The sequence below is a fragment of the Bos indicus genome, chromosome 7 (assembly GCF_029378745.1).
Source record: "Bos indicus isolate NIAB-ARS_2022 breed Sahiwal x Tharparkar chromosome 7, NIAB-ARS_B.indTharparkar_mat_pri_1.0, whole genome shotgun sequence".
In the NCBI taxonomy this organism is placed as follows: Eukaryota; Metazoa; Chordata; class Mammalia; order Artiodactyla; family Bovidae; genus Bos; species Bos indicus.
The window spans coordinates 61,991,077-62,060,720 of record NC_091766.1 but is presented as its reverse complement, the minus strand read 5'-3'; the positions used below and the strand labels follow the sequence as shown (position 1 = coordinate 62,060,720).

Below are 69,644 nucleotides of genomic sequence, written 5' to 3'. Positions count from 1 at the left end.
CATTCAAGAGGGTCATGGAGATTCCAGGTTGGAGTCTGGCCTGTACCCTCTGGGCCCTGGTCAGCCCTTGAAGGTGCTGGGGATGGGAGTAGTAAGATCAGAGACATCCTTAGAAAACTGTTTCTGGGGATCAGCGTGGAGGAGACCAGCCCGGCAGCTGGGAGACCACTGGACAGGCTTGCAATTCCCCAGATGTGGAGGGACGAGGATGCGAGTCAGGGTTGGGGAAGCAGAGATGGAGAAAAGAAGGATGCAGGGGGAGCAAGAAACCAAGGAAACTGCCCTAACTGCTATGGGGAGCAAGAAAGGGAGGCCAAGGTGAAGCCAGGCATCATCACCTGGGAGCCAGAGGCAGCAGGAAGTGTTTTAAAGGCAAGAAGAAGCCAAGGACCCTGGTGTAGCCATCCCTTCACCCTCTTCTCAGCTAGGTGAGGCCCGAAGAGGCCCTCGACCAGAGCCATTTGGCAACGGGCCCTTCCTTCCATCTGTGGGATAGTCCCACTCCTTCCTCCGGCTACCACCTGCCCTCAACGCTGCCAGCTGTAACCAGAACCCCTGAAGGGCTACTCCACTGAGATGCCATGGACCTTGACCTAGAGACAGCCATGGGCAGGGAGGGGAGGGCCTTGACAGGAGAGCAAGGAGGGTGGGGGCTGACACAGAAATCTCAAGCCTGTGCTGGGCCAGCCATCTCCACTTCCACTTGCCCTTACATCTGGCATCTACTCAAAGCTCATAAGTACTACTAACCACCACCACCCCCACAGTTCCAAACCATAGCCACGCATAGCCGCATGATGTGCACACTCTGTATACCCAGACTCAGAAATGCATATTCTTGACCACAGAGAGAAAAATGATTAGGTCTCAAATACACAGAGGATCACAAACAGAAAGACAGACATGGCTGCCCATAGATGCACTGGTGGCCACACGGGAAGGGCCTCACGCACGTGGGCACACTTGCTTTTCACACACACTCGCTAGGGCACAGATGAGTTCACACTTTTCTTGGCACCCAGCCTGTGTGTAAAGCACACAACTCTAGGAACCTGTGACCTGCTTGTTCCTGTGTATGTTCTTTGTTCTGTTCCTCCATAGGAGGAGAAACAGCCAGGCTGTCTGGGGGACAGACTCCTCCATAGGAGGAGAAACAGCCAGGCTGTCTGGGGGACAGACTCCTCCATAGGAGGAGAAACAGCCAGGCTGTCTGGGGGACAGACTTTGGGCCTAACCGCACCCTGCCTTGAGCTCTGGGGAGGCAAGATGAGCTCCCTGGAGGAAGGGGATCAGCCTTGCAATGAAGGAGAATCCCCAGGGAAGGTTTCCCAGAGGAAGTGAGGCTCAAGATGAGTGAAATATAAAGCTGCAGAAGGAAGAGAGAGTTTCCTTTAAAAGTCTTCATCCTGTTCTTCACTTTTCTTAGCCTGCTCTAGAAGAAGCTGGTGGTGAAAGGGTTAACAGGACCACCTGCCCCTCGCCCCCTTCCCCAACCTCCTTCTCTTGGGCCTGGGAAAACCTGAGCACTGGGATTTGCCCTGATGCCTTTCGCTGTTCCCAGGATAAAACTCCCCAGGTGAGTGAGATGGAAACCTAAAATGAAACTTTGCCAGACTTCCCGGCCTGGGGCCCCATTACTGTCACCCTTGTCAACAGCTGCAGTACCAGATCCACCATGATCGTGCCCTCTGCCTGAAGCCTGCTCTCCTCCTGGGGTTGGAAAGTGCGCTTGTGACTTCCCCTGCTGGGTCTCAGGTTCCTGACCTCAGGAGGATGTTTCAGGAACTAAATGAGATTAAGCACACGCAGATCCTAGCACAATGCTTAGGTACCCAGGACGGTCAGGGCCTATTACCTGCCTTCCCAATTCCCTGCCTCTCCCAGGGTCCCTTCTCTTGCCCTGGCCTTCTCCCATCCTGGGGTCCAGGTTAATGGGAGTGCAATATTTGCATAGACATGAGACCTCACACCGGGGAAATTCCCCTGGTGACCAGGCTTCCTTTCTGAGGTCAGGCCACATCATCAGACCCCGCTCTTTCCTCTCTGGCTCTCCCCAGCCTCCTGATGGCTTTGGTCCCTTCTATCTGGCTGCTGTAGATCCAGGCTCACAGATTTAGTCCCATCCTTTCATTCTGGGTGGTGTCCAAGAGGGTGTGAGGGCAGAGGGTGGGCTGGGTATCTGGAATGAAAACAAGTTACAAGGGATACAGGAAAAGGCAAAAGGCAGGAGGTATTCTGGAAACCTGGACTGTAATGCTAACGTGACTTTGGGCATAAGCCTTCCCCTATCTGGGGCTTAGTTTCTCCTTCTCTCCGGCCAGGGGGTTGGTCTGAATAATCTCAAAGCTTCGTTCCAGAGCTGATAGGCTAAGAAGCCACTTCCTTTAGCAGCACAGTCTTGCAACATTTGTCCTTGGATCTTCCTCCTTTGACTTGAATCTTGCAACACTCTGCCCTGTATCTGTTTCCTTGGGAAACACAATTTTGCAAAACACACCCCTACATTCCATTTTTCAGACATTTACAGAATTCTATGCACCTCCTTCCCCCGACTTGGCTTGAGTTTTAATGTTTCCTTTCACATTCACCATGTATGATGTCCTGAGACCCACAAAAGTGGAATAGAGCTTCCAGATCCGTCCTCCTTGTGGTCTCTCCCCCTGGCACTGAAAAGACACCTTCCCTGATACATGAAAGGGGAATAGTGAGGTCCTGCGACCACCTGCATCAGAACCAACCATTAGAAAAGAACTTTGAGGGACTTCCCTGGGGGTCCTGTGGCTAAGACTCCATGCTCCCAATGCAGGGGGCCTGGGTTTGATCCCTGGTGAAGGGAACTAGATCTCACATGCTGCAACAAAGATGGAAGATCCTGCCTGCTGCAGCTAAGACCTGGTGCAGCCAAATAAATGAATGTTTAAAAAAACACAGCCACAGCCAAATAAATGAATATTAAAAAAAAAAAAAAAAAAGACCCTTGAAAGCAGTGGGCAAGCTTGTGACTTTGATTAACCTGGGGAGCTATTAAAATACCAATCCCAGGCCATACCCTGCCCCCTGAGATTCTATTATTACTGTAGAGTGGGGCCTGGACATCTGTATTCCACAAAGCTCCTAAGGTGATTCTGATGTACTGCCTGGATTGAGAGTCACTGATCTGAAGCCCCCATCCAAGACCAAATGGGCCAAATAATTCTGACGGACACTCAAGTTGACGAACCCCTGACCTATGATATTCTTTATGAAATCCTCCTAATGGACACCCCTTCTATACACACAGCTCTTCCCAGGGTTACAGGTGGACAAAGAGAATTGATTCCTTTTCCCAGATGAGGAAGGTGAGAGACAGAGAGAGGAAATGTCTGCTGCAGTCACACAGCGAGTCAGCAGCAGCAATGGGCTCAGTACCTAGTGGGTGCCTAGCGCCCCTGGCATCCTAGGCCCATGCCGAGCACCCCTGGACTCAAAGTATTTTTGCAGAAGTCATGGATTTGACATCTGGGTGACCCAGAGAAGTGCTCCCACACTCGGTACCTCCCACTAGTTTGTGACAGTGAGTTCTCCTTGGCTGCCTGTATTTGAGCAGGCAATTCTCATTTCAGAGTTGGAAGATCCAGTTTAGGGAACTTGGGCTTCTCAAACTCCACTAAGTTCCAAGATCACCCCTGAAAGCTTATTTAAAGTGCCATCTCTAGGGCCCTAGCCCCCAGAGAGGCTGATATCTTAGGTTCGTGGCGGGATCCAGAAATCTGCCCCAAGTCCTGGGCTAGGTTCCAATGGCATTGGGGTAACTTTCAACAGAATTGGTGAATCAGGAAACCCACAGAGTCAAATCCATTCATTCTCTAAATAAATACTGATTGACAAGTATGAGGCTGACTCAGTGCTATTCCCACAACATTAGCAACAAGACCAGAGACGTCAGGGTGGGAGAGGAAGTTAAGGAGGGAGGCATGGGATAATTAAGTAGCAAAGTCATTCGTCCTATTCTGTGACAGCCTCCCCCTGTATACCCACATTTCACTCATCTTTTGAAGTTCAGCAAAGGTCTCATTTCCCTCAGGTGAACTCTGGAGACGTTCATTACCTGAGTTTGAACTCCAGCTATGCCATGTAGTAGCTGTTGGCTTAGACCACTGTAAGCCTCGGTTTCCTCATTTGTAAAACAGCAGTACCAATCTCACAGGGTTCTGATGAGGAATGCATTTAAGAACACTTAGTACCATGCCTCGGAGAAGGCAATGGCAACCCACTCCAGTACTCTTGCCTGGCAAATCCCATGGACTGAGAGCCTGGTGGGCTGCAGTCCATGGGGTCGCTAGGAGTCGGACACGACTGAGCGACTTCACTTTCACTTTTCACTTTCATGCATTGGAGAAGGAAATGGCAACCCACTCCAGTGCTCTTGCCTGGAGAATCCCAGGGGCGGGGGAGCCTGGTGGGCTGCTGTCTATGGGGTCACACAGAGTTGGACACGACTGAACCGATTTAGCAGCAGCAGCAGTACCATGCCTGTACACATTAATCTGAAGTATTAGCAATTAGTGTTATTATTTCCTGACTATCTTGGCCTGCTCTGATTTCTTCTTCCTCTGAACTTTTAGCTTTCTTTACAGTATCAGAATGGAAGATCCCTTAGTGATCATCTATCTGATTCCTTCCTGTTATGAAAGGGGAAGCTGAGGACCAGAGAGGTGATGGAATTTGCCCAAAGCCACATAGCAGAGCCACGACTCAAACTCAAGTCTTCTGATGCCCAGTCCCAGGGCCTCTTCTTCCTTAATGTCTATCCCTTAACCCAAACAGAGAAGGCAATTTCAGGATATCTACAGCTGGAAGAAGGAAGATGGGGAAGAGAAGGTGAGAGGAGCTGATTGCTTTCAGCATTTCGGCAGGGAAAGCCAAGAGCTAATCTTCCCACAGGGTGTGAAAACCAAGTGTTCAAATTGGAGATTCCAGCTCAGGTGGGTCTAGGTCCTTGAGCCTTGTTAGCTCTTTAAGTTCCCTCCAACCAGTCCTGGGTGGGCGAATTCATAGAGGATCTATGATTTTTGTGGCCTCGGAGAGGACATCCCATGTAGCGGGGAAGTATCAGAATCTAGGAATCAGGGCGGATTACACAATCTCCTGATGAGGAATCTGAAACTCCATTTCCTTGATGAAGGGACATTCTCTAAGTTCCCAGAAGGCTCTGGCTGACTCAGGGGGTTTATGCGGGGCCGCTAGCAGGCTTCATAAAGGGGGCCACGAGGGAGATCTCTCTCCCTGATGCTGAGTCCTGCCATCATCCCAAATGCTTGTTCCTGAGCTGTTGGGGACGTAAGGGAGGCCTTGCCATCTGGTATCAGAGGGAAAAGATGGAGCATCTGACAGCAAGGGCGTGAGAATGTGTATTTTTATTCCCCAAAGAGAAAAGAGTTCATGTTCAAAGAAGCGTATTATCTTTTGCGCCTAGCCTAGCTCAGGGACTGGTGTCATTCATTCTGTAGAACTTTCTGTGAGGTTCGTCAGTGTAGCGGCTTGCCACCTGTGGCTATTGAAATATTTAAAACGTGGCCTGTGCAAGTGGGAGCCTGAGTGTGGTATGGGAAAGAGTCCTGGGCTAGGAGTCAGGAAGTCCCTCGATTTACTCACATGGAAAATCACTTCCCCTTGTCTGTTCTTTACTTCCACGTCTGTAAAGTGAGGCTGTTGGGCCAGGAGTTCTCTCTGGCATTCCCTGGGCAGTCCCAATCTGAGTGGCACAGAAGCAGTAGAGGATCAGAGTCAGTGGACTCTCCACTCCATCACACCCTGTCCCCCATCTCCCAGTGCCCTTCCCAGGGCTGACATGGCCCCCTGATATCCAGCCCTGTGTGTTTCTCCAGACCCACCTCTGTGACATACCCCTTGCATGCTTCAGACTCCATGGTTTCAACAATGGTTCACTCCACGGAGAGTGAACAATTTTCAGTTCCCTGAAGGTACTCTCTTTCTTCTCTTTGCATATTCTGTTCTCTTTGCTGAGAATACCCTTCCTTATACTCTTGCTTGGCTACTTCTAGGTCTCAGCCAAGGTGTCCCTTCCTTTGAGAAGACCTCCCAGATGCCAAATCCTGACCAGATGCTCCACTGTCCAGGCTCCTATAGCTCCCTGTATTTCTCCTGTCAACATACATCTCTACCACACTTGACTGTAATTACCTATTAATTTGCCTACAGCCCCTAGAGCAATGCTATCCAGTAGAACTTTGTACGATGATGGAAATGTTCTATACGTGTGCAGTCTAAGGTGGGGGCCACATATGGCTACTGAACACCTGCAGTGTGGCTGGTGCTACATTGCAGGAACTGAATTATTAATTTTATTAATTTCAACTAATTTATATTTAAACAGCCATGCATGGTTAATGGCAATTGTACTGGACAGGGCAGCCAGCCCAGAGTCTGTGAGCTCTGAGTGGGCAGGAAGTGGGTCTGACTTGTCCATTCCTATGTCTTCAGTGGTCTAGAATATTGTGTAAGAATGAAGAAACTCCAGAACTTGGAGAAAAGTCAGTTCATCCAGACAGTCCCCAAATATACCCCCAATCAGGCATCTTTTCAGTAGATAATTAGCTGAGACGTTCTGTTTGTAAAGTTCAGTTCAGTTCAGTCACTCAGTCATGTCCAGTTCCTTGAGACCCCATGGACTTCAGCACACCAGGCTTCCCTGTCCATCACCAACTCCTGGAACTTACTCAAAATCATGTCCATAGAGTCAGTGATGCCATCCAGCCATCTCATCCTCTGTCATCCCCTTCTCCTCCCGCCTTCAATCTTTCCCAGCATCAGGGTCTTTTCCAATGAGTCGGTTCTTTGCATCAGGTGGCCAAAGTATTGGAGTTTCAGCTTCAGCATCGGTCCTTCCAATGAATATTCAGGACTGATTTCCTTTAGGATTGACTGGTTGGATCTCCTTGTAATCCAAGAGACTCTCAAGAGTCTTCTCCAAAACCACAGTTCAAAAGCATCAATTCTTCAGTGCTCAGTTTTCTTTATAGTTCAACTCTCATATCCATACATGACTACTGGAAAAACCAGAGCTTTGACTAGACAGACCTTTGTTGGCAAAGTAATGTCTCTGCTTTTTAATATGCTATCTAGGTCGGTCATATCTTTTCTTCCAAGGAGCAAGCATCTTTTAATTTCATGGCTGCAGTCACCATCTGCAGGGATTTTGGAGCCCCCCAAAATAAACTCTGTCACTGTTTCCATTGTTTCCCCATCTATTTGCCATGAAGTGATGGGACCGGATGCCATGATCTTTGTTTTCTGCATGTTGAGTTTTAAGCCAACTTTTTCACTCTTCTCTTTCACTTTCATCAAGAGACTCTTTAGTTCTTCTTCACTTTCTGTCATAAGGGTGGTGTTTGTAAAGTAGTCAACAGTTTACAAAGAATGTCTGTAAACTCTCATTTTAATTACCATTGCAGGAGGCTGGCAAAGCAGGACTCATTATCCTGTTTTATAGCAGAGGATCACTGAGGCTCAAGATGGGGAAGTGAGTCTCATGACTGAGTGCAGAGCTGGGCTGCTCATCAGTGGGTAGATCTCTAAGGCCCCACTTAGCATCCCAGTGAGATCCAGCCCAGAGGGAAGGAGTGGGCTTTTCCCTTCCCTGTGGAGAAGCCACAGAAACTGAGTGGAAACAGATGGGATGATGGGAGCTGGGGGGTGGGTAGGAGGATGTGGGTCGAGTGTCTGGTGATTTCCTCAGGACCCTGGGCACTGGAATCCCCCATTTTAGGCAAAGGAAGAGACTGAGATCCTTGGGAGAACCCAGGGGTGGGGCGGGGTGGGCCAGCCCGGTGGCCTCTGCCCCCATGCTTGTTCCTGGCCCAGCCACAGAATCATCAGGCTTCCGGCACTCCCCCGGAGCCCCCTCCCCACCCTGGAATTCACAGCAAGTGACAGCCAGTCTGGGAAGTGACAGGTGGGGAACTGACAAAGGAGGGCCCTGTGCTCTGCCAGGGGGCGGGATGGGGCCTCAGCTGAGTTTGTGGGGCTGCCTTCGCCTCCATCTCGGGGAATTCCCCTCCTGCCTAAAAGTCAGCCCGGCCCAGCTCTCCTTCCTGCAGAAGCACAGTGAGCCGAGGCCCCTTCTCAGGCGGCAGCCCCCGCTGCATAGACCCCATCATCTTCTCCTGCCCTTCCCCAGGTGAGTGACCTGCCCAGGGTGGTAAGCCAGGATGGGCCAAGGTTCACCACACAAGGCTGTGGGGCCACCAGACCCTCTGGCTCTGGGCCACAAGCCACCTGGCGCCCGGTTTTTCTGCCAGCTAGTGTCTGTGGCTGCCCTGACCCCGGGCTCTGGGCTCTGCACCTCTACCTCCTGGCCTGCCCTCATTCTCTTCTTGCCTCTCTCCCTCCATTTCTTATTTCCTCTTCCTGCCTTCCTCTCCTTGCCTTCTCAGCCAGTCATTTTCTCTCTAGTCGCCAGCAGTTTTTCCAAAGGGAAGGAAAAGAAAGATCTGCTTTTGTCTTATCCTTTTCCCAAGAGAAGGGAGCAGGTTCATAAGTATGAAGGCAGGTGTCTGTGTGTGTGTGTGTGTGTGTGCACGAGCAGGGGTAAGAATGTGTGTCTATGTTCGGGAGCGTGTGTCAGATCTCCCAAGATGCTTATGTGGATGACCGTGTGAGGCAGTGCGTGTGAGCATGTTTATGTATTTGTGTGAATGTGTCTCTGAATGTCTGGGTCATTATATGCTTGTGTGTCGGTGAGTTTTTGAGGGTATGTGGGCGTGTGTGAGGCACTTCAGTGATCTAAAGCTAGACAGGAAGAGAGTCTGGTGGGAGTCTGCCCTGCCTCCCTTGGGAACACGGTGGAAGGCTGGTGCCCTCCTTAACAGGGGGCAAAAGGGCCTGCAGGGGGCTCCCCCACCTGCTCTCCTCTGGGGCCAGCTGGCCCTTTCTATGGCTGAGCTCGTAACAGAGAGACCCCAAGGCAGTAGGTGTGGGTGACGGCTGGCAGACAGTGGTGATGCAGCCTCCTCTTTGATCACAAACAGTCCAGATTTTCCAGAGCCGGTCAGAGGCCCAGCCCAGGGAAGTCCCTGGCTAGGAGGGGCAAGGAGTGGAGGCCAAGTCACTGTCACAGTGGCTTCTGGGCTGGAGAAGAATGAAGGGAGAAGTGGGAGTGGCCCAGAAGAGGGTGCATAGCAGAGGCCTTGGGGTGAGGCTGAAGGAGGATTGTTCTCAGGGCCCTGTCAGGGCTTCCCAGGATTAGGAAATGCTCTGGTTCCCTCGGGTCTGCTTCCTTCAGGGGCTGGGAGGAGCCTGGCTGACCTTTGCCAACTTCCAGGAGACTGACAAGGGGCAAGATTGGCTCCAAACCCAGATCCACTTGACATTCTGAGCTGCAGATACGGGAGGCCAGAGCAAGAGAGCCTGGAGGAAGGGAGGCCTGGGGCTCCTAGGAACTGTGGGAGGGGCCTGGCTTGGCCACATCTGCTACAGGCCACGGCTGGGAATTCCCCGCAGTGTCACTTTGCCCTTGCTTCTCCTCCAGCAGTGCCCAGAAAACACAGAGTAAAAGGCAGGCCTAGGGATGCAGTGGAAACAGTTGGAACAAAAAAGAAAAATAGGAAAGACACTGGAGGAACAGTCTGGAGAAATGCCTTGTTTCCGAGAAATTTTGTGCAGTCTACGGCAAGTTCCTCCACAGCTCTGGGCTCTGAGGTCCTCACTGGAAGGAGAGGAACGATCCCTGCCCGCCCTGTGGACTGGGTCATGATTATCATTGTCGCCTCTCTCTGATGTCACGCTCTGTGGTGTTCCAGTCTTTCTACTCCGTGCACTGTTCTAACCTTCCTGTTATTGATGAGGACCCTGGGGGAGAGTCCTCACGAGGTGGAAGTGCCAGGTCTGTGTAACCCCAGCACCCACCTTCTCACCCTTGCGTGACATGCCTCTTGAAAGTGCAGCAAACTGTGACTATGAAATGGTTTAACTCATCTTAAAGTGCTGAGTATATGTGCAAAGTTATGGCTTTCTTAGCACCATCGTATCCATCCTCTCATGTGGTTATTTGGGAAATAAACAGAATTAAAAACACCTTTTCAGGCTGAGGGTGGGAAGCAGGGGCCATAGATTCTGCTCACTGATTTAGTCTTTACTCCCAAATATGATCACCTCGTATGACTACAGCTGACACCATGCGCTTGACATGCATTTCTCACTTATCACTGAAATCTCCCTCTCATACGCACACACCCAACACCAAAAAGCACCTAGAATCTATCACAGGGTTTTCCATTCCTGAGATTGTCCCCAAGCTATGGAGACGTGGGACTGGATCTAAAGAGGTACCCGGACCCAGGACTGATTTTTTTTAGTTCATTGGTTGCTCATCACTCCTATCCAAGGCTCTGACTCATTAATTAGCCTCCAGGAGTGAGGCAGGTGCTGCTTGCTTTAGCAGCTCTGTTCCCATCACTGAGGTGTGGAAATAGCATCGCTCTGGCAGCAGGAGACTTAAGTACTATTCCAAACTTGCTGTAAGACTTCTGACAAGTCCCTGGCCCATGCTGGCCCTCAGGCACTGGTTTCATCCCTATAGAAAAGGGCCCTTTCTCAGGACCCTTTAAGGACTGGCATGTTGAGTGCTGTGCCCTGCAAGCTGGCAAGACTCTACAGCCTAATGCTCAAGAGTGTTAAGACTTTAAGAGCCAGAATCTTCATGTTCCAGTGACTTGTGGCAGTAGAAGCCACCTAACACCTCAGAGCCCCGGTTTCATCTGTGAAGTGGGGGTTATAATGGTTCTGACCTCAGAGTCTGGTTGGGAGATACATTATGTGAAAGTGCAGACCTAGCACTCAGCAAATATTTCATTGATGTTAACCTCCTCGTGTCTTTAATACTCAGCCTTCACTCCTCTTTAGGCACTTGATTTAGAGCTTAACCACTCACAGGTTGATAGTTTTGGGCATGTATTTTATTTCTCTCAAACATGGATTTAGGTGTGACTTTGGAGCAGCCTTGGTGGAGGTGATAGAAAGGGGCTGGTGGTAGAAAGGAGACTGGGTCACTGCATGCCTTGAAACAAAACAAAATGAAACCACACACAGGTCTTTTGATTCTCCTCCCAAGGTGGGGTTTTGCGTAGGTGCCTGTCCTCACTCTGGAAGAGCAAGAGGTTCCCAGTGGCCTGAGTCACTCGGTTCTCAGTGTCAGACTCAGCTTCCCAGTTTGGCAAGTTCCTTTCAGGTCTGGAGGGAGCAGAGGGTGCCAATCTAGGGGGCCTGTCTCTCATCCCACCGAGCCCTCAGAGTTGAGGGTCCCATAGAGTTTGTGGATAGTGGGATGGAACCTAGGGAGGCTGCATTCCTGGGTTTAACACTGAAGTTCTACTCAATGCATGTGATTCACATCTATAAACCACTATCTTTTCTTGAATGCCTACTGTGTGCCAAGCTCTGGGCTTGACTTATATGATCTCATTTATCATGATCACCTAAGGGGTAGGTAATCACATCTCCACTTTTTAGAGAGGAACAGAGGCTTAGAGAGGCCACCCAGGAAATCAGTGTTTGAGTGGTTACAAGCCCATTAGTTAGGTCCATAGTCTGTGATCATCATGAGTGTTGAGTTTCTGTAAGAAAGTAAGAAAAATTAGGGCACATAATGCAGTGGAAAGAGTATATATGACTTGGAGCCAAGGTCCTGGGTTTCAACCCTGGTTATATCACTCAATGTGTGTGGCCTTAAGTCAATCCTTACTACATCAGTCCCCAACCTCTTTGGCACCAAGAACGGGATTCGTGGAAAACAGTTTTTCCATGGACTGGGGTAGAAGGCATGGTTTTGGGATGATTCAAGAGTGTTACATTTATTTCTATTATTATTACATCAGCTCCACTTCAGATCATTAGGCATTAGATTCTGAAGATGTGGGACCCCTGCTTTTATTACATGGAAGACTCAGTTTACTGATCTGCCAAAGAGGGGATTATGATCAATATTCCTATGGCCTTTAACATGGTGGAATGTTTGAAAGTCAGACTGGAAAGGACGAAAGGGGTGAGTGTAGTTACCGGGGTCCAGCCCCGGTTGGATTCAGGGATTCCCTCAGGAGGACGGCATTGGCGATTTAAAGAAATAGAGAAAGAGATAAGGAAAGAATTTCTCAGTTAAGGAAACAGAGGAGAGAAAAGAGGCTGATATTCCTTGCTTTACGCAGAAAGCCAATAAAGCCCCAGCACGGGACTTGCTCTGTTCACGTAGGCTGCAGGCACCCTCTCGAATCGCGAAAGGTGCCCCACCTTAGGCACCTTCTCGAGTGGGTCTTAGAAGCCCAGGCAGGAAAGTGAACACAGAGGGCCTCTGCGCTCCAGGGAAATCAGCCTGAAAAGGAAAAGGAAAGAGAAAGAACGACATGGGGAGACCAAGCTTCGGTGAGCAAAGCCTGTAGCTTTATTTTTAGCAGGGACTTTTATACCTCAAGTTGTACATAGAAGATAATGGGGGATGCAAAGTCATGTAAGGTCAGCAGACCTTAATCATTATCGCAAATACAAAGGCTTTGGGTGATTTACATCATCTTCTGGTCAGGAGACCTGCTAACATTTTTCTTCTGATAAGAATTAGTCAACCAGAAAAACTTATTTTCTCCAAAGGTGACTTTTCTTAGAGTTTAGTACTACTCCCCGAAAGCACTAAACAGAGTTGCATTCCTATAGGGCAAGGGTGCTGTGGGGGTAATTAAGGGAAGAATTTATTAGCTTAGGGGTCTAAGGTTATTATTAACATTAGAGCTTCTACTTATATTTCTTATATATCAACTATATTAATCAATACACTCCCAGGAACACAGTGGGTGAGAAATATGGAAACTTGGCAGCAGGCATTTACTCGATAAAGATTTCTTCTATTAGTTCTATTTTAACAATTTCTAACTCCCCGAGAGGCTCTGCATTGTTAGAATAACTAAGTCTCCTTGTGCCTCATATGGCTGGGAGGCCGTAAACAATCACATCCATAGCTGTAGGAGTCCGGAAACCTGTTAGGTTGGTTAGAAGGCTTTCTGAGGGGATCACAATTGGAACACACCTTATTATACCCTGGAGACTTATAAACTAGAGCTCTAAATTGCTTTCTTATAGATAAGAGTGGTTGGGGATAGCCCCTCATGACTGTCAGAGGAGTTGGTGGAAGTCATGAAGCAGTAAAACAGACAGGCTCAGGTTTTTGGGGTAGACGCTCAGGCAGGCTCAGAGGGGCACCCCTTGAGTTCTGGCTTGCTGTGCCCACCAGATCTCTCCCACAAGCCTTGTCATGGGGAGGACTCCCATGCTGGCTCCCGGCATGTAGTCATCACTTTGAAGAGATGACTCTTCTCACACATTGTAAATGTTAAGAAAAATTATCCAAAAGTAGGGAATCAGGCAAAAAGATGACTGTGTGACCTTTTTATGCCATTCTAGAGCACTGTCTAACAAGCCCACCTCTAGGAGTCATCCTGCACTTTGTGGAATGAAACAATTCACCTAATTCTCTAAGGTCAGACATTTAGAAAAACAGCTGAAGTAGTTTGGAAACAAGACGCAAATAATTGGAGACTCTTCATTTTTTAAAGTAAATTTCAGTGTTCATGAGAAGACTTGGGTTGCCCAACCCAAGTTGCCTTTTAGGAAAAGGCAAATTGGGAATTACAGACAAGAGCAGAACAAAAACTAGACTGGGGGATCCTAATGGGCGAGGGGATGCCTGAGAGCTGCAGTATGAATCAGCCCAAGACCGTAATCTCCCAGTACCCTTCCGAATTGGTCTCACTCAATGGTGCTTTGTTTGGTGTTCACATCCCTCTCTCCCTCCCTGTCTTCAATTTATTTTTGCAATTAAGATGAACTAGAATTAATATTGTTTTGAGAATTTGATAACCCCTTTGAAGTAACTAAAAGCATCACAGGATGTCACAAAGCCTGAGAGTACTTGGGTAGGGGGGTGTGTGTGTGTGTGTTCATGTACAGTCACAGTTAATTTACAGAGTTTTCCTGTAAAATGAGGGCCTATATGGAATAGGTCCCCAGATCCTTTCCGAGGATGAGGGCCTGTCAATCACTAAATTTTCTATAGTTCCAGTGAAATGAATCTTTTAGAATAAGTTTTTCATAAAGCTGTATTACCTCAATTTAAAGAGCTGTTCTTTATTCCTGTTATAAAGCTGTTCTTTATCCAAGCTGTTCTTTATTACAAGGCCTTTCCACTTTTTTTTTTTTTTTTTTTAATTTTACTTAAAAATTTTTTTTTTTTGGCCAGTGTGTGAGATCTCAATTCCCCTACCAGGGATGGAACCTGTGCCCCCTGCAATGGAAGCTCTGAGTCTTAACCATTGGACTGCCAGGGAAGTCCAGGCCCTTCCACTTTTTGAAATTAAAATTTACCCTCTTTTCTTTTTTCTAATTTTATTTTTAAACTTTACATAATTGTATTAGTTTTGCCAAATATCAAAATGAATCCGCCACAGGTATACATGTGTTCCCCATCCTGAACCCTCCTCCCTCCTACCCTCTTTTAAATAAAATGATGGGCTTAAAAAAACAAGTGTTCCCAACCTTCACCATGTTACTGCTCCTGCCAGGTCTGGGGACTCTCACAACCTGTCTGCATGATCTGACCCAGGTATAGGTAGACGGTAGGAGGTGGGCTCCGGATTTGCCCACTTGGGTTTGAATTTTCGTTCAGCCACTTACTGAGGTCTTCTAATCTCCCTGTCCCTTGTATCTTAATTTATGGTTAAAAATAAAAGTGGGGGCTGGGGATAGAAAACCATCTCACTAGGGTGGCTGAGCAAATTAAATAAAGCTTACCAAGTCTGGAGCAGTAAGGGCGCAAAAAACGTCAACTGTGACAATAAGATTCTTTAAGGGTACTTTCAGCTCAGAATTTCCGTGAGCTCTGTAAGAAGTCTCGGGATCGCCCTGGACCGCACTCTAGGACCCGGAGCTCTAGCTTTGGCTCAGCTACAAATGCTTACTGCCTTTTGGCAAATCCCCTCCCCGCGCTCTGGTCCGCGTGCCCCTCGGCCCAAGGAAGGGGTGGGTGGTCTCTGCGGCTCCTCTCTGCTCTGAAATTCCGGCTTTCGGGGTGGCCCCTTTCTGGCGCCCGGAGTTTCCGCAGCTGGGAGTGCCGCGAGGGGTGGCCCGGAGGCTACCTAGGGGCCGGCCTGCGGGACGGGACTCTTTGCGGCCAATCTGCAGACTGTCTCCGGCCCCCTGACCTCCGGTGGCTGCTGTTTACTTCGCTGCGTCCCACCCCGGCGGCTGCGGGCCAGCCCAGACGGCGCCGCGTGATTGGGCAAGCGGCCTGTCAATCGCTGGGGACTTTCCCAGGGGTGGGGCGGCCCGGCCCCCAGCACTTCCTAGTCCCTGGCCAGGTCCCCCAGCCAGGAGCTGGGATCCTGCTGAGTGCTGTGAGGCCAGAGCCTGGCGCGGGCCTCTACCCTGTCCCTGGACTCGGGACTGGACGCCGAGAACGGGGCGCTGTCTCTCAGGGTCCCCACCCTCAGGTAAGCCGGTTGGGCGGAGCGGGAATGGAACGGAAGGGAACCCGAGACCCGGCCGTTCCGAGTCTCGGCAGTGACCGGGCGTGGCGCGGGGAGGTCAGGCCCGGCCTGGTGGCCTGGCTTCTTGGCTCAAGGGCTAGCCTCGAGGCACGCGGCGCCTCCGAGGGTGGCGAGGTCCGGCCGAGTGGGGAATCCCTGACCCGCGCGGAGGGTGGTGGGCGCGCGTGCGCACTGAGTGGGCGACCGTGTCTGGGACCAGCGTGCAGTCCGTGTGCAAGGCGTGCAGACCGTCGGGGTGTGTGTGTGCGTGTGTGTGCGGGCGTGGATCTGTTTACAGTATGGGAGACCAGTTTTGGAAGCAGTGTGCACACGTAATGAAGAGGAAAATAGCTCATTGGGCGCTTTCCAAGTGCTGATTTTAACTCGTTACATGTATTAAACTCATTTGTCACTGTCACCCTCAAAGTGAATTTGATTATTATTATCCGTATTTTACAGTTTAGGAAACTGAGGCATTTGGAGATTGGGGTCATACAGTTAGAGAGTTGCACAATTAGGATTTGAACTCTAGCGTTTGATTCCAGATTTCGTTCTGTACTTACTGTTTCTGTTGAAAATATTTTGCCCTCTGTTGGAGGCAACATTTGGGTGCATTTGCAGGGCAGCTGTAGTGAGTTTGGGGGAGGGATTTTTGGGTGTGGTGTTTCTACATGTGTGAGTTTTGCGCTGTAGAATATTTATCTGCAGGAGAGTGCGAGGTTGTGTGTACATGAAAGTGATTGTATTATACATTCATTAATTGTATGGGAATTTTGTGGTTGGGAATTTTGTGCGACTGCGTGAGACTGTTTTGGTTGAGGGGGGACTTTTATGGGTGATGCAGAAAAATCAGCAATGTTTATCCCCACCCCCTTGCAGAATGACAGTACAGAGAAATCTGTGGATTCCTAATGCATCATTTTTATTTCACAGTATTGTCAAAATGTAATTTAATCAGCTCTTACTCATTTTCCAAACAATGTGGTATGGTAGAGGGGAATTCAGCACCTGATGAGAGATCCGGAAAGAGAACTGTCTCTTTTTTTTTTCCCCCATTCCTGACAATGTATACTGCATTAGGAGGCTGGAATATTTATTAGCACAGGCTCATAGCAATCCTATGATGTATTAATATCCTTGTTTTACAGCAGAGAGAACTAAAGTAGTGAAAAACCAATAATGGTGATAGTAACAGCTTACATTTATCAGCACTTACCATGTGCCAGGCACAGTGCTTTACGTTTAGTATCTCTTTTAAGCTTTCAACAACCCTCGGAGAGAGTCACTCTTAGTAGCCTTAATTTTCAGATGAGGAAACGGAGTCCCCAAAAGGTTAAGACTTGCCCGATACTAGTAAGCCTTGAACCCTGAGCACTATTTCCTTTCCACTATCCTGGCTGTGTCCTGGAAAAATAATATGATCAGGGTCTGGCACTTCATGGAAGCACCTGATCATGTCCCTCTGGAGACAGCAGCCCTGAGTGTCCTGTGTTCTACATACTTAGGTGAATCTGTTTCCCCCACCCATGGGCATCCGTGGGTATGGCATGGGACTCCTGCTGAGGGTTGCTGCCTGCCCTTATTCCCACACCAGGGCCTTTGGGGCCCCAGGAAGCCATGGGGTCTGACTCATACCCTTACCCCCCAGTCCTGCCTGTGACTTGGGCCCGGATGTCCTGGGTTGGGTTGGCCGACCTGATTTGAACACCTCAGAATTGTAAGAGGTTGGCTATTGGCCTCCCTCTCTGGGTGCTCCTGGGTACTGTTTTACTCTCACACTCACTGTGATTTAACCACAGCAGCCTGCTTTTTTCTCCGCGTTCAACATGGCAAGTTTATTCTTGCTTGAGGCCTTTGTGGATATTGTTGCTTCTGCCTGGAACACATTTCCCCAGCTCTTTCCACGCTGGTTCTTCCTTATCTGTCAAGTCTCGGCTCAAATGTCACCTCCTCAGAGGGGCCTTCCCTGACCTTTCTATGCAAAGTAACTCATTTTTTCACTTTCTGTCATATTACTATTATATATATTTTTGATACATTCATCATGCCTTGAAATGACCGTGCTTATCTGCAAATGAGAAAGTGCGTGTAGAGACACTGTATATGTCTGGGAAACAGTAATTTTTAGTGTTTGCTTGTTTGTTGTCTTTCTCTTTTCCTGGAGTGAAAGGGTGAGAGCAACGACCTCTTTAGTGTTCACATGTGCATTTCTGTTACTAGATAAGAGTGTCTGGGGTAAGACTGCTGGGTTTGTTCAAAGGATGAGTAGAGTAGAAGAAACTAGAATAATGGTGCATTTCACAGATAAGAAAATTGAGACCTAGAGATGGGAAGGAAGGCCCATGTCCCAGAGAATTAGTGGCAGAGTTGGGGTGAGAGCCAGAAGTTGCTTCCCACAACATTATTTTTCCCTCCTGATAGTCAGGAAACGGATCCTGCCAGTCCTCTGGTGTGGTGCTGTGTGGAGCGGCATGGTGCTCATGGTTCTCTGTCCTCCAGGAACATGTTGTAGACTGGGCAGAAATGTGCCCTGAGTGCTAGCTGGAAGGCATAGTGTGCCAGCAGTTGCCTGGCACTGAGTCTGGGTGGGGTGTGATGCAATTTTGGGGGTGCCAGGTGGTCAGGGGGCTTCTGTAGGGAAGTGACTTCAAGGCCAGGCCCAGCCAAGATGAGGAGGTACAGAGCTAGGCCTGAGCTCCTTCTGGAACTTAGGAAACTGGGCAGAGGATTTGGGGTAAGGCTCTCCTGGGTTGGGGGAGCTGACCAGCTGGGCTAGGAAAAACCCTAAAGTCTTGACTGCCAGGCAGAGAAGTGTCAGTTTTTCCCTGCTCCGTCGGCAACACTGGGAAGTGATCAGAGCAGCTGGTTGGTAAACCTGAGCATGCATCAGAATCCCCTGGGTGGCTTGTTAGACAGACTGCAGGGCTGCGTCCCCATAGCGGCTCAGCCAGCTGGTGGCAGCGGTGCTGGGGCCGCCAGACCAGCTGCTCTTTGAGAACCCATGGTGTGGCGTGCCTGATTTAGAGTTAGCACACCAGGACGGGGGCTGCGCCTGCTTCCTCATCTGTAAGATTCTGTGACGTAAGTGCTGCCTCCAGAGGGGTGCACATGAATGAGACAGTGCCTGTCAAGCACTCAGCGCAGGGCTGGCGTGGGGCTGGTGTGGTGTAAGTGACCCGTCGCTGCCGGCTGCTGAGCCTCATTCAGTCTTATTAACAATGCTGATCTTGAGGATGTTGAAGGGATTTCAGGAGGAGATGATGAGGAAGGTCAGATGTTCCAGGCTTGGGCATAACTTGCCCTTCATCCTCTGCCACCTCTGGACCATTCTGTGTCCTCTCTGGATGGATCGTCCTTTGTGGTATCTCAGACGTCCTTCCATCCCTGTTTGGAACAGTGGAACTATATACGTGGGCGGGCCACAGGGATGAGCCAGCCTCCCCTGGACCGCAGCACAGCATCAGGGAACGCTCTGTGGGCGGCCCCTTCCAGTGCTGTTACAGGTGGCTCGCTGCGGCAGGCCCACCTCCTCTCTTGCCCCCTTGTTTTCCTCTCTGCTCATGGCTCACTTGACCCCTTGGAGGGAGAGGAGGGAGCGGGGGAGAGGGAGGAGTAGGATGTATGGCAAAAAGAGTGGACAGCTGGCCAACAGAGGATCCGGGTTTCCTCGCCTCTCTGTCTCCACTGTCCCCTGCAGCCGTGGGCGAGTCTCCCTCCCTTGGCCGGCTTTGGTGTCCCAGCTGGAGAGCGAGGGACTTGCACTGACAGGTGTCTCAGGGCCGTGGCCCAGTGACCGGGCTGCCTTCTCTTCCCCGGCGATTTCTGCTGCTGGGCCAGGCCTTTCTGTGCCCCACCTCCTGGCTTCTTGCTGCTGCCCCCCTGCCCTTCCCTCCTTTATCCTACTCCTCTTTGGAGAGTGTCAGCAGCTCTGTGAAGTGTTGCCAGAAGGAAGGTACAGCCACCACGGCCTGGCCGCTGGCAGGAAGTTTTTATCTGCGCTCCCCCCATGATCAGCCCAGGACAGTCAGTCACTCTTCTGATAGGAACGGATGACTGGGCTGAGGAACGGTGGCTTTTTGTCCAAGGGCTGTCCCCAGGCAGGGCTGAACTCTTGTCTTCCCAGGGACCTCACCCTGAGGCTGTTCCTTGTGTCCCTGAGCACCTGCTGGTGGACAGGCCGGTGGCCCAGGCAGGGGTGTGTGTGTGGGGGGGAGGGGGTAGTGAGGGAGGGCTGGGGATGCTATAGGAGTCATGTCACCCAAGGCGTCCTACTCAGCGGTCAGAGCTGGTATTTTTAGGGCGGGCGTGGGGGTGTCCCATGAGTCAGGGGCCCTTGGTTTGGTCTCCACCCACAGTGGAGGAGGCTTACACCACTCTTGGCTGGCTAGCAGACCATGATCCTGGTCAGCTTCATCTCTGTGGTCTGAGGAACGCTGGTCTTGCCACAGCCCCCCTTCTGCCTCTGGGGTGCAACCCCCCACCCTGATCCCAATCTCTGGGAAGAGGAACAGGGGTCTGAAGATGGCAGCATTAACTTTTAGAAAATGCAAAGGAATCTTTCAGACGCAGAGAGTAACATGCAGACACTTGGGAGAGCCACCATTCACATTAAGAAATAACATATTCTGTTCATTTGAAATTTCTCCCTGATCATCTCCTTCCCCACTCTTCCAGAAGTAGCAAGGGTTATAAATTTAGAGTTTATTCTCTTGTATTTCTCTACAGTTTTATTGATATTATAAATATATACATCCCTAAACAATATGTAATATTGTTTTGTATGTTTTAAGATGTTACTTAAATGTTTCCAACTGTGTTCTTCTGCAGCTTGCTTGTTTTGCTTCTTATTATGCCTGAGAGATTCATTCCTGTTTGGATCTCTAGCTCTGGCCTATTTGTTTCTCACAACTGTATAGTATTAATAGGGGCTTCCCTAGTGGCTCAGTGGGAAAGAATCTGCCTGTCAAACAGGAGATGTGGATTTGATCCCTGGGTTGGGAAGATACCTAGGAGAAGGAAATGGCACCCCACTCCAACATTCTTGCCTGAAAAGTCTCATGGACAGAGGAGCCTGGAAGACTAGAGTCCATGGGGTCACAAAGAGTCAGACACGACTTAGTGCCTAAACAGCATGGTACTAACATTCACTGGTATGAAGTGGCCCCGATGCCTTTATTCATTTTCTTCTTCGTTAGCTTATTTCCAGTCTTCACTGTTGAAACGGGACATCTATTGCTTTTATCTGGTTGGTGGTCCCTGGAAGCTATTCCCTTCCTAGCCATTGTGGCTCCTGTTGGGTTAGCCCTTCAAGGTCTTCAGGGAGATCTGGGGATCCTCGTTGGTCCTCACAGCATTTCCTTGGGGAGAAGAAACCAGGAAAGTGAGGTCTGCTCAGGGTCACTTGGTGAGGGAGCGGAACCAGGATCTGAACCCTGGTTTCACAGAAACCCTCTTTTCACCATATTTGGTATGAGGGGAATTCTCAAAAGTTGTCATTTTCCCCCATGGAGAAAAGTTACAGGGTTGGAGAAAGCCTTTGTTGGAACCAGCTTTGGGCATTTGGGGCACCAGTACATAGGAGGACAGTTGAGTCTCCCTTCCCTTTAGGCCCAGGGTTGGCCTAGTGCCCTTTGACCCTATAGCTGATAGGCGAGGGGCTCCTCCTGGGTCAATGGTGCCAGCTGCTGGGTTGGGGGGTGGGTGGGTGGGGAGGCCAGGCTTCTAGGCACGGCACAGGTGCACCAGTGGATCCCAGGAGCTGTGAGGAGGCGAAGGCTAGCAGGCTGGAGGTGCCTGGGCTGCCTTCTCAGCCCTTCTTAGGGGGCATTGGCAGTGGTGAATACAGGCTGGGGACTGATGATCAAGAGGGGGCATTCTGCTTGGTCCTTGGGAACTGGGCCACCTCGAGCCCAGCTCTGCACCTGTCTGGACTCGGCTTCCTCTCCAGCAAAGCAGGTATAAGGCCCCATGGGAGGGCCCACGGGCAGTGGATGGGAAGCTTCACCTTTGTTCCCACACCAAAGTCTGGTGCTTTTCCTCCCACCTTTGTCGCCTCAGACCCAGCCTTGACCTTCCTTAAGCTAGATCCTTTCTGGAAGGTTCCAGGTTGAAACAATCTACAGTTGCCAACTCTTCATCTGCAAAATTCCTTGACTAGAAAACTCAACCCTGGAGTTTACCTCTTGATTTTTTTTTTTAAACATTCTGTTCACTGCTTTTTAAGTCTTTATATGATAACTAGTCATCTACATTTTTTTCTCTATTAATTTCACTTGGGTCAAATATTTCCCAGAATGAAATTAGAGGACAGGAATTTCCTGCATATATGTAAATTATTTATCATGAAACAATATACATCACAGACTGTTAGAATTGAGAAAGACCATAGAAATATTGATTTTACTAATGAATAAGTTCTTTGGTTCAGGTGATGAAGTCCCTCCTGATTTGTGAACTAGTCCCTACAGCCTGTCTGTGCATAGGAAGCAGATTCATAATAAGGAGGCTCTCATCCCTGCCCTCTGCCAACCAGCCTCATTTGGTGCTAGAACAATAGCCCTTCCTTATTGTTCTGACTTTGTCAAGCAACTTAAAAACAAAGTCAACTCCCCCTTTAAAAGAGTTACAAAATAACATGTGCTCATTGGAGGAAAAAAACTCCAAAAACTCAAGGGATGCCAAAGGTATAAAGTAGAAAATGAAAGTTGTCTTTTTTTCTCCTTCTTCTCTTCCACCTGTTTTTTAAAATCAATTTTAAAAATAGAACAGGCTAGATTTCTCTTGTAAAGAGTTAAAAAATCTGTTTTAAAATAAAGGTTTCCTTTGATTCCAATCCCCTAGCCCAAGTCCTTCTCTAGAGCTGACTACTAGCGCGGTTTGGTGTGTATCTTTCCACCTTTTCTTATGCATATGTAAGATTTTATTGTATATGTATATGTTTATGCACACATACAGGGCTTCCCTTGGTGGGTGAAATGGTGAAGCTCTCTGGCTGCAATGAAGGAGACCTGGTTTTGATCCCTGGGTCGGGAAGATACCCCGGAGAAGGGAATAGCTACCCACTCCATTATTCTTGCCTGGGAAATACCATAGACAGAGGAGCCTGGCGGGCTACAGTCCATGGGTTTGCAAAGAGTCAGACTCGACTGAGCAACTAACACACACACACACACACACACACACACACATACACGCATACACTCACACACATAGTTGTGTGTGTACGAATGTGTGTAACAGGATAAATAATACCTTATTATACATCAATACTTTGCTCTTTTACTTAACAGTATTTTATGGGCACCTTTCTGTCATTGCAAAGCAGGCTGCCCATTCTTTTTGATGTCTGTGTACTATTCCATTGAATGAATGCACCACAGTTTATTAAACTAGCCCCGTCTTGATGAACGTTCAGGACATTTTTGCTATTAGAAACCGTGTGTCAGTGCGCATCTTTGTCCAGTCTCTGTACAGTGATACAGAGATTTCTAGCTTCTTAAATAGGTGGTCACTGAATGAGTTACCTCTGGCCCTTTAAATAATTGAAACTTCGTCAAGCATACTTTTTTACAAGATAACTTTCATCTCAGCCATACAAACCTGATTTTTTTAAATTAATTTTTATTGAAGTATACTTGCTTTACCGAGCCTGATTGTTGACATAATTGAGAAAGGACATTCTTTACCGTGGGTGACTCAGGTATAAGAAAAGCAAATGTTCACTACATCAGTAGAAACATAATACCTAAAAGGGTGGAGATGAAAGTTCCTCTGTTTGGTCAGGCAAGCCACATCTGGAGTGTTGTCCATTTTCAAGGTCAGATACAGATAGGGTGGGAGTGGAGGGGACGGGGTGGGGAGGGGTCCAGAAACCTGTCCCTGCGGAGAACAGTGCAGGGAACAAGGGCTAGTCTGCTTCTTGAGTGCTGCAGGTTCCGAATCTGCTCAGGGCTGAGATGGAGGAGAGGGGCATCTTGTTCCTTATTCTCAGGGACCCCAGAGGGCAGAGCAGGGGCAGTGGAAGCAGAACTGGGAGTAGCTTCACTGCAGTTAATGCTGGCTGCCCGGGGGTGCTCCTTGGGGAGGAAGTTGGTCTGGGTCACTAAAGATGGTCAACCAGAGTCCCCTGGCTCTCCTGCGGACTGGATAAGCATGGGTCTGAATCTCCCCTGAGCTTCCATTCAACCTGAGGCACTAAGCCCTGGTGACTGCTGGCAGTCAAGGGCAGACTGACACCTGATCTCATGCAAAGTTAGTGACACACAGAGGCAGCGGCTGGGAACCTGGGCGTGTTTCAGGTAGTGGAACGACAGGACTGGTGTCCTCCCCCTGAGCTTCAGCCTGTGCCTCTCCGTCAGCGCAGGCCAGTGGAAAGGCACTGGTGTGGAGTCTGATAGAATGAGGTTGGGTTCTTTGTTCTGCCACTAACCAGCTGTGTTTCCTCAAGCAAGTGACTTATCTGAGTCTGCCTCCTCATCTGAAAAATAGAGATGATGCCATCCAGCCAAGAGGATTGGTTTCCTTGCTGGAAAATAGGGATAAGAATGTTCATCTCTGTGTGGTAAGAAGAAAATAAGGGAATCCTGTGCATAATGACGCAGCACAGTGCCTGGCATGTGGGAGCACAGAGCTGTCAGGGCCTATCCCAGCTTTAGTTAGATGCTCCTTGGTCCTCTTATGCAGTTTTCAGCCAACTAAGGGCCTGGTCCTCCCCACTGTGCCTAGGCTGGTAGTGTAGAGCTTGGATCTTGGAGGCTAAGTAGGGACAGTGGGGCTCTTTCTGGGGGTGAGTCAGTGGATGGGAGTGGGGAGGGACATGGGAGATGCCAGCTGTGCTTGAGAGACATGACACTCAGGCTGACCTGGAGCCTGGATGCAGACCACGGAGGAGGGCAGGACCCGGGGAAGGGCTGCAGACATCGTCTGGGGGTTTCCAACTGCTCTTGGGAAGGCGACACACCCCTGAGAGCACTGCAGGAGGGTTCGTGAGGCAGGACATCCACTTGGGCATTGGGAGGGATGGGAGCTAGGGTGCATGTGTGTGCGTGCTCAGTCATGCCCTACTCTTTGCAACCCCATGGACTGTAACCCATCAGGCTCCTCTGTGCATGGGATTTTCCAGGCAAGAATACTGAAATGGGTTGCCATTTCCTACTCCAGCGATCGAATCCCTGTCTCCTGCATCTCCTGCATTGACAGGTGGATTCTTTACCACAGAACCACCTGGGAAGCTTCTGAGCTGGGGAGAGTAGCCTTTTTAAGATCAGAAGACTTTAGAAACAGATGGCAATATATTGTAAGTTCTGGAATGTTAGAACTAGAAGAGGCCTTAAAAATTGTCTAGTCTGCCCCCTTATATTGTATTATTGTTATTGTCAACAACCCCTCCTTTTAGAAAACTGAGGCCAGGTGATGGAAAATGTTTGCCATGGTGTATCTAGACTAGAAGGCTTCCCTGGTGGGTCAGTGGTAAAGAATCTGCCTGCCAATGCAGGAGACGTGGGTTCGATCCCTGGGTTGGGAAGATCCCTTGGAGGAAATGACAACCCACTCCAGGATTCTTGCCTGGGAAATCCCATGGACAGAGGAGCCTGGAGGGCTATAGTCCATGGGTTCACAAAGAGTCAGACATGACTTAGCGACTACAACAACAGCCTCCACTAGATCCCATGATTCCTGAGCCCCACCCATTCCTCATATTACACTGTGTGCCTGTAGCCTCTTTCTTACTGAATTGTTTGGAAAGACTGATTAAATCCTTGGCTTCTCACTGGTGAGATGCTGGGGTGGGCTCCTTGGGTACACCCTGTCTAAAGTAGGTGCAGTGTCTCTGCTGACAGTCATCAGGAGGACTCGGCCCGCTCTTTGATGGATGGACCTGGAGCCACAGTTTCCCTGATTGTGAAATGGGTGGAGTGGTCTGGAGGTCATCGTGAAGTGTGGAAGTGGGAAGATTTTTGTTTTAGTTTGCAAGATGTTTCATAATGCCTCACTTCCTGTCAGCCCTTGGGGGACTTGCAGGATATTCCCATTTACTGTTGAGGAAATTGAGGCTCAGATGATTCCTGATCTTTCGTGAACGTGGCCTTGGTCCAAGGGCTTCTCATAGCTTCAGTTTCACCAGCTATGGTGTTGTCCCAGTGTTCCTGCTTACAGTTACTTGCAATTCACAAGAACCAAGTGGATGCTACAACCCATCAGCTGGGCTGTTAGGGGCTGCCTCAGCCTTTTAGTAAGAACCTACTAAGTGCCAGGTACTTTGTGAGGTATTATAATTATTATCATTTAGGAAATCTTATTACAAAATGAATACATTTCTTTATTAAATAAATCAAATAATTAGGAAATAAGTGAGAACGCCCTTCCAATTGTACGCATATTGTTTCATTTAGTTTCTTTAATCTGACGTCCATGGCTTCTGGTTTTTTTTCTGTTTTGCAGATGAGGTTCAGAAAAGGTGAGGGGATGGTCAGTGTCACCCAGCCTGCAGGGGTGGGCAAAGCTGGGACCAGGGCAAGGCCCTGGGGCAACGTGTGAGAAGGCTTCCGGCTCAGGGTCTCATCCTGCTCTTGGGCTCCCCCTTCTTTGTTGCACCCTGCCTGCCCCATCTGCTTCCGTCTCTGATCCTGCCCTGTTGGGACCCTTTCTTCCTGATCCAGGGCTGTACTATCTTCTGTGTGTGTGCTGGGTCCCCTCCTCTTTCTTGCCTTGTGGCTGGCTGCCAGAGTTTGGGTCTCCGTGGATCCTTAGGCCAGCATGAAGACGTCACCCAGTTTCTCTCTAGTCCAGGCTCCTCTTCTGTGCCCATGAGGGAGTTGAGGTCCACAGAATGGACAGCTTGCCCATGGCCATCAGAGTGTGCAGTAGAGTAGGTGCCAGGACTTCTGACTTTCTGTCCTTGCCTTCTTTCTGGAGACCCTTCCCTTTGCCACACTGTCCCCTGCACCCACCAGCATCCCTGGCAGCCCCTGCCGTTCCCTGGGGAGGTCGCTTGTGGCCGCTGTGTCCTCCCAGTTCCCAGTGCCAGAGATCTACTCAGGCTGTCTTCTCTGGGCTAGCGAGAACTTCACTTCCCCCAGAGCCGCAGGGTCTGGCTGGCCTCAGGATGCAGCCAGTGCCCAGTGGCATTAGATCAGGCGAAGCTCCCAAGTGGGCCTTAGTTTCCTCACCTGTGGAACAGATGTCAGCCCTGCCTCCTTCCCAGGTTCTCGTGACAATCCAGTGGAAAAACATGCTTGAGAAATCATAGCGATTTTGCAAATGTTACTAAGCAAATTCATATCATTTGGGGACTCTGGGAGCCCCTACTCCTAGCAGCAGCACACAGCTAATTGAAAGACAGCCTCTAATGGGCTGAAGTGTCTCAGTGCAGAGGCTTCATTTTCAATTTAGCCTTTTTCAACCTTTGTCTTGGGTGGAGGTTACCATCTGGGCCCATGCCCCCTCACGTCTCCTCACCCACCCTCCCCACCCCGACTCCTTCCCATCCTCCCATCCCCACCCTCTGACCCCTACCCACCCCTCCCTCCTCACCCCACCTCCATCCCCTCGATGCTGTCTCCTCCTTCTCTTCTGGCTCCTTCAGTTTCAATAGCATCATCTCCATCTTTACACTCTGTGGTCACTGCCTGACCTGTCATCTGTCTGGGCCCTTTTCTGCCCCCAAACCAGGCCTTTCTGGTTCCAGTGGGTGCCCCCAGGTTTTTCGGGGTGGGCTGTGGGGACTTAAACCAGGATCTTGTTTTGGAAGAAGATCTGAGCTGCCTGTGTCTTCACCCCCAGCTGTTTCTGTTTTTGCACAGTGGGTTGGTAACTCCTGCTGGTGGGTCACCTGATCTGTAGCTGCTACACCCAGGCCCATGTGGACACAGAGTCCATGCTGGACTTGGCAAGAACCCGGAGAGGGGGGTCTGCAGTGCAGTGAGTAAGTGCAGGAGCAGAAATGGAGATGGGGCAGTGGCAGACTGGAGAGAGAGCAGGGGCCCTTCCAGCTCCATCCTGACATCGTGTGTGACCTTGGTCTTCATGCTCCAGGGCCTGCCTGCTGCCCTCACACCCTGAGTGAGGGTCAAATGAGCTCGTGTCCCAGGATGCCAAGGTGCTGAGCTCCAGTACTGCCCCAAGTGAGGCGTGGGGGTGGGGTCAGTGCCTCTTTTCCCCTGTCCACACCCATCCCTTGGTCTGTGATGCAGGGAAATGTACCATCAGCGTGGGAGACAGGATGGTGACGCAGGCCCTCATTCCAGGAGCCTTGGGGCGCCTGGTAATGGACTTGGCCTCGTTGTCCTTGGAAATTCCTGTCCAGCTCTGTCATCCGGGGAATGAGTCCCCTCTCTAAGAAAGATCTCAGAACCACACAGACCAGGAGGAGAGTTCCCATCTGCCCGAAAGTCATCCTGAAACTGCCGCTGACCATCTGGGCATGAGGTCAGCGGGATATGGAAATTCCCTGTTCCCCTCTTTGTGTTTCTTGCCTCCAGAAGTCCAGGCCATCCTTTGGGTAGCTCTTCTGGTCTCCAGAGAGGACTTTCTCACAGTAGGCTATTTGGTCTGGGCTCCCGCAGCCTGTACTCTCCCCCTGCGCCCAGCTCTGCCGACCCAGGCTGGAGTCGAGAGAATAAGCCTGCTTGCCCCTCAGCTGCTTCCCCTGAGCCCCCTTCCCTGGAGGCTCCCCAGTGCTGAGGGAGAGCATGCATGGTTTGGAGAATGTGAAGGTGGGATTTCAGTTCCTGGGTCCTGCATCCTGCTCTGTTGCTTGGTGTTAGATCTGGGCATCTCCAAGGGAGCTTAGTTGTGCCAGGCTCACTTCTAGATGTGTATGGCTGTCCCGGTGTCTCTGGTCAGTGGATCACAGTTAGGCTCTCAGGATGTTTGCACATGGCTTCTCAGGAGGCAGGTGTAGGATTAAGGGTGCCTCTGGTCCTTTCCGTCTCTCTGCTCTGATTAGAGATTTCCTGGGGCTCTGTTTTGGACCACTCTGACAATACCTTGGTAGACCAGTTGGACTCAGCGCCTGCTCTCCTGGAGCTTCTAATCTATTGGGCAAGCCAGATGTGGAGTAAAAATATTCCCAAATTATCACCTATTGTCAACTGTGAGTTCCATGTAGGGTGAGTGTGGAGTGGTGAGCAGGAATCCAGACACCTGCTGTCACTTATCACCAGAGGTGCTTAGGGTTCCTTTCAGGTCTCAGTCTTCCCATCTGTGGACTCCATGCAGTGTCAGTCACCTCTCGCTTTCCAAGTGCCAGGCCTGCACTGGCACCACAGATGAGGAGAGCATGCTCCCGCCTCCAGGAGATTTTCAGTCAGATACATAAAGACTTACCCCAGTCATACGTATCCCATTCTGGGCGTAAGGGCCTGCTGGAGAGGCACACAGGAGAACGGGGAGTGCAGAAGTAGGAACCCCCCAACATCTGCCAACGTTTGGAGCTCCTTGCTCCATGCCAGTCACTGCCAGGTGCCTCACCCACACTGTCTTCTAATTCAGTGAACACTTCAGAGCTTTCTTTGCTCTGCTGTGTAATGTTGATCTTTTGAGTTAAAAATAAGTCTCCCATAAGCTGGTGACTTCTATGTTGGGTGTGTGAGCAGCTGTCCTGTGCCTCTAGGCTCAGTGGGTGTGGGTGGCTCGCAAATGTGTGTTTCTCTTGTCAGTCTTTGGGGGACGGGGGTCTCACTCACCAGAACTTTGTTTTTCTTTCTGGCTCGTGGCATCCCAGGGTAATGGGGACCCTGTGGCCAAAATCCTTGTTATGTCTTGTGCTGTAGGGCAAGGGAAACAGCCCAGAGTGACTGGATAGATAGCTCCATGTTATCTTGCAAACAGGCTTGAACTTGCCTGTTGCCCCTCTGGCCTGAGTCTTGTTGGAGGGAGCTGTGTGAGAATAGCAGGCGTTCGACTCAGCTTTCTTAGGTGGAACTGGATCTGCATCTCGCCTCACTTGCTGGCTGTGTAATCCTGGCTGAGTTTCCTAACCTCACTGAGCCTCCATTATAAAGTGAGGATAATACTATGTATTTTCGGGCTGTTGTACAGCTTAACTGAGGTAATGCAGCCGAAGGATTTAATGCAGTGCCTGGCAAGTAGGTTAATGAATGAGCTGTTATTATTAGTCTTTTTTTTTTTTTTTTTTATACTCTTTTAGCAAAGCACTTGTGGGTGCTCAAAGGATCTTTGAGGACTTGTGACTGGAATCATTTTGGCCCTGGGGGTGGTGATCTTGGGAGGGAGGTATCGGGGCTCCAAGTCCTTCTGGAGCCCCTGGTGGTGGAAACCTTTGGAGCTCTCCTGTGGTTGGTAAGCTCTTTGTAGGGCTGGAGGCTGAATCAGGTTTTCAGCCTCAGGGCCTTTGCACTTACTGTTCTCTCTGCCTGAAATGATATTCCCCCAGATATCTGCATGGCTAGTTCCCTTACCTCCTTCAGGTGAGCCCTGAAGGCGAGCCCTCCTTCCCTGTGAGCCCTTTCCTGACACCTTCATTTAAAATTAAGGCCCTACCTCATACTTCCTGCTTAATTTTTGTCCGTAGATATTTCCATTGCCCCTAATATTGTGCTCATCTCTCTCATTGTCTGGCTTCTTCCACCACTACCATGTAAGCTCCAAAAGGATTTTTTTTTTTTTTTTTTGGTCTGTTTTGTTTGCTGATAATTACCTAGCACCTAGACCAGCATCCAGCACAGAACAGATGCTCAACTAAGTCACAAAAGTCAGATTCCTGAAATCATTTTGCACAGAGGTTTCAGATGAAATAAAGCCAGTGAAATTGAACAGAGTAATGCAGAGCACTTGCTGCGCAAGCAGATGGTGCTTTGATGGAAAGTACATCTGTTCATTAGAACTGGAAGGAGGAAGGTGACAGTGTCAGTTTGTATATTAAATATTAGTCAGGGGGTTTTCTTTTTCTTCTTTCTTTTAGAAAGCTAGCGTACATATAAATGGAACTTCGGATTGGATGACTTGCTTATCCCTTTGGGCACAACATTTCACTTTAAAGATCACTGATTTAGTGTAAGACTTTCATTTCCCCTCCGCAGAGAGGGGAAGGGACTGCCCACGATCCCACAGTGAGTTAATAGTTAGACTATTTATTCATTTGATAAGTGTTTACTGGACATTCCCATCAGAGCTAATACCCCGCTGGGCGCTGGGGATGCAATGATTCAGGGTCCCACTTCTTCTGGACCCCATCAGTAGGACATGAAGCTCATGTGTTTTGACTCCCAGGCCAGTGCTTTTTCTTATACTCTACATTGCACCTCACAGTTGACTGCTGTTCCAAATGAACTGGTGGCGCAATGAGGCTGCTAAAAGAAACTGACGGTGTTCTTAGGTCACATGCATAAAGGCAGAGTGTCCAGACCAAAGGAAGTGACTGTCCTGCCCTGCTGTACCATGGGCAGACCAGCCTGTGATGCTGTGTCCTCTTCTGGGTTCTGGGGACTGCCTTCCAGGGCTTTGATTGTCTAGGATGCTTCAGTGGCTCGGCCAGCCCCCTGACCTACTGCTGTTGTCCTTCCAGCCAGGCGGGTACCACGGCAGGGGCTGAGCCACACTCATGGAAGGGCGAGGACCATACCGGATCTACGACCCTGGGGGCGGCGTGCCTCTGGGAGAGGCGTCCTCAGCTTTTGAGCGCCTAGTGGAGGAGAATTCCCGACTGAAGGAAAAAATGCAAGGGATAAAGATGTTAGGTAAAGCAGACCCTGCCCTCTCCCTGCAGAGCTCCTCCCTCAGCCTGCAGTGCTGACTGGCGCATGCTTCTGCCCAGGCCCCCTCTCTCCCTCCCGGCCCAGCATCGGCTCCTGCCTTACAGCTGTGTCTCTGTGCACTCCTCTAGCAAGGTGGCAGTCTTCCCAGCCCTGCGTCCCCAGCACCCCAGGACCCTGATGACCAGACTCAGAACACTGTGAGGGACTGAGAAGGAGGCGTGGGGTGGCGGAGAGGGAGCCGGCAGGCTCAGTTGGCAGACAAGGGGAATAGCCATGAATAGGCCATCTACCAGAAGTACCAAAAGTGGGGAGAACTGGCATCACCAGGGCAACCACGGGCCAGTCCCCAAGTGTTAGAGCAGGGAGTCCAGCTTGGCTTGAAGCAGGGCAGGAGGAGACCCCTTGCTTCCTGGCTCTCAGCCAAGCTGTCACCACTGCCCAGGACCAGCCCGCTTCCCTCCACATGGCTGACCGGTCCCCGTCTGTCAGCACCCAGCTCAGATGCTGACTCTTCCTCCATGCGAGATGTTCACTGATTTCCCCATGCAGAGGGGACCCTTTCCTCCAGATTCCTAAAGCTCTTCCTTCACCTCACTGTCCCCTTCTCTGGCCTTGGGCTTTGGGAGTTTAGTATAGCTCCCAATTTCCCAAATGCTTTCTCCCTGCTTGGCAGATCTCTCCTAGGAATGGCAGATTGGTGAAGGAGGGATGGTGTTTCCCTGTCTCCACTTATACAAGAAGGCAAACAAGGCCCAGAGGGGTGGTGGGTGGTTGATGTTATGGAAGGTCTCCTCTCTTCAGGGAGCCCCTGACTGCAGTCTGTAGGCTGTGGGTAGCCCCCCTTGGGACCATGATGGTGGGCCTGAAAGAGCCCCTGGCTTTGTGGAGTCCTCAGTCAGGTGTGGCAGGAATGGGGCAGGAAGAGGGTGCTGGAGGCCAGAAGTTTGTTCCAGATTCCCCTCTGCTCCTTTCCCCCTGGTTGCAGGGCCTCTTCCTTATCAGGCTATTTCTGGCCATGAGCTGGAATGATATGTGTCCCACTGAGCCCACGAGGTGATGTAGGGAGTGAAGCCCAGGACCTGGAGCACCAAACCCAGGCAGAAGCAGGCATAGGGGATCAGGGTGGGAGAGCCGGCATGCTTAACTGAGTAATATTGCTCCTCCTTCCCCCGTTGTCTCCCCAGGGGAACTTTTGGAAGAGTCCCAGATGGAAGCGTCCAGGCTGCGGCAGAAAGCAGAGGAGCTGGTCAAGGACAGTGAGCCACTGCCACCATCATCTCCCTCTTTGGCCTCCTTCAATGACCTGGCTGAGCTCGCAGGTACGAGGGGAGCCCAGGCAGTCCTCTGCCCATAACCTCACTCTCTAGGCCCTTAACCGAGCACTCCCTTCTGAGTCAGAAATCCGCCGCTCCTTCGTTTATCCTTAGGCTGCAGGCTGTCCTCCCAATCATGTTCTGGCTACAGCATCCCCCAGAAGGTCAGATTTGGAAAGGACCTCAAAATAATCTTGTCCAAAAATGGCTGGTGACTCAGCAGTCCTGAGACCCTGGCAGATATTAGAAATGGATAGCAACAATCTGCTCCTTCCAGGATGTGGGCTCAGGATCTTTATCAATATAACTTACTTAGCGCATATTTGATGAGCAGTTACTATATGCCAGGATCGCGCTCCAGGCAATACCTTCGGGTCTCTAGACTTGGCATCTGAGTCAGAAGCTTTCTGGTCTGCCTTGCCCCGCTTCCATTTTACAGGTGGGGAGGCTGAGGCAGAACCGGCTTTGCCTCTCGGCCTGCAGCAGCACCTTTCAGATGTCAGGTCCACAGACCACCTATAAGGGAAAGCGCCGACTGTGACTTAGGGTTAAAGTCCTGTGTGTGATCACGTGCATTCCTCCGGGATGTCTCTGTATCCAGGGCACGGTCTGAAATTAGGGAAGAAAAGGACTCAGATGGTTCCTGCTGCAGCCCAACCTGCGGCCTCAGCCCAGGCCAGTATGCCAACCTTCCGTTCTGCTGCTGGTGACATTTACTGAATGGACACGTGGAGGAGATGGTGATTTCAGAGTCGGCTGTGCTGCAGGCAGTGGGCATTGCCAGCTTCCACATGTCCATTCAATAGTATTTTCTTTTTTTAAAAAATTATGAAAGTATGATAACACATTTACAGGAGACTAGGAAAATACAAAACAAGGTTACATATAATTCTACTATATTCAGTAGTATTTTCTGAGTCCTGGATGGATGCCAGGCTCACCTCAGGAAGGAACCATGCAGCTACCCTCAAGGGGCTCCCTGGGGCAAGAGCCCTAGGAATTCAGGGAGGGAGATCTCAGTTCTGCAGTTGCCAGCGGGGTCAATGGGTGACCTTTCTGTGCCTGTTTTCTTACCTTTAAAATGGGGATACAAAGCTGTCTTGAGAATTGGCCAGGATAGTAAATATAAAAACACTTTGTTAATTGTAAATTGTCATCTGTGTCATTATTGAGGTAGGTCCAAAGTAGCAAGGAGCAATGATCACCTTGGGATTTTCCCAGTGAGAGCAGGCAAGATGGTCTCTGCCCAGGTTCTGCCCTGTTGTTCCAGGGCCATCATCCCAGGACCACCTCCCATCTCCCCAGACTCATGGAAGGAACTCTGAGAACTCTCCGTGCCAAGGCCATTCTTAAGGGGGTGGCATCTGGGCTTTTCCTCTTTCTCTGCTTCTCACACATGTTTTCTCATTTCTCCAGGAAAAGACACAGCTGTCCCAGCAACTCCTGCTGACCCGGCACACCCAAGCGACAAGCCAGAGCCAGTCCCCAAACCTCCATCCAGTGTAAGTTGCATTTGGAGTCATGACAGAAAGTTGCATAGATCTCAAGTTCCCGTTGGCAGAATAGGAAGAGAGATGTTTGGGGTCAGGATACCGCCAACTTGCTGGGTGATATTGACGAGTTGATTTCAGTCTCTCTGGGGCCTTGGTTTCCTCATTTGCAAATGAAGGTCAGAGTTCAGTCTGACCAGGAAAACCCTGATATGCACAAGGAGTTCCTCCCATCTGCCTGGTTGTGTAATGTTAAGCACGTATCGACTGCACAGTGCTCGGAAAGTAGGCAGATGTGACAGGTAGCTCACCTTCTCAACAGGGGCTCCAAAACTGTCTTCTGCAGATTTGCCTTGAGAAGGTCGACTTGGTATCCTAGGACTGGAAGGCACTCAGGTGGTCATATCATTTAGAGTCTCCATCCCACAGAGGAGATTCAAAGAGAGAAGAATGTTTTCCTAGGTCATATAGGACAGCTGAGGAAGAGTAGAAGGGAAAGGGAAACTTTCTGGGGCAGTGCCGAGGCCCAGAAAGTTGGAGGCTGGGGGCTCAGCAGAAGCTGAGCACAGAGATCCCTCGATCCCTGCCCTTTCCTGGGACAAGGGAAGGCTGAATTAACCTTTGTTCAACCAGGTTTAGCAGCAGTCCCAGAGCCAGCTGTTGGTCCAGCAGCCCATCGGTTGGTTGCACAACCAGTATCTGCTACTTGGAGTGGCTGAGAGACATGGCAAAGTCTGGAGTCCTGGTTCACCCTAGATTTGCATGTGTCCTGCAAAAGTCTCTCTAAGTTTGCCAGTTTCTCATAAGACTTACCTCCCCTGGGATCTCTGGAACTGGGTTGGCAAGGCGGGCACAGGACTGCTGTGGCCGTGGCCACGCTGACTGCTGCCTGTGTTTCCCAGATGACCAGTCGGAGACTCCCGGGTCTGGGACATGGCTCAGGTGCCATCACAGGGATGTTGGATTTGTGGTCCTTGAAATGCAGTCCTACTTTTGCATTTATTGGTGGGAGGCCCTCAATTTTCTCCTCTGTCCAATGGGGATATAAACTTCTGACCACTCTCGCAGGTTGCTTGGAGAAAAAATGGAGTTCATGAAAGAATTTTATTTTTATTCTTTTTTTGGCTGTGCTGCACAGCATGTGGGATGTTAGTTCCCAAGAACCTGTGCCCCCTGCACAGAGTCCTGACCACTGGACCACCAGGGAAGTCATGAAAACACTTTATAAGTGCATGGCCATTTAAAAAAGATAAGATCCTAAAATGCTAAGTACTTTGAAGGTCAGCTAGCCCAGTATCCCTGTTTTACACATGAGGAAACTGGCCATGGAGGATGTGACCTCAAGTCACACAGTGGGCTGCCCAGCAGACTTGCTGGGATTTATTCCTGCTTCGTGGTTTGTAAGCTCAGCCTGGGCTGGCTCCTCCCACAAGGAGGGGCTGCCCAGAGGACTTGGATGTGAGAAGGGATTTTTGTCCCTCCATTCTCTGCCCCTTCCATAGTCTCAGCTATAAGGTCCATAGAGGAGGGGCGAGGGGTTTTCTCCCAGGCGTCCCCTGACTCCCTTTTTCTATACAGAACACCTCCTCTGAATTTGAAGTGGTCCCCACCGAGGGGCCTTCTTCACCGGAGAGCAGCGGCCACACCAGAAATACGATGGTGAGTGGATGGCAGGTCCCTGGGAACATCCCGCATCTCCTCTCTGTTTCAGTCACCTGGCCCCGGGTGAGAGGCACAGGACACGCTCACATCCCCTGGGCAACTCGGAGTCACTTGGGATAGGCTCGAGCGGCCAGCGCTGGGGGGTGTTTCTCGCTCACATATGCAAATACGTGACTGGTGACTTCCCCGTGGGCCACACGAGTACCAACCATTGTGAAAGTCCAGGCACGTTGCCAGCCCTGCTGCCTCCGCCAAGCGGCCAGCACCTCTGCACACTATGACTCAGCCTTTGGGCCTGTAGGCTTGTAGCCCGGGTAGAGTAGAAAGGGTCAGAGGAACCCAGAGCAGCTTGAGGCAGGTGATTGGCATTTTGTGCAGGCTCTTGGGTCCCCCCAGGCTCCCCTTTGGGGCATGTAGGTAGGAGGTTAAACCTTGCGCTCACACACACACAAGCATACACAGTCCACCAGCTCTGAGGTGTCTACCTGGTCCCCACTTTACCCTACTTTGCTGCCTTTATTCCAACTATGTCGCCCTGCTCTCTCTCAAAATGGCAGACTTACTGGAGAACCATTGAGAAAGGCATGGAACATTCTTTAGAAATCTTCCACTTCTCACCCTCTCCTCCTTCTCCCTCCCTCCTCCCTTGGAGATATTTTGATTGTTACACAGGCAGCAGGTCGTCTAACCCTTCACTGATGCCTTGGTTTCCGCTGCCTTATTTTGGGCACGAATGTTGCTCTTTAAAGTGAAAGGCTTTGGGAAGTGGGAACTGGAGAGCGGAGGGAAGTGAGGCAGAAACTACGGTTCCCATTACAAACCTTGGAGAACAATGTGACTCTTTAAGCTGTGAACAGTTGATTAAAATGTTAAAATTTCAAGTTAAATGCCGGAAAATACATTAACATATAAAAATTAAAAATATTGAATTAGCAAGGCAAGATACAAAAAGGTTGCTCTTTGGTTCACTGATTGTCTCTTGTATGTGTCAGTCCCCGGGGTGAGGTCTCCATCAGGCCCACACAGCTTACACTAGCGAGGCTTTGGGGACACAGGGCAGCTCTGGGTCTCGGGAAGGTTCTGTGTTTCATCCTCTGGGAATGTCAGCCCCTGGTCCTGTTGTGTCCCTGAGGGTTCTGAGAAGCTGGCCAAGGAGGCACGATTCCCCTGCCCCTACCCCGCCCCCTACCGCCTGCTCTGGAAGCATTTCACTCTATGACCCTGAACTTCATCTCCTCAGTAGGTTCGTCCTTCGCCCCACCGTGAGCTTAGTCTGTGCTGAGCAAAGACAAGACAGCCTCCCTGTCCTCTGGGAGCTTGCAGGCTAGTCGGAGAGGTCTGAGAGATGACACAGGTCACCAGCTTTAAAAAGAGTACCATTGGCCACCTCAGACCCTGTGTGGAAAGAGGCAGTGCGGGAATGAAGGCAGAATTGAAGCAGCAGCAGCACCTGTTAGAGTGAGGTGCTGACGGTATGAGGGAGCCATTCACTGGACACCGTGCTGTGGCCCTCAGGGCATTTCCACTGCTGCAGAGTTCAGACGAGGGAAGTCACTGCAGATGGAGTATCAGGAAGCCCACGGTCTGGCCCTGGCTCTGCCACTGACTCATGAGCAGCCTTCTTTGGGCAGCCTTCTTCTCCCCACACTTTGGTTTCTAGACCCGAACCTTGAGGCTTCATGTAGCTCTGACGTCCTGTGACTCGCATCAGTGTGATGGAGGGCCTGCTAGAGCCGCTTACAGCAGGCAGGGCCAGGAAGGATGAACAGAGGGGACACCAGGGGAATGAAGGCTGAGGAGACGTGGGGCCTGGGGGCTCAGGCAGGGGAAGGTGGGCACTCAGGTGCCTGGCTGGGGAGCTGGGGGCTTAAGACACTCAGCTGTCAGGTACCCCTGTGGATCCTTGGACATGGTGTTGGCATAGCTAAGGCAGTCTGTGTTCTAGACAGAGGAGAGAGAGAGAGTGACCGGTTCTGAGAATGGACTATCTTGCCCATAGTTTCCTTCCTATCTTAATTCTCTCCTAGACTGGGTATCTTTGAACTATATAGAGCTATGATTCTCTCTTTTTTAAATTAATTAATAATTTTTGGCTGTGCTGGGTCTTTGTCGCTGCGCACGGGCTTTTCTAGTTGTGGTTAGCAGGAACTAAGCGCTTGTTGTGGTGCTAAGCGCTTGTTGTGGTGCACAGACTTCTTATTGCTGTAGCTTCTCGTTGCACAGCATGGGCTGTCAGCATGCAGTCTTCAATAGATGCGGCTAATGGGGTCTAGAGTATGGGCTCAGATGGATTTAGTTGCCCTGCAACGTGTGGGGTCTTCCCAGACCAGGGACCAAACCTGAGTCCTGTGTATTGGCAGATGGGCTCTTAACCACTGGACCACCAGGGAGGTTCTAGAGCTATGCTTCTTAGTGTGTTTTGAGTCTCGGGTCCTTTGAGAAGTTGGTGAATGCTTGGACCATTGCCCAGAAGACGCTGGTACAGACATGACGGACAGTCTCGATGTCTGCTGGCCAAGCCTTACTGAGTGGAAGCAGCAGTGCTGTAGACAGAGGGATATTGTTCCCTGGGCTTGCTGCTTTCATGTGTCAGTCAGTTCACCTCCAGGGGACCCTGTGGGGCAGAAGGGGAGAAAGGGTGTGTATGCGTGCAGGAGATGAGGATTCTGAGGCCCCATAAACACGTGACTGACCCAGAGGCCCTTGGCGAGGCCAGAGTGTGGGAGGAAGGTGGCTCCATTACTGGTGAGACAGCCAGTGGCCCGGGAGTCCTGGGGCCTGCCCTGTGAGTCAGCCCCAGACAGGGAACCTGGGTAACTGGAGAATTTCCCTAGGCTGAGCTGGGATCAGAGGGGGAAACTGAGTCATGAGGAATGGGGAAGCAGAGGGAGAAAGGCTGGAGAGGCCTGCTCAGACCGTGGTGAAGAGCGGTCCGCCCCCACCCTCCACCCCCAGGAGCTGGGCCCCCTGCCTCAGGAGGACAGCACCCTGATGCTGCACCTGCAGCGCCTGGAGACCACCCTCAGCGTGTGTGCCGAGGAGCCCGACCACAGCCAGCTCTTCACGCACCTGGGCCGCATGGCCCTCGAGTTCAACCGGCTGGCCTCCAAGGTGCACAAGAACGAGCAGCGCACCTCCATCCTGCAGGTGAGGCCGGGCCCGGGGCGGGCGGCCCGGGATTGGCCGTGTGGTCCCCCTCTGCTTCCTCCAGCTCTCCTGGGGCATCCAGGGGACCACAGGGACTTCCGAGGGCATGGCTGGGGACCCGTCTCGGGCTTCTTGTTCAAGGTGGTGAGCGGGGTAAGGAACTTGTGTGAGGGGACGAGGAAGGAAATTGGGAAATGGTGGGGTGGGTGATGCACATTTCATGGTGGGGGTGACTGTGGAGGCGGTGGATGCGGCAGGTTGGCAGCATCCTTGCTTTTGTTCTTCACATACAGGTGTGGACAGGGAGGGGACAGGCCCCTTGTATGTTACTGCCCTGCCCCCTGAAGCAGGAGCATCATTATCCCCACCTCACAGCGCGGGCTGTAGCCCTTGAGAGGTGATTTTTTTTTTTTTTTTTTGCCTAAGATCCCCCAGTTAGTAGATGGTACAGCTAGAATTTGAACCTCTATGTCTTATTCCAAAGTCCATGCTCTTAACTACCATCCCAGCCTGCCTCCCCAGTGGAGGAGGCTTCCCCTTCATAACCTTTCCTGTGCTGTGAGAATGAAGTTATATTTCCTTCCTAGGCCAGGTGTACAGCAGAGTGATTGTCACACACACAGACCCACACACATATTCTTTTTCAGATTTTTTTTTGGCCATGCTGTGCGGCGTGCAGGATCTTAGTTCCCCGACCAGTTATCAAACCCATGCCCCTGCGCTGGAAGCACAGAGTCTTACTCACTGGGCCTCCAGGAAGCCCCATCCCTTATTTTCCTGTCAGGTTCCTGTTTGTTTCCTTCTTAGCTCTTAGCATAGTTTGTAATAGTTTTATTAAGTGGTTTCTTTGTATTTGTTTTCCCTATGCTCCCTGCTAGAATGTAGGCCTCACAAAAGGGGCAGCGCCTTGGATATGTCCACCACTGCTGGTGTCTGGCACTTCCTGGTGCGGGATGTGCATTTGGTAAATGAATGAATTAACGAACAGATGGATTCACACATGAGCTCTCTTAGCCACTTTGAGGGAAGATAGTGACCTTCATGATGACCTCTCTCGATCTGCTTTGTGCCCAGGGTATTTGCCTCTTGCCCAGAAGGATAGCACGTGAGGCCTCGTCCTGACCTCTTAGTGCCCAAAGCAGGATGTTCTGTTCCCTGGAGGCCCCACCCAGGGCCGTGGCATCCTGTGTATTTTCCCAGCCTGTGGGTGGAGGTAGATTAATCAGGTCCCTCCTCATTCTTTCATTGATTCGTTTCTTGGTTCCCTCAGCATTTCCAAGGCCAGGCATGGCATGAGGCCTCTGCTGGGCATTGCAGTCAGGCATAATGGTTTTCTGCTCCTTCACGTCTGATCACCGTCGAGTTCCAGGCTGTCACAGGGGCTGGATTTGGCTGTGGAAACAAGCAGCTCTGAAATCTCCCTGCATACTATAAACATTTTCCCTCCTGTTCTGTGTGGCAGGGGCTTGTTTCTGCTTTGTAAGCTGAATTGTGTAGCTTTGGGAAAGCTGTGAGGCTCCACTGAGGTGGTGAGTGGCAGAGCACCCCACTGTGTATGGGTCACAGGTTAGGTGCTCACTAGATATCTGTTGAAAGATTGAGTCGTTTCATCCTGACCTGGTGTGTCACCGTTACTCGTTAGCCACTCCCTTCCTTCCGTCTGTGAGGCCCTGAATCTGGCTGCCTGTCTTCCACGTCCCCCACCTCACAGCACTTCAAACACGCATCCTCAAAGGTTATCGAGGGCCTGGCAGCTGACGAGGCTGTTGTGTTCTCCCAGTCTTGTAGGTCCTCATAGCAGCCCTGTAAGGGAGGCAGGAGAGGTGCAGTTTCTCCACTTTGTAAGGGAAGGAAATGTGCCTCAAAAGTGAGGGAATCCTGAGCCACACTGGAAATTGGTGAGGTCTTGACCCGATACCCTGTCTTCCCACTTGCCAGCTGACAACCTCACAACCGGCCCCCCTCTGATGCCTCATTCATTCTCCAAATCGCCTAAGCTCTAGGTCTCTTAGGACTCAGATCTTCACGGTCCTTCATTAATTTGGCAGTTCAGTCATTCGGTTGTATGTTCCTTCAGCGGGATTGAGTGTTGAGCTGAGCTGGACCCTGGGCTAGGTGGGTGTCCTGCAGGGGACAAGAGAGTGGTGAGGGGACCCCAGCCTTCTGGAAGCTTGTGGACTAGTAGGGGTGGGGTGGGTGGACACAAAGAAAGTAGTGACACTGATGATTCTGTGGCTGTAATTGTCACAGGTACCAGGAGGGTGAGGGCAGGCGACTGTGGGCAAGGATAACGGAGGTGACCTGGCTTACCTGAGATGTGGGAGTCAAGGAGGACTTCTCGGAGGAGGTTTGACATCTAGGCCAAGGCCGGAAGCAGGAGTAGAAGTCAGCCAGGGGACAGCTGGTGTGGAAGAGCATTTTAGGCTGTGGGAACAGAGGGGGAGGGATGACCTTGGAGGACCAGAAGGCCTTGTGGCTGACTCTTGGTCAGGCCTCCTCATGGCTGGCTCCTGAGGGAGCTGATGCCAAGAGGAGCCTGGGTGGGACTTTGGCTTGACTCCTGCTGTCCCAAGAGGAATTGGGTGAGGCCATGCAATGGGGATATCGTGTTGGGACGTGGTGTGGTTATAGTGCCTCCCCCGACCTCCAGCATCATTCTGCATTTGGGGTGCACTCCTTCCCTTACTTTGCCCCCATCTCCCTCTCTCTGCCTTGCAGACGCTCTGTGAGCAGCTTCGGAAAGAGAACGAGGCCCTGAAGTCCAAGCTGGATAAGGGCCTGGAACAGCGGGATCAGGCTGCTGAGAGGCTGCGGTAAGTCCAGGCTCCACAGAGAAGGTGTGAGGAGCTGGGTGGGAGAGGCGGGCAGTGGTGTGTGGAACTGATTTCTGGGTTGAGAGCGCTGAGCCCTGTGCCCAGCTCTGCTTTGGATGTCAGGTGTCTTGGTCCTCCTCGTCAAGTATTTCCTCTCTGGTCCATTTAATACCGTGAGGAGTGTTTGTGTATAAAGTGCCTTCAGAGCTTCAGAAGGTCTGGACGAAAGTGCACTCCTACCTTGGGAACCTGCCTGTTAGCAACAGCTTGCTGGCTGTTGGAGACGGAGCTCTGGACTTTGCTGCCCTCTGCTGGTCACCATCCTGTCCTGCTCTGTTTCCTGAGAACTGTCAGGGAATGCTCTTCTGGGCTGGCTCCTGGTCTCAGACTTAGTTGTGCGTCAGAATCACCAAGGGTCAGGAAAGGCATTGAAAGTTTGCACTCTCCACCCTCTCTCCTGTGCTGAGATTCTGATTCAGTGGGTCTGGGGCGAGACCTAGGTGTCTGCATTTTCCAGTGGGCCCATAAGCACATTTTCTGTAGTTGGAGTATATAAGTGGGTCAAGGATCACCCCAGAGAAACACTGGTCTTGACCATCAGAGCTCAGCCCTTTGAGATCATGTGGGCCAAACCCCTCACCCTGCAGAGGGAAACTGAGGCTATTTTCACATGAAACCCAGCTGGCAAACAGAATACGAAGAAATCCATATTTCAGTCATGCGTGAATCCACATCACCGTTTGTCTTGTATCTTTTATCACCTACTTTATTATTTACTTAATAATTTAATTTGCATCATGTTTTTACTGAAGATTATTATAAAGAAAACTTACACTAGAGTAACTGGAAAACAACATTACTTGGAATAAATAGAAGATGCCTCCAACAATAAATACAACAAAAATGGAAAGATGATTAATTCTGGTGAATTGCCCACTAAAGGCTCTGAACCTTGAAGGCTGCTCTTTCTCAGTCAACACGGGACATTTGCAAGCGCTGGAGAGGCGCTCAGGACCTGAGCACCAAACTGAGACTTACCCTGTGCAGGATGTCTGAGGATAATTGGAAAGGGTGGAAGTTTCTCAGGGAGTGTGATCCAGAATTATTTCTTTATTTGGCCACACCATGCAGCATGCAGGATCTTAAGTTCCTTGACCAGGGATCAAGCCCACACCCCGCAGTGGAAGCCTGGAGTCTTAACCACTGGACCACCAGGATGTCCCAGTCCAGGGTTATTTAATGCAGTGTGGGTGTATCCTGAAGATCTCACGTATACAGACATCCCATAGTTGGGGATGGATTGTTGGTGACGATCAGAGAATTCCAGAGAGGTCCTGCAGAGTGGCGTGAGGATGCCATTTGTAGTTCCACCTGAGGGCAGGTCTCAAGGACTCTCCTTACTCCCCAGGACTCAGCTTCAATTCAGACAAGTGAGATGTCTGAGACGCCCTGTCTCCTCTACCTGGGGCCGGCAGTATGACCTCTCTGTTTGCCTCCAACCCAGGGAGGAAAACCTGGAACTTAGGAAGTTGTTGATGAGCAGCAGTAAAGACGGTGCCTCTGGGCGGCCAGGCTCACCAAAGATGGAAGGCGCAGGCAAGAAGGGGGCGGCGGCACCGCAGCAGGTATGTGGTCATAAACTCCTTCCCCAGAGCCCGATGGCCAGTGCCCAGCCTCCAGGGCAGCGAGCCAGTCCCACTGCTGGAAGGTTCTAGTTGTTAGACAGCATTTCCTTGGCTTGTTCTGACAGTCCACCTCCCTGGAGCTTCCACTTCTCAGCCCATATTCTGCTGCCAGCCACAGGGAGCGTCCCATTCCCTGGAACATACGCTTGGCCTGTGGGCTGTGACTGTGGTTCTGTGGGGTCCCCATACCTTCTCCAGGCTGAATAGCTGCAACTCCTTCAGTCATTTGTGCTGTCTGGGCATCCCCCTAAACTCATTCCAGTTTGTCAGTCTCTCTTATAGGGTGGCTCCCAGAATCAGTTTAATGTCTCAGATACTCCTAGTGGAATTAGGAGGTTAGGTTGAGAGAGCCCCTGAGGGGACTGTGTTAAGCTCCTGTGGTCGTGCTCCGGGAGCCTCTGACATGCAGAGAAGAGGGTGTGGGCTGACTCAACAAGGCCTTCGAATACCCTGGGCCCACTTGCCTCCTCCCCACTGCTGCTCCCAGTGCTGGGTCACATCCAGTTCCTGCATGGGAGCTGGCTGGCCCCTCGCCTGGTCTGTGTCTTCCTGCAGAGCTGAGTAGCAGCTTTTTACTGACATATTTTTCTTCTCTAATGAGGTTTAATGGCTGCACAGCCATCAGTGTCTTTAACAATCCCCACACTTGTATAATAGCAATAATTATCCTAATAACTTAATTCCTTATTACTATGTGACAAGGTAGAATTAACCCAGGATTTGCAAATTCATTATCTGGTTTGGACTTCCTCTCTACATGTCAGGGAGGCAAGGCAGGGACTCTTAATCCATGAGACTGCCATGGCTGTTTATGGCAGGAGGTTTGGAGAGGCCGTGTGACATCACACTGTCCAGATTCCTGTATCTACCTGCTGCTATCAGGCAGACGTGGGGTGACAGGATGACATGCTGATGAATGAATGGCCTTCTGATTCACAGCTCATGAAGCCCCTCTCTTCTTCTGCTTATGCCTCACATCAGGGCCTGCCTTGTCTGTCCTCCTGTGGGAGTGCCTTGTGGATTCTCCTGATCTCCTCTGTATTCACAGTGGTGTATAGGCAGCCCTCTTCACTTTTCCAAAGCCCTTGACATCACTGGTGTCTAGGAAGGCCAGATGCTCTTACTGCCTTGCCAGGGAGGGAGGTACCATAAGAGGCTTGCATAGCAGGTGTTGGTGAAGCCTGTGCCTTGCAGTTACATGTGGGTTAAATGCAGGTTCAACCCACCTCTTGTCAGCGCTGCCACCTTGGACAGGTTACATGAACTTTCTGACCTCGGTTTCCTCCTCTGTGAGATGGAGATAATAACACCTACCTCAGAGGATGATTGGAGAGTTCAGTGATGTGATGCCTGTGAAGTAGATTTAGCACTTGGCAAGTGGTAAACTGAACACTGACGGTCACTTTTAGTGACAGATTTGGTCTCTCTTCTCTGTGGACAGGGGCTTCCCTGGTGGCTCAGCTAGTAAAGAATCCACCTCCAATGCCAGAGACCTGGGTTTGACCCCTGGGTTGGGGAGATCCCCTGGAGAAGGGGACCCACACAGTATTCTGGCCTGGAGTCCAGTCCATGATGTCACAAAGAGTCGGACACGACAGAGCGACTTTCATTCACACTCACTCATTCTCTGTGTAGCTTAAGGGTGCATCTCCAGGAGCACCCCCCTCTTCTTCCTTCCCCAGTAATGTTAAGCACAGCTCCCCTCCAGGAGGCATCAGGCTTCTAGGGGCAGGCCCATCTCTCACTTTTCTTAAAGGAGGTGGCGTTCCTGGAGGACTCCCCTAGCCCTCTCCCCTTCCTTCTGGGTTCTGTGGTGTACTTATAGACCTTAGCCTGCAGGAGCGCTTGAGCCTCACCAGTTCATTCGGGACAACCCTGCCAAGTCACAGGGGAGTGTGTGTGTGTGTGTGTGTGTGTGCGTGTGTGTGTGATGGGGGGCAGTGGGAGGGCAAGGAGTGGAGAGAATGTGGACAGTGACTCCAGGACAAATGCTGTCAGGCCTACAGGATGTCAGAGGTTGGGGCCTGTCCTGTTTGATCTCGTACTGAGAGTGTGGGCCTTGGCCTACATCATGCAGGGCCTTAGAGGTAGACCTGCTGTTCAGTTTCTTTCCTTTTCTTTTTTTTGGTGTTCAATTTCTGAATTGATGACATCCTCCTGCTGTTTCACCTCAACGCTTCATATTTTTAAAAAGTTTTTTTTTTAACTTTTTATTTTGGTGTAACTGTAGATGTGCAGAAGAGTAGCAGAATAGTGCAGAGAGTGCCCATCTCCCGATTGCCTTGACATCTTACGTACCCATGGTTCAGTGATCAACACCAGGAAATGACCATTGCCACGATACTATTAGCTAAACTGCAGACTTGGTTCAGATTTCACCTGTTTCTCATTCGTGCCCTTTTTCTGTACTAGGATCAAATCCAGGATCTCACATTGTATTTAGTTGTACCAACTCTTCAGTCTCCTCTGCCTGTGACAGCTCCAGTGGTTCTTGTCTTTCATGAGCTTGAGGCTTTCAGCTATTTTGTAGAATGTCCCTCAATTTGGGCTCCTCTGGTGTTTTCTTATAATTAGACTGATGTTGTGGATTTGGACAAGAAGACCACAGGAGTGACATCTTGTAACACGTCAAGGGTACGTGACGTCAGTATGTCCATTTACACCCAGTCTTGACCATTTGGCTGAGGGTCTGTCTGTCAGGTTTCTCCATAATAAAGAGACTAATTTTTCTTTTGTAATTAATATTTATTTTCCAGGGTATACTTGAGACTGCAAATGGCGCTGTTTCTCTTTATACTTATTTTAGTAAACACTGGCAGATCTTGACTGCCGTGATTATCACTACAGCCTTCTTACGGTGATTTTGGATTTCCCTCATTCCTTCTCTGTTTACTAATTGGGATTCTTCTTGTCCCTTCTCCCCCATTTATTTTTTTATTCATCTGTTTCTATTAATGTGGACTCAAGGATATTTTATCCTTTGGCTTATAACCCAACACCGCCGTGATTTATTTTCTTGTTCAAATTCTTCCTGCTTTGGTCATAGGAAGTTCTTCCAAGTTGTCTCCTATGCCCATTTGACATGCCTTTCTTCTTCTGATGATGATTGAACACTTCCTTACTTTCTATAGTGTCACAAGTTGCTCCATACTCACCTTATATTTTCTCTGCCCCAGCCATGACGTTAACCACTTCTCCAAGGAGCCCTGTTTCTTTTTGTTGGAGAATGCTATTTAGAAACCAAGATCTGTGCTCATTGTTACCTGAGTGACACTGCTTTAGGCCCTCAGAGGCCAGAGCAAGGAAATACATGTACTGATCACACATGCACACGTGTCTTTACTTGTATATTTTTTAATAAAACATTTTAAAAATAAACACTTTATAAAGTATTTTTAAAAATAGTTAACTCTTGCCTTCAGAGGACTTTTGGCTGATGCGTGGAGGAGGGGAGGGCAGCTGGCAGTGCCATAGAGATAGAGCCTGAACAGGGAAAGAAGTGTCTATGGGGAGGAGGGTGGGGGTAAAAAGGGCCTCGGAGCCACTGAGGATTGGGGAAGGGGAATAATGGTCTGTGTGGATGTAAGAGGCTCAGTTATGGTTGGGACTGGTGGGTGAGAGGGTAGAGGGGCAGGAGACAGGAGGCTGGGTCTCAGGGGTGAGTAGCCTTGGAGGAGCACTGAGTGGGCGAGAGAATTGCTGTGTGAGGCTCTGCTGCAGGCCCCTCTGTGTTCCTCCTCAGGCTGGTGTGACGACAAGTAAAATCCCAGAGGTGGGGTCCCTGGGTGCGGCTGAGAAGAAGGTGAGGATGCTGGAGCAGCAGCGCACAGAGGTAAGTGGCTGGAGGGGGTGGTGGGGGTCAGGGAAGATCCTTTCCCCCTTCCGGGGCCAGCAGGACAAAGGCCCTTCCTGGCCCCTGGCTCTGACTGGTCTCTGTGATGAGCTGTCATGGTGACCACTGAACCATCTGCCCAAGGATGAGACATGCTGCCTTGCTCTGGGCTCTTGTCTCGTAATCAGTCCCCCTGCCCATAGGAGTCGCTCTGAGCACATGGCATTCAGGGCATGGCCTATCATTGTTGAAGGGGGCTTAGTTTAGAAAGGCTCCCATGGTGAACCTTGAGTGGTGGCGAGAGGTTGTGATAGGAGGCAAGTGCAGCATCAGGAATGGGGAGCCTGTCACCTGTCACCATGCAGCTGGTTCAGGAAGGGTCTGTCACAGAAGGAGAGACCCCTTACCTGCTTGTAGCACTGCTCCCAATCAGCCGAGAGTCTCCAGAAGTGGAGGCTCTTCCTTGTGTCTCATGCGTGTTCCGCCCTGATGTCTCTGGACCAGAGGTGGGAGCCTGATCTTCTCCGTTGACTGAGCCTCTCCTTTCCACGCAGTTCAGGCCCTTGTCTCAATCCCTGGGCCTCTCTGCCCTCCCTTGTCCTCCAGCACATTTGAAAGTTAGGCTCCACTGGTCTTTTGTTTAGGCGCATATTCATTTTAGTTTTCTTTCTGTATTGCTGTAAGATATATATTTTTTTTATTACAAAGATAATATAAAAAAATACTCATTATGAAAAGATGGAGTGTCTCACCTCCTGGAAATGACCACAGTTGATAACAGTTCTTTGCATATTCCTGAATTTTGTCTGTGTACTTACTGATGTATGATGTTTTTAAAAATGATATCAAAATACCACATTGCAGATTGCTTTTTTCCTTTCTTAAAATTAGCTGTATCTTTGAGGGTATTTATTATATTTATATATAAAAGTATACTCTGTGATTCTCTAATTCTGAGTACTTTTTATCATATTTTAATGTTTTTGGAATTGGAAAGGATGCCCTTTCCATTGTTTTATTAATTTAATGATGGATTGTTTTCCTTCACTGAAGAATTGTTGATATATCAAAATTATGGCAAGTAATTAGTGTCATCTCAGAACATAGGCAATGTATCAGGCACCCAGCTTTCTGAGTAGCTGTGCTGTGCTCCATTTTCTGTTTAATTCTACCATTTCCTTAGCCTACTTCCCATGCTCAGGTTTGCCTCGATCTTTTTTTTTGCAATATAAATGCTGTTGAGATGATCACTAATACACATATTTTTTACACACTTGTGCAAGTGCTTCTCTTGGCTACCTCTTTCAGAGTGGAATTATGTGGCTAAAGAGAACTTGAAGTTAATACATAGTCCCGAATTGCCCTCTGCATGGGTGTGGGTCCCACACCCATGGTATAATTCTGGTATAATTCTAAACCAGAATTATGTACTGTTTCTGTGTCTTGGTGTTAGTCTTGCTTTCCTGGTGAGGGTAAAATGTGGCAGTTGATAAAGCTGACTCACTTTGAGGAAAAGTTGTGAGAAGCACAGGATCAAGGCAGCGTGTGGACCCACCACCCACACACGCTGCACGATGTGCCTGCAAAGCTGGTGGTGGTGGCGTTGGCTCTCTTTGGTCCTCCTCTGCTAATCTCCTGATAACCCCAGTCTCTCCCCCACAGCTGCTGGAAGTGAACAAGCAATGGGACCAGCATTTCCGGTCCATGAAGCAGCAGTACGAGCAGAAGGTATTGTGAGGGTGATGGGAACTCCAGGCCGCACCCCTGCTTCTCCACTGGTCTCTCAGGGCATCCTCAGCGCCACGCATGCTGCTGCCTCGCCACAGCCTTGGTCTGTATGTGTCCACCCTGGCCCTCATACCCTCCCTCTCTCCTGCCTCTGCTCCCAGATCACGGAGTTGCGACAGAAGCTGGCGGACCTGCAGAAGCAGGTGACTGACCTGGAGGCTGAGCGGGAGCAGAAGCAGCGTGACTTTGACCGCAAGCTGCTCCTGGCCAAGTCCAAGATAGAAATGGAGGAGGCAAGTATGACTGTGGGTCTCGCAAACTCAGCTCCAGAGGCCTGCTCTCCTCCCCATCAGCCAGGAGCTGGGGGTGGGGGTTGGGAGACCCAGTTCCCTCTCTGACTCTGGTACTCAAGGACTGTGTGGCCTGAGGCAAAAGCGCTTTCCTGAGCTCTGCCTCAGTTTCCCATCTGAAAATTGAGATTGGATTAGGTATGTTTTTCATTTTTTTCTTTTTTCATACGGAGAGCTTTTTGTTAAAGTCTCATGGTCTAGGGAACTGTACAGGGAAGCACAAAACATGAAAAGATTCCCCAGGCCTGCTAGTACACTCGATGGAGGTGGGTGCCGTGGAACCTGCACAGTGGTGATGGCTGTTGTCAGGGAGGGGCTCCAGCATTAGAGCTTCCTTTAGTCCTTCATCCGGTCACTATTCAACAGCGACGCGCCAGGCGCAGCTGGGTAAACGGAGTCAGCAGTGAACGGCCAACCCCGCCCCTGGGGGAAGAGACGTAGAACATCTAATTACAGAAGTGAATGAGTAAACGTGTGTTAAGTACAACACAGAAGGTACAGGGAGAGAACATGAAGGGAGATCAGGTTCATTCGGGGGGTGTGTGCTGGGGAGCAGGAACAGTCCCCTGAAGAAGGAGCATCTGACCCGTGTGTGTGTGACTGACACCAGCCAAGGCCTTGATCCTAGGGCATCTTCAAGAGGAAAGGCCATTTGACACCCAGGCTCCTTGGAGATTTTGTATCACCATGTTTTCAACTTCATGAGAACTAGGCAGAGGCTGCTTTTGCCTGACTTAGAAATGGCCATTTCCAACATGGTTTGCATTTCAGAGTTCTCTCCCATCAGCAGGGGCCTTCTCCAAGCAGTCAGCCTGCCCTGGTGACCGCCCTGTCCCTGGGGATGTGTGTTATGGGGGACACTGCCAGTCTTTTCTCATGAGAGCACAGTCACAGCTGGGGCAGTCGGCCTGGCCCTGGCTCCCGTCAGTGGGTGGGCTAAGTTCCTGGCATCTGATGCTCTTCCTGGTCAGCTGGGGGAAAGGTGGAATTTTCAGAACAAAGCTTCTGTGGCCCTGTGGATAGGGACACGGGGCCATACAGGCCATGTGGACCCAGAGCCTCTTACATGGGAGCCTGTAACAGTTCCCACAAGACCCAGCCAAGGCTGGTCTCTGTCATTGCCGGCTGAAAGCATCTCACCAGCTAGTTTGTAGAATATTGGCATGTTCACACAACAGTTATAGTTGGGCGTTTCCCCAGACCATCTCTCCTTACCACCCCACCCCCAATTCCAGGCCCTCCCCAGTGGTCATCACTGTTTCCACTTAGGTGTATTTTTCCAGGCCTCTTAGTACACATAAACACAGAGAAATAGTTTCATGTGGGTATGCCTGGCCTTTGCTCCATACTGCCTTCTTCTATTTTAAACCCTCCCCTTGGCTTGCAAGGGGACGAAGAACACCAGAATTAGGAGACCTGGATTCTTGTCTAGCTCTAGCTCAGTGTAGTCTTGGGTAAGTCCCCTCTGGATAGTCCTATAAAGGAGCTAGGACTTGCTCTCTGAGGGCCTTTCCAGCTGTGACTGTTTGTGGTAAAGAACCTGGATTGTTCCATAGTATGTATGGAAGCAGGGCTTCTACCTTAAAGCCTTCCCTGGTTTCTTTTCGGCAGGAGTGTTCTTTCTTTAACCTCACAGAACTTTATTTCTCTGTGGAGGACGCCTTTCCGCCTCATGCTGTATTTATCTCTTTGAGGGTCTTTTCTCCACTAGACTTAGAGACTGTAAGAGCTGAGAGGTCCTTTGGAGACTCTGAATCACATCACTTTCTGTGCGTTGTGGAAGACCCCTGTGTGAGCCTGGTAGAAACTGTGGCTTTTCTCTCTATAAATTGAAGTCAAAATTTTGCACTCAGTGTGGGGGCTCATGGACCTCCTGAAGCCCATCTGTGACTCCTGTTATGAACCCCTTATCCATGGTGGATAGATGAGCTTAGACCAGAGAAGGCTGTGACAATGCCCAAGGGTTCACCTCGCTGTTGGAGGAGGTAGTGATGGAACCCGGGGCCTTCCACTCAACTGGGCTGCTCTATCCTTGAGGACAGGACCATGTGGACATTACTACTCTCACGGGGGTGTCTTGCACAGGGCTTGTGCATGAGCATCGTGGGGCTGTGGAGTGAGAGCGAGGGAGGGAGGTGCGGTCACCCGGGGACGAGGCAGGCAGTCAGGGGGTCCGGGCCTCCTGCAGAGGCTCCCTGCTCACCAGCCCTGTGTCCCCTGCAGACCGACAGGGAGCATCTGACAGCAGAGGCCAAGGAGCTGCGCCAGAAGGTCAAGTACCTGCAGGACCAGCTGAGCCCACTCACCCGGCAGCGGGAGTACCAGGAAAAGGAGATCCAGCGGCTCAACAAGGTGGGTGCAGCCAAGGTCCGGGGGTGGGCAGGGCTTCCCGGGGCCCTGCTGCAGAGCCCACCCCATGGCCGGTACCCTCAATCCTCAGCTCAGGAGGGGTGACTCCTGGGTCAGGGTAAGGGTGCTGAGGGCCTAGGTGCTGCCCCAGGGTTTCTACTGCCTCTGCCCCACTCCCCGCATGCTGAGTGCCCTGCTGGATGAGCTGGGCAGGCCCTGGGATGTGCTGACTGCTCACACAGTGCACTCACTCATCGTTCAGGTTTAGCTCTAACACTGCTTCCCAGGAAGGCCTTCCCGAGTCTCCTTCGAGTTTCCCTGTTCTATAGCTAAAGCCTTTGGAGTTTCTCTGTTCTATAGCTAAAGCACCAGCAGCTTCTTTCAAACCCTTCTGGCATTTTCTTGTGATTACTTACTGACAGCCACCCTCCTATCCAGTGTTGGGAGGTGTGCGTCTTCACCAGGGCACATACCCCCAGCACCTGGCACCAAACATGTGTTCAGGAAAAACTCACTGAAGGGAGTGAGCTCTGGCCTGAGTTCCTACCCTCGAGAAGGGGGATCCAGGGAGATGCGGCCTGGGGCAGGGGTTGGGCTAGGGCTAGGGGAGCCCAGGTAAAGGGATCCCTCTGCTCTGAGCCAAGGTGAGGGGCAGTGGCCTGGGCTGGGGGATGGTTCTAGTCCCAGTTATAGCCCCTGTAACCTATCCGAGTCTCAGTTTTGCCATCTGAACCCTGGCTGGAATCATGCTAGCCCTGTCCACCTTCTAGTGCAGGAGTTAAAGGAGTGAGCTGATGGAGAGGCTTTGAAAGGAAACTTTCTCGAAGGCTCAGATTTTCCTCCTGTTCTGTCTGCCTGCTCTTTCTGCTCACAGTAGACTCTGTTGTGAGTTTGTATTCACTGGGTCTCAGCCCTGCTGGGGTGACTCTACTTGGTTTTGGTGTTGGATAAGCATTGATGATGCCAAGTGTGGGGCTTTGGGACTTGTTCTCATTAAAAAGAATGATCTAGCCCAAGCTGGGGGACTTGGGGCTCTAAATCCAGGCAGAATGTTATATGTGGTACTGGTTGTAGAGATGATCCAGGCAGGATCACTGCCCTCCAGGTTTTTGTGCGGTAGCTGGGGACAGAAACTTGTAAGGATGACTAACGCAAGGCTCTCCCTGTCCCTGGACCTCAGTCTGCTCATCTGAAAAATGGGACAGATGGAGGAGGAGGTGCAGTCATAGCCTTCCCTCGAGCATTCTGAATTTACGCTTTAAATACATGTACGTCAATTTTATTTTCTTTGCCTGCATGTCTTAGTTGCAGCATGTGGGATCTTTAGTTGTCGCATATGAACTCTGAGTTGCAGCATGTGGGATCTAGTTTCCTGACTAGGGATCGAACCCAGGCCCCCTGCATTGGGAGCTTGGAGTCTTGGCTGCTGGACCAGGAAAGTCCCTTGAATTTACTCCTAGCTTTGCAATTTCCTCTTGTTTCTGGGGGGAGTCAAGGAGACAAAGAGGGGCCTGAGTCCAAGTTGGGCAAGGTTTCCCCAGGGTCCAGGGAGGCGCTGTGAGCAGTGCTGTCACATGGCCAACAGAGGCCCTGCTGTCCAGGGCGCTAAAGTCTAGCTTGTGATGAGGATGGCCAGTCTTGAGAGGTGTTCCAAAGTTCTCAAGCAACATGTTAACAGGGTGGAAGGAGAAAACCAGTTAATGCGTAACTTTCAAGAGAATGTGAGCACACTGTTTATGCAAGGAAAAGTATTCTGTGAAGGTAGTAAAACAGGGCTTTTACAAAAAAAATCTCAAAATATTATTTGGTGATGTTTCAGCCCATTTTCAGGGTTGGAAAGGTAAAATATTAGTTACATCAAAATTAAAATCCAGGCTAATCTAACTACAGAAGACTTGGGGATGGAGGAATTGGCTTGGTGGGAATGGGTTATGGAAGCTGGAGAATCTCTGGGCAGGTCCAGGAGATTGAGCTTCTTCCCCTAAAGGACTTCGTGTTCTTTCTAGGTCTGGGTGCTAAGAATTGAGCCACTTAACCTCAGGGAAAGAGAGATTTCTCCCTTCTACATAAAGACCACAGTTTAGGCTGCTGGTTAAGAGCACATACTGGCTTTGAATACCTGCTTTGCCACTTACTAGCTGTCTGATTTTGGACAAATCCCTTCAAGTCTCTGAACCTCAGTTTTCACATCCATGAAATGAGGGTGAAGGTCACAATTTTTCTTCATAGGACTATGGAGAGGATTCAGTAAAATGATGTGTGTATAGTGTTCATCTATAAGATGGCATTTATTAAATAGTGGTGGTTATTATTATTATCCTTATCATGATCGGGGTCTTTCAGTGGGGCCTGACCCTTTCAATGGGACCTGACTTCCCAGGGATTTTGCTGATGGACCCATCTCCTTTCTTCCTGATTCCAGGCCCTGGAGGAAGCACTGAGCATTCAGGCCTCCCCGTCCTCTCCAACAGCATTCGGGAGCCCAGAAGGAGCTGGAGGCCTGCTAAGGAAACAGGAGCTGCTCACGCAGAACGAATTGCTGAAACAGCAGGTGAGGTTGAGCGGAACAGGTTTGGTAGGTGGTGCCCAGTTGGAGCTGGGGAGTTGGAGAATCCCTGAGGGCCTAGGACGGACCTTGAGTCACGCAAGCTGTAATCTGCAGGCCCCTGTCTGGCCGTTGGCCAGGACTCCTGTCTGCTATAGGTTTATCCTTGCCAGCAGTGTATCCCTATCTAGGTCATTCCTCTACCACTGTCATGATTGAAACGTTTCTATGCCCCAGCTCTGCTATTATTTCCCCAATATTTTGAAAGCAAAATTTTTAAATTTATGTTTTAAAAATGAACTGTTACTGGACTATATTTGATTTACTATATTCTGTTAATTTCTGTTGTACAGAAAAGTGAATCAGTTATACATATATCCACTCTTTTTCAGGTTCTTTTCCATATAGGTCATTGTGTAGTATTGAGTAGAGTTCCCTGTGCTGTACAGTAGATCCTTATTAGTTATCTCTTTATGTACAGTAGTGTGTATGTCATGAAAGCATATGTTTAAATAAACTCAATAAATATATTTAAAAGGGAACTTTAGATTTCTCCTGCAAATGGGAAAACCATTTTTTATTTGTCATAATTAGAAAGTAACTATAAGCAATCAATACAGTAAAGGCAAAACTGTGTTGTTAAACTTTAGCTAGATACTTCTGCCTGATCATGGCTTTGTGCTTGAGTCCTCTGTCCCTTTATTTAAGGGAAATTAATACTAATTAATACTAAAGAACGTTGAGAAGGCTTTGGTTCTCGCACATGCTTCTGTGCTATTTGCTGTCGTGCTTCGGATCCTTCTAAAGCGTCCCGAGCTTGGTCAGCTTCTCACTGATGTGCAGTGAGGATGTGACACTGCAGAGACAGGGCCCCGCACGCCCCTGCCCTGCCAGGGTGCCAGCTCCCACCCCAGAGCCTCGGGAGAGGTTTGTAGGCCCCCTGCTCTTGGCACCAGGAGGCCTGAACTCCACTCCTCCACTCAGACTGTTTCTGTGGCCTCCACCTCTCTATGGGTCTCGGCAGAATGGAAGGATGGGACTAGTTTTGATGGCCATTGACCAGTTTTGTGTTTTTTAGCCATGGGTCCTTTTTTCAAATAAAGCCCTAGGTTGAAGCCCAAAATATAAGATCGAGGGACCCAGAACTATACTCTGTTTGTAGTTGGGGTTGGGGCCAGAGGTACACCTTTTCCTCTCCCCATAGGCATTTTCAAGACAGGGTAAAACCAGCTCTGATGTCTGACTCCTATCAGAGGCCCAGGATTCTGGGTCTGAGCAGGTCTGAGCCCCCACTCAGAGCTGTCCCTCCTCCCTCACCCCCTCCTCCCTTCCCTTCCACCTCCCCTCTAGGTGAAGATCTTTGAGGAGGACTTCCAGAGGGAGCGTAGTGACCGGGAGCGCATGAATGAAGAGAAGGAAGAGCTGAAGAAGCAGGTGGAGAAACTGCAAGCCCAGGTCACCCTGTCCCATGCCCAGGTGAGAAGAGTGGGACCCAGGAGAGGGCAGCTGGCTGTGCCCATGGGGAGGGTGCATGGGTTGGAGGGCCCTGGCGACTCTGGCTGGCAGGACACTCACCGATTCTCCTTCCAGCTCTGCTGATACATTTCTGTGGCCCTCAGAAAGTCCTCTCCCTTCTCTACTTCTCCTAGCCCTGATTTTCCACAATCAGTTTTGATGCCTGTAAAGAGCATAAGTAGGAATTAGCTCTGAGCCATGCACTCTTTGCCACACTGAAGCTAAAAGGTGTGAATGCCAAAGCACAGCAGCGGTGAGGCTTCTGCCGCCGTCCTGACCTGTGTTCAGACCACCCATGGTGAACAGGCCTCACCCGCGGTCCCTGTCCTGGGCCACGCTCTGCCCCCTAGGGCCCTTTCCCACCGCTGGGCCAGGCAGGACGACCCAGAGTGGCAGCCTCATGTGTTGGCCAGTCCACCCTGCTTAGGCCCTGGATCCAGGCCTGGCCAGGAAGCACCTCTGCTGACAGACTTCTCTCCCTCCCTCTTTCTCTCAGCTAAAAGCCTTCAAAGATGAGGAAAAGGCGAAAGATGCCCTGAGACAGCAGAAGAGGAAAGCAAAGGTGAGCAGGCTTGAGGGAGGAGGCAGTACTCATGCATTTTACCTCCTTCAGGGAGCCGCAGTCTGACACGGGAGGCATTGGTTGCTCAGGTGTCCAGCTAACGAGGCCCCAGGTGGCACAGTGGGGAAGAATCTGTCTGCCAATGCAGGAGACACAAGAGACTCGGGATCGATCCCTGGGTCGGGAAGATCCCCTGGAGAAGGAAATGGCAACCTGATCCAGTATTCTTGCCTGGAAAATTCCGTGGACAGAGGAGGCTGGGCCACAGTCCATGGGGTCACAAAAAGTCGGACATGATTGAGTGACTGAGCACACACACACCCAGCAAATAACAGAATGAATTATGAGCTCGACTACACGTTAGGTCCTCTGTCCCTTTATTTAGGGCGTGGTGCTAAGTGCTTTACAAACAAAACAAAAAACGCAACTAGAGCATTTAGAACAGTATATGGCAGAGAACAAGTGCTCAGGGCATACCAGCTGTCATGATAGGTGATATTCTGGGCCCATGTGTAGCCTTCTATGGCCACGTGCCAGTCTTCAGAGAGCTGAGACTCTAAGTAGAGAATGGGGGATGGGATGAATGTCACTGAGGTGGCCCATGCAGCCTGCCACAGACCAGAGCCAGATGCCACCTTTCTTGCAGACCTCGGCAGACCGCTACCACCTGGAGCCACACCCGGAGCACCTCTGCGGGGCCTGCCCCTATGCCTACCCACCCATGCCCCCCATTGGGCCACCCCCTGGCTTTGAGGACTGGTCCCAGATCCGCTACCCACCACCCCCCACGGCCATGGAGCACCCGCCCCCACTTCCCAACTCACGCCTCTTCCGTCTGGTGAGTCTGTGCCTCCTCCCTCACTCCAGGACACACACACAGGCCAGCCAGACACATGCCAAGGGCAAGGTCAACAGAGAGGGTCAGAAGCTGCATCCTCGGCCCCTTGAGAACAGACTGATGTGCAGCCTGCCATCCCCGGGGCAGGACCTTCCAGCTCAGGGTTGCTCAAGGGCCCCAGTATGGGACAGAAAAGGCTGGGTAAGGAAGCAGGGCCAGCAGGAGGGCTCTCTCCTGCCAGCCAGGCCAGAAGTTTGACCTTTTTCATGACCTCCACATGTCAGCAGGTATAAAGTCTTCACCATGCTTTCTCTCCCTTCGCTTTTTCTTCTCTTTTCCTTCTCAGTTTACCTTTTCTGTTTTCCTCCTTTTTTTTCCTTATCATTCTGTCTCCAGAGTTGCTGACTGCTTTCTCATTCTCTGCAGTGCCCCTGCCACAGCCCCTCAGGCATCCCTCCCTCAACCTGGCCAGTGCCAGCTGCCCCCTATCCCACGCACTTCTCCCCCATGACCATTCCTTACATGCATCTTTAAACCCTGGAGTGTACTGTGGGACTGTAGAGCCTTGGATTCAAATCAAAGCTTGACCACTTGCCAAGATGGATGACCTTTGACAAGGTACTCCACCCCTTTGAGCCTCAGTTTGCCAACCTGTAAAATGGAGTTGGTAACCTGGGTTGTTGTAAGGATTCAGTTACAGTTGATTAATATGAACTTAGTACTATTCTGGCACAGTAGCTGCTACTATGGTTATTGATTACTAAGCACCAGTTTTGTTGCAGCCAGAATACACCTGGCGGCTGCCCTGTGGAGGGGTACGTAATCAGAGCTCCCAAGTGATGGACTTACCTACTGCCAGGCCTACGGAACCAGGTAAGTGTGACTCCTGGTAATGGGTCTTGATTTATAAAAAGATAATTTTTTAATCTGCCAGGATTGTCCCAGTTTGGGGGCAGTCTTGCTACCTGCTGATCTCAGTGGAGGAGAGGCCCAAGTTTCTCCAATAGTGTTGTGAAGAAAGGGGTGGTGACTGCATCATGAAGGAGTTGAAACCATTCCTTCCATTGATTATAGTTTAATGTTCTAAGTGCCATGCTCTGTGTAAGATGCTGGGGAGGCCAAGACAAGTGCAAAGGCCTTGGTGGGAGGGAGTGAAGAACTGTGGCTGACTTGAGGATCGACAGAAGTCTGGCTTGGCTAGAGCCAGGAACAAGATGGAAAAGGGAGGCAGGCAAGGCAAGGTCAGCAAGGTTGGTAGGTCCCACCACAAGGGCCTTGTAAGCCCCAGCAGGAGGGCTGGTCTTTATCCTAAGGATAGCCTGCAGGCCTTGGACATTTTAAAATGGTCTGTTTGCTGGTTGCCAAAGGACTCTGGGCCCTTAGTCTCTCCCTTGCTTTCTGTGAGGCTTTCTTGGGATCTTGCCTGTGGGGGCTTCTGGGAATAGAATCGCAACTAGTGGGAGCCATGGGGAGGCCAAGTCCATCTCAGCACAAAGGGGAGTTTTCTAAAGGTCGCAGCTGTGCAGAAATGGAGCCTGCCATGCCTGGTGGTCGAGGGCCCCCCTGCAATAGTGTGGGCAGAGGCTGCAGGGCAACTCGGAGGGAGTGTGGTTTGGAGGATCTCGTGGTTGGGAGGAGGAGGCGTTGAGCTGGTCAGTCACTTTCTCATGTTTTCCCGTGGAGCCCTAGGGGTTCTGGGGAGCCATAGGAGTCTGTTTTGATGAGGGCAGAGGGTGGCCAAATGGACAGGACTGTCCCTTCTCCCAGAACTACTCCATTTCTGGGATCTGGAACCAGACTGACTGGGTGCCAACACTTCCTAGACCTGGGACCTTGAGCAAGTTTTTAAAAACTCCACTGTGCCCCATTTCTCTCCCCCATAAAGGGGTAATAATCTGCCTGCTTCCTAGGTCTGGGCAAGGATTGAATGACAAATGTACTTAAGGTGCTTCGACCATGGCCTGGCACTCATTAACACCCAACAACCCTGGTTTTTTCCCCACTCTCACTGTATTTGTTTCCATAGGACTTTGAAACCTACTGTACCACCTCATCTTTAAGTCCTAAATTTGTTTATTTAGAGTCCACCAAAAATGACCGTGAAGGACCTCAGTGAAACCAGTCCCTTGGCTCCACCTCGTCTCACAGAGCCAGCTGACTTCAGATGACTGGAAAGCTAGAGGCCACAGGCTCTGTGTGGCCAGAGCTGCAGCCACTCGGGAGGCTGAGATGGATGGCCAGCTTGAGCCCTGGCCCAAACCTGGACGGTCTGCAAACTGGAGAGGCTCCATCCAGAAGGCGTCCATCTGGGCCTCTCCTTTGGAGTGACTGGGAAAAGCCTACTACTGTGCCCTCAAGTGGAGAGAGGTGCCATCGGCCTGGACCTGCCATCCTCTGCGGACACTGCTGGCAGATGCCGACCTCCAGTTGAGAGACGCCCATCGGCCGAGGGGCCCCAGCCTGGAGCCGCCAGGCCCTCAGCTGGAGCCTTGTGGTGTGGAGGCCTGGACTGGGGTGGCTCTTGATCCCTGGACAGCTGTTTGCACGAATCTTGGACATAAATCCAAGCTAGAGATGAGCATTTTGTGACTGGATTTCTTTTATGCCCTGGCTAATGTGCTCCTCCTTGTCAACCAGAGTGCTGCTTTCCTGGCCCCCCTTCCCTCTGTGCCCTTTGCCTCCCAGACGCAACCCCCCATCCGCCCCCACAAGAGCTCCACCATTACTCTTGCCAGGTATCCCCTGGGATCCTGCTCAGAGCTTCTATGAGGGTGGAGCATCCAGGAGCTGGGGGTCAGGTGACCTGAGTTTACACTCCAGTCCTGCCCCTCACTTGTCAGGAGACACTGGGCAAGGCCTGGCCCTTCCGTGAGCCTTAGTTTCCTCATCTGTCAAATGGAACAGCTCATCTCAGTGCTAGCTGCCTTAGAGAGAACTGTGGGGTGACCGTAGATGTGAGCTGGTTTTATAGACTCCAGATGCTGAGTGAGGCAGCAGAGCGGGCCTAGGTGGAAACCAAAAAGCAAGGACCTGAAGCCCTCAGTTCATTCCTTCCTCCCACCTCCAGCTTTCCTGCCTCCGTGCTGGGGCAGCCCCATGGAAGAAGCATGACAGTAGGCTCAGCTGCTGCAGAAAGGCCTTTACTAGGCAGACAGGGGTGAGTCTCATGCCAGTGGGTCAGGGTGAGGGGAGAGGACACACCCCCCGAGGGAGTGGGGTGGCATCCCTGGCCGGGGGCCTCAGCCTGAATGCACTAAAGGCTGGCCCCTCAGACAGGCTCAAGGGAGGCCCGCCCACGCGGGCTTCGGGCCCCTCCTTCATGGCGATGCCGCCCCCTGACACGGGGAACGTGGCCCCTGCTCTCACGTCTGCCTTGGCGACTCTCAGGGAACGCTGTGGGGGTGGTGGGGTGGGGGGCAGGGGAGGGCCCTCAGGAAGGAGCGAGGCTGTGTGGTGGAGAAGGAGGGGGTCAGGCAGTGTGGCGGACCCAGAAACTTCCAGGCACTTCTGGGTGGTGTTTGGAGGCAGTAAGAGATGCCAGCCCGGTAGGGTGAGGTCCTGGTTAAAGCAGAACAATTGAATCTAGAGCTGGTTTTTCAGTTTGGACTCAGCTGAAAGTGGATGGTTATCACTGGAACAGAGAACTGGAAGGAAAGGGAAGTTCCTCTCTGGCATTCTTCACGGCACACAGCTGTTGCCACATATACACTTGTGCAGGTTGACACATGTGGCCCTGTACTCGTGTGTACACACGCCTGTAGGCATGTGTGCAAACGCCCATGTGCAGAGCAGTACGGGCACAAACGTTCATCTCAGGCTGGGGCCTTGTGTAACAGTAAAGGGTCTAGCATGGGAGTGTGGCGTAGTTGGAGAAATGGGTTCCTTCCTGAACAGAGTCCTCCCTAGCCCGTGTGGTGGACTTGGGGGGAGGGGCGGTGGGCCTCAGTTACTTCCCCTTGGCCTCCCAGACCGCCCGCCGCCGCATGTAGGTCAGGATGTCCATCTTGACAGAGTTGACCGTGGTGCGGTGGTACCAGCGCATGATGGGGATGCCATCTGGCCCCACCAGGAACTTCTCAAAGTTCCACCGGATGTCATGGACCTTCATGGGTTCCCAGAAAAGGCGGTCAGGTGAGCCTAGGAGCTCCGAGGTAGGAGGACAGGAGTTCTGGAGCACAGACGAGAGAAGTGTCAACTCTGCCTGGGGCCCTTCCCACCCTCTTATCCCTTCTCCTTCCCAGGACTTCTCGGGGGAAGGAGAATAGCCGGGCATTGAGAAAAGAGCACCAGGTTGGGAGTTAGAAAACTGAATCCCAGCACCAGCTTTGGTTCTAGCAGATTGTGAGACCCTAAGCTTGTCCCTTCTGGGGCCTATCTGTAAAATGAGTTGGTGAGCCCCTAGGGTCTACAAAGCCCTCTAGTTGGAATAATAATCAGATGCCAGGAAACTCCGCAAGAGCCCAGGAATAAAGGAGGGTGGCACAGGCCTAGTCTACGTGGCCTGGGGCCAGGAGCGGCTGCAGCCCCGTCCGGAGCCAGCATCAGCCAGGGAGAGAGGCTCTTCAGGAATGTGGCTTGGCTGTGTACTCACCTTCAGGAACGTGTAGAACTTCTGCTCTTTCTCCCCATTCACATCGCCTTTCTCAAACAGTTGGAAATTGGGGGTGAAGCCCCCACCTGGTCGAACATACCTAAGAGGAATATTTTTGTGTGGGTCCCAGATACATGGGCTCAGAAATAAGACGAGGGGACAGAACTGGGGAAGGGGGGTTGGGAATCTGGATTTTATGCTATAATGGGCAGTGGGAGCCAGTGACTGTTAAATGGGCACAGGTATAATGTGGGTCAGCAGTCTTCCTTCAATTTGGTACCTGCTCAATAACCGCTGCCCTCAACCTGTCCTTCCCTTACCCCAACATGGCTGACAGCCACCATCCCTGACCCTGTCTCTCTCCTGGTACCTCTTCCACTTGTTCCACTAAACAGAGTTCCTGGAAGGAGAGAGTAGTTCTTGGTGGCTGATAAATATCCATCGTGAGTAGGGGCCAGCATAAAAGATGCCTGGAGCCTGGGCTGGGGCACAGGGTGGGAGGGATGTGTTGGAGGAGCTTTCTCAGGACACTGAGTCAGCACTCACTTGAGGGTGGCTAGGATCTCCGAGTTCTCTCCTGGTTCTTGTTTTCCAAATTGGTTGCAGGGGAAGCCCAGAATGACCAGACCAAATGGTTCAAGCTCTTCCTGCAGTGCATTCAGTTCTGGAACAGGGAGAGAGCAGAGATGGAGATAGCCCTGGTGAGGAGTCCCACCTCCTGTGTACCATCCACCTCCCCACCCCATTGTATAGCTGAAATCACTGAGGCCTGATGGGAAGGGACTTGCCCAAGATAATTCATTGAGTGTGGCATTGCTGGCATTCAAGCCCCATCCTATGGAGTCCAACCTAGATGGGTTGGAGGTCTGGGGGAGAAGAGAGCAATGTGCTTTCTCAAATTAGTAAACAGACACCCACTGCCTAAACCCACCACCTGGGCCTGTAGGCTGTGGGCTCCTTCAGGACTCTCAGGACTGAGTTTCCTGGAGTGAGAACCATCCATCCCTGGGCAGAAGGCAGATGACTTCCCTGGGGTGGGATCGAGCCCTCACACCCCTCCTATACTTTGGGTATTCAGGGGCCCAGGGGAAAGCCTGGCCCAGCTCTCACTCCTCTCGGTGCCTCCTGGTCTCTTGTGCAGCATCCATGGTCAGCCCACCTCTTGCCCAAATGCACTGTGCTCTATTCCAAGGGCTACATGGAAGCATTCTAGACAGAGCACTCACTACCCACTGGGCCATCCAGTTCACTGTCATTGCACTTCCAGGAATCTGCCCATGACTCTCAGGCAGAACATTCTAAGTTAGATTGTCCTTGCCTCCCTCCCACACCCCCAAAGCATTTTCTGGTGGGTGTTGTCAGATGCCTTTGGCTTGCCTGTGCCCTGGCTTTTGACTCTGACCCAGCTAAGGAGAAAGAAGTAGGGGGTACCAGGGATCATGAAACCTGTTTCTGTCACTAACACACAAACTCTGGGGATTCAGGCCAGGGGCCAAGAGAAGCACTGAGGCAGATGGGCTGAGGACAGGGGAGAATTTCTCAGCAAGAGGAAGCTACTGTTTCTTAATCCAATGAAAGGAAGTTCCAGGCACAAACCCAGTCTCCTCCATCCTTCTTCTTTTAGGGCAATTGAGATACCCAGGGATGAAGGACAACTGAGAGTCTTCTAGAACGTGTTTATAGGGGATCAGACCTCAGGTTATATAATTATTTTCACAGAACCACAGAACACAGTAGGATTCAGGTACAGGGTTTGAAATCTCATGATGACCATCACCCCCGTTCTCCTTGCACCAGAAAAGCTCCTGTGATTGGAATGTGCCCAACTGGCAAAAACATCCCCAAACACATCAGGGGAAGAGCGGGTGGCTCTTACCAACGTACTGGCCCGTCAGGCCTCAGTAGCTGGCCACGTTGACGAAGAGGATGTATTTGCCAGCGTACTGCTTAAAGGGGATGTACTCCTCCCCATCGATGGTGAGGGCCCCGTACTCATAGATGGTGCCACCCACACCAGCGTGGCAGTCCGTCTGCAAGAAAAGACCAGCACCAGGGAGCGGTTAGAGCCTGAAGGGAACTTGGACTCCACCATTTTCAAGATACCAGGGAGTGGCGGAACACATTTGCCCACGTGGTCTTGACTTGCCCAAGAATTCAAACTGGACTAGAACTGAAGTCTCCTAATGCATTGCACAAGATAATAATATTAAAAGCATTGAACAAGCTGGTGAGTGCTATGGAAACTTGGAGAAATAACTATGGTCATTACTTCTGCATCACTTGTCAGTTTAGACAGCCACCAGGCAGGCTGTGAGGGAGACTACCGCCATGCCGGTGTTACTGGATGGGATGGTGGAGACTGGAAGCTGTTAGAATAACGCAGGCAAGTGGTGATGAGAGCCAGAAGTAGACCGTCGTGAAGGAAGAGCTGAACAGAAACAAGGAAACGACAGTGTGGAAAATGGTGATTCAGACGTTTCCAATCTGGAGAACTGGAAAGCTGAGGCTGTTGTTCAAAAATAGGGAAGTAGGATAGGGGCCAGAAATGGGGCCAGGCCTGCTGGGAGGATTAAATGGGATGGTCAGGATAAAGCCCAGTGCCTGGCATAGATCCGATGTTCCCTGCATTGAGCAGTGTGACAACAACCTTGAGGCCTTCCTCTTTGCCCAACTGTTGCTCCACAGTCCGCCTCCAGACTAGTAGAGTCAGTGAACAATGGGCTGTGAGTTGGGGAACCAGCTCTGCCTCTAATTCCCTGTGTGGTCTTGGACTTGTCCTTTCTCTTCTCTGGGCCTCAGTTTCCTCATTTATAAAGTGAGAACCTTGAACTGGACCAGCTGTTCTGAACCATGATGGCTTGACAGCATTGCTTTCGGTGGGAGAAGAGGGAATGGATTACTGCCAGCAAGTGGGATGTGGAATTTACACCCACCCCACCCCCAACTCTATCCTCATCTCATCTCTACCATTTTTTGATGCAGACTACAAAAATCTGGGTTTAGTCTTGAGAGAGCATCATGGCATCACTACCACAATTAGCAGGTGGGCTGGCAGTCCTGGCCTGGACATCTGAGGAGAGGCAGGAAGACAATAAACAAACTGAATGCAAGCTAGCATTATAGACCAGAGACAGGTGGTTGGAGTTAAGAGAAGCAGATTCACGCACTCTGTTCTGGCCAGTCCTGGAAGACTTGCTGTTAAGGTGAGGTGCACCTGGGCCCAGCCGAGTGAAGAGAGCCGTCTGGGCTGGCAGGGCGTAGCCCTGGGTGGGTGTAAGAAAGCCACTCTGTCTTGGAGACTCCGTAGGCCTGTGAGCTGGGGGAGCTGGACTCCTTCCACATGGTCATTCCCTGACTGCTGCAAGTGTTCTTGGCTCTGGTACAAATTCCCTGCTTCACGTGAGTCTAATATTCCATGCCCCGTGACTTCTGGTGGGTGCCAGAGACAGGCCTGAGACCTAAGCTTGACATTCCTCCAGCCCCTGGGTCTCAGCTCCAGCTCCAAGTGCAAACAGCCAGGACACAACAAACACACCCTAGCCAGGCCTCCTGCCTGCCTCTCTACTCCACCCTGGCCAAAAAACAAACTGTGAAATGGGGAGGAAAAAAAAAAGCCAAGAAGTTGTCTAAATAAGGGAAGCTTGAAAACAGCAGGAGGATCAGCTTTTAAGCCCATTTTCAGGGTGGGGTGGGGCAAGGGGAATCTCCTCTCATTAGATTTGAGTCTTGCTGGCTGTGTGTCCCTGAGCAAGTCACTTTCAATCTGAGTTTCCATCTGTTGATGGGCGAAGGAAAAACCACCTGTCTCCCAAAATGGCTGTGGGAATTTGCTAGTAGATTAAAACCATCTTGAAAGCCCCTTGGAAAGAAACCCAGCCCCTGTCCCCTCATCAAGGGGTAGGGTAAAGGGCACTGACATTGCTGTGTTACTGTGAAGAAGACTGGAATGTTCCCCAGTCGGTATGAGGAAGCTGATGCACTGGGCAGAGTATTTGCAGGAAAAGGGACCTGTGACAAAACCTCCTGCTTTCTGCTGGGCCTGCAACACTGGTGCTGTGGGTTCAGATGGAGAGGGGTCAGAGAGTGACAATGGTAGGGGAAAGAGCCACAGCCGGCTCTCAATACTAAGCATGCGCCCCACCTCCTTATAGGCCCCGCCCCTCCTCTTGTGGGTCCCTGAAGTCCCAGACCCCTGCACCTTAACCAGGAGGTCAGAGGAGATGGGGGTGGGGCGGGGGGGGAAGTTACCTCAATCCTCCCACAATTGCACAAGACAGGAGAGTTCAGAGGGCTTGAGAGTGGGAGGGGAGACCCTGCCAGGACCCCGGCTGGCTTGCATTGCTGGTCCTGTGTCTCTCTCTTCACTCATCTTACCACTCCCAACAGTGTGAAGGTATGAGAGGAGAGCTGGACTGGGGGCAGGAGACCTGAGTTCTAGGCCTGGCCAGGCCTCCCATGCAACTACATGTGACTACTCCTGTCTCTTCTCTGGGGCTCTGGCTCCTTGATTATGAGATGGGGTCAGATTCAGGGCTGTCTAGAGGGCTCTTCAGCTCTGACTGTCAGCCAGTGCTTCATTCTATCTGCCTGATTTAGTCACCTAGAAACCAGCGGTTACTAGGAGCCCATGCACGTCAGCAGCTGTTATTCTTTCTAGCCTCTGTGAAGTCCTTTTGTAGGGGAAGGACAGGGAGCCTGGGCAGCCTTAAGATGGACTGGAGAGGTGACAGCGAGAAAAGGCTTTGTTCCCCAGCCCCTCCCTTTGAATTGAGTGGAGGCAAATATCCCTCTGCGGCTGTCACATCCTTTCCTCTACTTGCCCCTGGCCCCCTGCCTTGGCCCTGGAGCTGGGGGTAAGATAAGCAGTGATTGAGTCCTAGAAACGGAGGCTATGACATTTCAACCCTCTCAAGACCTGGGAGGAAAGATGGGGCAGGACCAGACTGTCATGGGCTAGCAAATCCTAGCGGGTGGCATCTGATATGATCACACCCCACTCTAAGGCTTTTCTAGACCATACCCATCCTGTTTTCTCTGAATCCATCTATTCCTCCCCAGAGTTCTACAGAGAACTCATGGCTATGATGAGCTATTCATGGGATCCATGTTCTTACCTCCACCTTCTTGAAACAGGGCCCCATTTTCCCGTCTCTGCTTCTCCCCAAACTGAGGTTATAGGACTGACTCCATGATGCTGCCCTACCCATGGCCTGCCCTCACTTCAGTTCCACACCCTAATATCAAAACTCAGACCCATCCCTGCCCTGGAAAATACCTTCTGAATTGGAGGTTATGAACAAGACTGGATACAAAGCCAGAGGCTAGGAGGAAGTGGCCCCATAACCATCCAGTCTCTAGGCTGACTCCCAGGAGAGGCAGACTGATTAGAATTTAGGCTGACAGGACGGGATAGAAACAAGCAGAAGTAACCTTGCATTTTTAATGGGCTTCCTGAACAATAGATAGGATTACGGAAATGGAATTGTGGAGTCATAAGACCTTAGAATGGAAGATTTGAGAAACACAGACGCACAAAGCTTCTTGATATTATACAGGTGAGGGGTGTGTGCTGGTGTGTGTGCCAGTGTGTGTGTGCCAGTGTGTGTGTGTCGGTGTGTGTATGTATTGGGAGGCTGGAAACAAAATCTCTCTCTTTGGGTCTATGCCTGGCTCCTGACTCCCCACCCCGGGGAAGAGGAGAGGTCTAAGCATGTCAGGTCACCCCTGCTCCTGACCTCAGCATCCCCACTCTAGCTAAGGACCACACGCTGTACTGAGGGTAGACTAAGGCTCAAGAGAATTCTGCCTCTTCTACGGAGCTGGCAGGCCAATAAGGGCTGTGGCTGGTGGGTACTGAGGCTGCCCCAAACAGGAAACCCTCCAGAGAATGGTGTGTGGATTTTGTAGCTTCTCCAAGCATCCCCTCTGAAGTCTTCAGCCTCTTTGTGCCCTGTACTCTTACCTCCAGTGGATGGAGAAATTGAGGTCCGCAAAGGATGAGAGGTCTAGTCAGCGTCCTGGGCGTTCTTTGCTGCCAACCCAGAGCTCGTTCTGTCAGCCCCTTTTACCAGTATCCCAGCATCCTGCCTGCATTTATGCTTGGGCCATTTGGGCACCACACATTGCCTGCCAGTCTCCCTGGGAACTCTGCAGCCACCCAGACCCCGAGTCTCCACGCCATTTTCTGGGCCCCCCTCCCCCTTCAGGGTCCACTGGAAGGGAAGGGTCTCAGAAACAGACGGTGGTTTGGATGTAGCAAGGCGGCCCGGATGTAGCGGTGGGGGAAGAAAGTGTGAACTCTGGAGAGACAAACCTTCCTCCCTAATTCATTCCGCCCACCAGGAGCACCCAGGTCTCCAGCAGATGAAACTGCGAAGAGTCTGACGACAGTCTGAGTGCGCCAAAGACGGAGGCAACGGGAGTTAAGGGCGTCTCTCGCACCTAGGTTATCACCCTTCTAGAGGGAAGCCCTCACTGAGAGATGGTGACACCTGCGGGCTGTGTTCTTTCCCCTGGCCCCCCACCCCCGAGGCTCACTCACCTTCGACTTCTCCTGTCCCTGGCTCGGGGGAATGAAGCCGGCCAGGAGCAGGGAGAGAAGGCAGGATGCCCGGAAGAGCCGGGCCATGATGGGCTGGGGGCGCGTCTCGGCTCGCCGCAGACGCTGTCTGATCCCGGGCCACGGTCCGTCTGAGGTGTCATCTGCTCTCATCTACCTTTCAAGCCCTCAGCGATGACCAATCCGCGGCCGGGCCTGAGTCTTTGTAGCCAATTGCAAGGCGCCTGGCATTTCAGGGGCGGGCATGACTTCCCCTCCGCTTCCCCTGCTGGGCGACAGTGACATAAGCAAGTCTGGGCCGAGAGACGGGAGCCAGGTGCTTGTGAACGTGAGGCAGCCCCCTCTTCTTTCGACTCCAAAGTGCTGGAAGTGGCAAGCACCGTGTCCTCAGCCCAGCTAGAGAAAGGACTTTAAAAGGCACCGAAGAACTGATGGAACTTCCCTTGGTGTTCCCTGTTTCCTCCTGCCTCCAATCTGGTAGAAGGGATATCAAGGACTTAAAATGTCAGCAAGATCTGGAGTGAGACCTCCAGGAATATTTACTCTATGTAGGCTTAGTGCTTAAAAAGCAACGAGTTGACTGCTCTAGAATTTTTGAATGCAGCCCCGTTCCCTAGAAGAACATTGGGATTCCTCAGCTGGTTTGAGAGCAGAAAATACATTTATTCCCTCTGTAGTCTTGAACAAATTGCTTTCCCTCTCTGGGTCTCAGTTTCCCAGAACGGCATGATGGGATTGGTTGATGCTGTCTAAGGCCCTTCTTAGGCTAGATGACTTGCTTCTAAAAATAAGTGACGGACCTAGACCAGGAGTCCCTTGAGAGTAGGGACCATAATCACCAGCTGGCACAGGGTCTAGGACACATCAGGTGCTTAGTATTTGTGGCATTAGTCAACGGATTTGGGGGTTTCCCTGATAGTTCAGTGGTTTAAGGCTTCCCTGGTGGCTCAGATGGTAAAGAATCTGCCTGCAATTCGAGAGACTCGGGTTCGATCCTGGGTTGGGAAGATCCCCTGGAGAAGGAAATGGCAACAATCCAGTATTCTGACCTGGAAAATTCCATGGGCAGAGGAGCCTGGTGGGCCACAGTGCATGGGGTCGCAAAGAGTCGGACATGAGTAAGTGACTACAGTTTCTTTTTCAGTGGTTTAAACTCTGTGTGTCCAGTGCAGGGGGCGCAGGTTCAATCCCTGGTCAGGGAACTAAGACCCACATGAAAAAAAAATCAATGAATTTGTTTCTCTGCTTTGAGATGCTGATGACCAGGTCAGGCAGTTCAAGGTCCATGCATGATTCTATCCACAGACAGCGATATGTGTCGGAGTCAGTGCTTCACAAATCAGACTAAAAAAGTCATCTGAGAAGCTTTTCATACAGATACCTATG

The 69,644-nt window shown here is 50.9% G+C and overlaps 2 protein-coding genes across 8 annotated transcripts; one reads left to right on the top strand and one right to left on the bottom strand.

Annotated features, from left to right (window-relative positions):
* The first annotated feature begins 15,366 nt into the window (after positions 1-15,366).
* TNIP1 (TNFAIP3 interacting protein 1) lies at positions 15,367-59,686 on the top strand. 7 transcript variants are annotated; one of them, XM_070793867.1, is made up of 19 exons: positions 15,368-15,527; positions 31,090-31,261; positions 32,464-32,598; positions 34,009-34,094; positions 35,661-35,741; positions 38,700-38,891; positions 41,610-41,704; positions 43,209-43,329; positions 45,964-46,023; positions 47,132-47,221; positions 48,884-48,949; positions 49,111-49,242; positions 51,523-51,651; positions 54,071-54,199; positions 55,544-55,669; positions 56,205-56,270; positions 56,917-57,108; positions 57,895-57,981; positions 59,190-59,686. In XM_070793867.1, exons 2-18 carry the CDS (start codon positions 31,126-31,128, stop codon positions 57,946-57,948), a joined length of 1,890 nt encoding a protein of 629 aa, XP_070649968.1. In that variant the 5' UTR covers positions 15,368-15,527; positions 31,090-31,125; the 3' UTR covers positions 57,949-57,981; positions 59,190-59,686. The 7 variants fall into 7 exon arrangements, with proteins under 7 accessions (XP_070649971.1, XP_070649968.1, XP_070649967.1 ...); XM_070793866.1 differs by having other exon boundaries at positions 15,369-15,527; positions 31,094-31,261; positions 57,891-57,981; XM_070793865.1 differs by having other exon boundaries at positions 15,369-15,527; positions 57,891-57,981.
* Positions 59,687-60,232: 546 nt separating this feature from the next.
* GPX3 (glutathione peroxidase 3) lies at positions 60,233-68,408 on the bottom strand. The gene is made up of 5 exons (XM_019965263.2): positions 68,241-68,408; positions 63,576-63,729; positions 62,246-62,363; positions 61,700-61,799; positions 60,233-61,276 (listed from the first exon to the last, which is right to left on the bottom strand). The coding sequence occupies exons 1-5, from the start codon at positions 68,325-68,327 to the stop codon at positions 61,055-61,057; spliced, it is 681 nt and encodes a 226-aa protein (XP_019820822.1). The 5' UTR covers positions 68,328-68,408; the 3' UTR covers positions 60,233-61,054.
* Between the last annotated feature and the right edge of the window lie 1,236 nt (positions 68,409-69,644).

Coding starts and splice junctions, on each gene's coding strand:
- TNIP1 (XM_070793866.1), top strand. CDS start 31,126: ATGGAAGGGCGAGGACCATACCGGATCTACGACCCTGGGGGCGGCGTG. Junction 34,095..35,660: donor TCCCCAAACCTCCATCCAGT/GTAAGTTGCATT, acceptor TTTTCTATACAG/AACACCTCCTCTGAATTTGA. Junction 57,109..57,890: donor ACTCACGCCTCTTCCGTCTG/GTGAGTCTGTGC, acceptor GTTTTGTTGCAG/CCAGAATACACCTGGCGGCT.